At 41.6% G+C, this 71,315-nt stretch overlaps 2 protein-coding genes and 1 non-coding gene across 3 annotated transcripts; 1 reads left to right on the plus strand and 2 right to left on the minus strand.

Moving 5' to 3' along the window:
* The first annotated feature begins 9,102 nt into the window (after positions 1 to 9,102).
* CTR9 (CTR9 homolog, Paf1/RNA polymerase II complex component) lies at positions 9,103 to 38,392 on the plus strand. The gene is made up of 25 exons (XM_032358075.1): positions 9,103 to 9,350; positions 10,646 to 10,744; positions 12,957 to 13,196; positions 13,429 to 13,546; positions 14,097 to 14,186; positions 17,893 to 18,041; positions 19,790 to 19,897; positions 23,562 to 23,669; positions 23,809 to 24,045; positions 24,281 to 24,370; positions 24,483 to 24,611; positions 24,715 to 24,898; positions 26,480 to 26,568; positions 27,057 to 27,242; positions 27,354 to 27,441; positions 27,621 to 27,769; positions 29,298 to 29,414; positions 29,604 to 29,749; positions 30,877 to 30,948; positions 31,426 to 31,561; positions 31,716 to 31,862; positions 32,267 to 32,424; positions 33,529 to 33,625; positions 34,264 to 34,376; positions 37,302 to 38,392. The coding sequence occupies exons 1-25, from the start codon at positions 9,306 to 9,308 to the stop codon at positions 37,726 to 37,728; spliced, it is 3,522 nt and encodes a 1,173-aa protein (XP_032213966.1). The 5' UTR covers positions 9,103 to 9,305; the 3' UTR covers positions 37,729 to 38,392.
* A 16,923-nt stretch (positions 38,393 to 55,315) lies between these two features.
* EIF4G2 (eukaryotic translation initiation factor 4 gamma 2) lies at positions 55,316 to 65,774 on the minus strand. Its single transcript, XM_032359803.1, has 22 exons — positions 65,702 to 65,774; positions 65,198 to 65,324; positions 64,803 to 64,868; positions 64,019 to 64,159; positions 63,374 to 63,476; positions 62,474 to 62,605; positions 62,321 to 62,387; positions 62,082 to 62,233; positions 61,598 to 61,708; positions 61,324 to 61,407; positions 61,142 to 61,240; positions 60,521 to 60,662; positions 60,251 to 60,411; positions 59,773 to 59,886; positions 59,109 to 59,234; positions 58,898 to 59,002; positions 58,590 to 58,805; positions 58,247 to 58,505; positions 57,693 to 57,897; positions 57,358 to 57,569; positions 57,156 to 57,277; positions 55,316 to 55,732 (listed from the first exon to the last, which is right to left on the minus strand). Exons 1-22 carry the CDS (start codon positions 65,772 to 65,774, stop codon positions 55,667 to 55,669), a joined length of 2,883 nt encoding a protein of 960 aa, XP_032215694.1. The 3' UTR covers positions 55,316 to 55,666.
* LOC116600497 lies at positions 59,581 to 59,720 on the minus strand. The gene has a single exon (XR_004289695.1). It is a non-coding gene; the product is annotated as a small nucleolar RNA SNORD97 (small nucleolar RNA).
* Positions 65,775 to 71,315: the final 5,541 nt, after the last annotated feature.

Here is a 71,315-nt window from a genome sequence, read left to right on the forward strand (position 1 = left end):
AAATGCTAAGTAAACAATGTTATATGGAGAAAGGCCGGGGACATGAAGACAGTCTGAAGACTGGTGGAAAGATCGTCTTCAAATATCTGAAGGACTGTCAGACAGGACCCTGTTAGACAAAAGAAGAGGAAAGTATACAAAAGAAGGTTGGGCTCATTATAATGTATTTGGTATGGCTTGAGCCATCCGTGAAGAGACCCATGATTCCCAAGCAGCCCTTGACTGTCCACATTTTAAAACTGAAAGTGCCACCTTGGGTCGCAAGCAAACCAGATGATTGGTCACTCTAGCTGTCCCCCAGTCAGGTCTTCTTCCTGAAGTGCCCCTCTGTGATGGGTTTGAGCAGAAGCTGAAGAACCATGGTTCTGGGATATTAGAGAAATTATTCCTGCATGAGGAAGGAGATGGACCTAGAGCATGAATCCAGATGAAAAAGCAGACTTTAGCAGAAGAAGCATGCACCTGGAGACAGAAAGCCCAGGTTCAAACTCTGGCTCTGCCAATTACTAGCTGTGTGATCTTGGATTACTTAATTAATGTTCTGAGGCTCAACAGCTTGATCTGTAAAATAGGGACACTCATTGCCAACTTTCGAGGCTATTGTCTGGGTCAGACAGAATGTCTGCAAAGTGACTTGCACAGGGCGTGCGGCACAGTGTAAGTATTCAAGAAAGTAAAACTTTTCTTGCAGACTCTAGGACTTCCTAATCCCATGCTCCTTAAAACAGTGGTCCTCAAAGTGTGGCTTCTGGACCAAGGGCATCAGCATCACCTAAGAACTCATTAGAAATGCAAATTTTCCACCTCAACCTAACACCTGCTGAATCAGAAACTGAAACTCAGAGATTTGAGTTTCAACTAGCTCTCTGGGCAATGCTTGTTTCACTAAAAAGTTTAAAACACATGGTTCCCAGGGACAGTCCCATCTCTGAAATACGAAAATGGAAAATCTCTCCAAAATTTGAAACACTTTCCCTGTATTCCTCCATGAAATTAAGTTATTTTAAAATGAAAATAGGGCTGAAATATTGATCCTAATGTCTTTTTTTTTTTTTTTTAACCATTGCCTTTATAAACAGGCCTCATGGGCAAGAGTCTGACCTGCCCTTATCACGTTATCAGCCAAAAGCCCTGATAATTTGGCTAAGGTTGGTGATACTGTGTAAGCCACTACTTGACCAATCAGAAACTACACAGTCAAGCTGATTTTCCACAGTGGTAGAGGTGAATAAGTGAGTAGGATAGTTGGGAAAGAATTTCCTAAGTTCTTATAACGTACTTGTTTCCGCATAAAGTCACCACAGGGTTAAGTAAAAAGAATTCTCACTGGAGCACACATTAATTTGTCTTTGCCCTAACAAGTCCCAGAGCGCATTGATGTGTTTATAACACATATAAAGACAGACAAAGGATCAGGTAAAAGTATTTTTAAACAGTGTTAAACCCATTTTATAAACAAAAATCTTTTAATAGACAAAACCTCAGTTAATTCTGTCAAAATCATCTTTTCTTGATTTTGTAATGCTTCCCACAATTTTTAGGAGTGAATGTGAAGAACAATCTTCGCTTTTCAAGGTTCTGAAAATATCTTCAAAATATTTATTTAAACACTTAAGCAGAAAGCTTTGTCTGCACAAAGCAATAGCATACAAATTCCATGAGTACGTTTTCTTTGGGAAGCAATATCTTCTGCTGTATTTCTGACTGTGACTTTGACAAAGCAATTCCAAATATACTGATGTATTGAGCACTTTCTAGCTTCTTTACACTAGGAGAAGGGAACATTCCAGAAGTATTCTGACCTTCAGGCGTGGCAAAGTCAGAGGCAAGAAAAGACTACATTCCAAAGATCCACTTTAAATATACTGTTCTTTCCAAACTGAATATAGCTCCATACCAAGCTACTTTTGGAGGCAATAAGAAACATGGGAAGGACAGAGTATCTTGAAGGATGCCAACAAGGAAGCTTCTGGGAGGAGATGGGACACTGATGGATAACAAGGAATTATCAAGGATTTTTTGCTTTCTTTTGTTTTTTGCTTTTGGTTTTTAGGAATTATCAAATTCTAATGCTTACCTGTTACTGACCTTTAGAGAGTATTATTCCTGCTGTTAAGATTTTGCTCACCATCAATTCTGCTTGAAACACTTGTCCCACATTCACCCTATTCAAATTTCACTCATCTTTCAAGGCCACCTCAATTTCTTTCTTTCCTTTAACAAGAACCAATAATAAAATCCTTAAAATAAGAAGGGATCTTGTGTTTCTTATCTTTGGGGACAATAAAAAGAGAGGAAGAGAAGAGTTTGAGAGTCTGTTTCCTACTTGAAGTGAGAAAAGCCCAAGGGATGAAGCATATGGTCACAGTTTCCAAAGTAGAGTCACATAAGCCTTGACCTGTCCTATTACTCCCCATCTTACTTCCACACCAATCCTAGAAGACAGATATGAACACTTCTCTTTGCCCCCACAGCATTGACAGATTACTATACCCATGTCATAGGGATATTCTGAAGATTAATGAGTTTTGGCATGTAGAGTGCAGACACAATAATCTTTCAATACTTGTTAGTTACTAGTATTTAATTCCTACTAGAAGAAATAAGTATCAATCAAGAAGATTAAGTTGCCTGGGCATCCCAGAGATACCACACACTTAGGGATATTTCCTATGCTAATTTCTTGCCTGGGAATTCCCAGACCAACTAGGTAATGTCAGACGTCAAACCTACCTGAGATACAGACCCATGGTTGCAAATTCTAAAGGGGAACTCTCCCAACCCTCTCCTGGCCACGTCCAACACCACTACCACCACCCTCTGAACTTGTAAATCCAGAGGACAGACCATCATCTGTCTTTGTAATGGTTTTTTTCTTCAGTTCTGCCCTACTCACTGCCCCTTTTACTGAGGATGTAGTTTTTAAGACTTGCAGCATGAGCCCAAAGCCTCTAATTCTGTCTCTGTGTAAACATTAAAACTCAAGAGCTTGAAGTAATGGAAAACAACATTTTTCTTAACTCACCACAATCTGGGCAGTCTTTGTATAGGCTTAAATTTCTGATACTAAGATTATTAGATCTCTTAGCTATGCATTTATATGGGTATTTATTAGGTTATTCTTGTTGGTTTTTAATCTAGCTCATCTAGGTGTTTTATAGCCAGAGGAGTGTCTTATTATTTTACTTTGCCAGAGCTAAGATTCCCATCATAGTTTTTCACTGACAATCAAATTAGGCCTGTTTACCTTTTCATTCTCAGTCCTTACCTAAGGGAGCATTTTATGAGCTTGAGCTTATGAGCTTGAGTGTAGTTTCAAATTCCTAAAAATAAGCTCATGTTTTAGAGATGAATGTTTGTTGAAAACCCAAAAGAAACTGTGGTATAAATTGTAAAACAACTGCTCAGACAAATGTAATGACAAATTATAACCCTAAAATGGTTTACTATGGATCATATATCCTAATGTTTCAGAAAGAAGCCTTACTTTAATACTTTACAGGGAAAAGCACAATTGATTCTTTTTTTAAAATATATTTTATTTATTTATTTATTCATTTGTCAGAGAGAGAACACAGCAGGGGGAGCAACAGGCAGAGAGAGAAGCAGGCTCCCCAATGAGCAAGGAGCCTGATGTGGGACTCCATCCTGGGACCCTGGGATCATGACCTGAGCCGAAGGCAGATGCTTAACCAAATGAGCCACCCAAATGTCCCATTTTTTTTTAAAGATTTTATTTATTTATTTGACAGAGAGAGAGGGATCACAAGTAGGCAGAGAGGCAGGCAGAGAGAGAGGGAGAAGCAGGCTCCCTGCAGAGCAGAGAGCTCGCTGTGGGGCTTGATCCCAGGACCCCAAGACCATGACCTGAGCTGAAGATAGAGACTTAACCCACTGAGCCACCCAGGCGCCCCTCCAGATGTCCATTTTTTTAATATTCTTTTTTAAAAAGATTTATTTATTTGTCAGAGACATGGCGAAAAGCACAATTTAAAAATTCACCTGCAAAGACTTATTCTTTTTTTTTTTTTAAAGATTTTATTTATTTATTTGACAGAGAGAGATCACAAGTAGACAGAGCAGCAGGCAGAGAGGGAGATAGAGGGAAGCAGGCTCCCTGCTGAGCAGAGAGCCCGACCCGGGACTCGATCCCAGGATCCTGAGATCATGACCTGAGCCAAAGGCAGCGGCTTAATCCACTGAGCCACCCAGGCGCCCTGCAAAGACTTATTCTATTGATCAGCTCTGTTAAGGGCTAAATCGTGTCCTCCCAAAATTCCTATGCTATACTTGTAACCTCCACTACCTAGATGTGACCATATTTGGAGATAGGCTTTTAAAGTAGATAGTTGAGTTAAAGATCTTATTTATTTATTTATTTATTTATTTGTTTGTTAGTTAGTTAGTTAGTTAGAGAGAAAGAGTGCAAGTGTACAAGCAGGCAGAGCCTGAGAGAGAAGCAGGCTCCCTGCCAAGCAAGAATGCCACTGCAGGACTTGATCCCAGGACCCTGGGATCATGACCTGAGCTGAAGGCAGTGGCTTAACCAACTGAGCCATCCAGGCATCCTGAGATTGTTGAGTTAAAATGAGGTCATTAGGGTGGATCCTAATCGAATATGACTGGTTCCCTTGTAAGAAGAAGAAATTAGGACACAGACACACACAGAGGGAAGGCACAGGGAGATGAGGGCCACATACAAGCCAAGGAGAGATGCCTCAGAAGACACCAACTCTGCCAAAACCTTGATCTTGGACTTCCAGGCTCCGGAATTATAGGAAAATAAATTCCTGTTGCTTGAGTCACGTAGTCTGTGGTACTTTGCTATGGTAGCCCTAGCGAATTAACACAGCTTTCTATTCTTTCTTATAATGTAGACAAAACTACTTAAAACACTTCCCTTTGTGTTCTGCTATTTAAAAGATATCTAATTTAAGGTCTTAAATGTTCTTTGTTAAGATCAAATATTCATTATCCCTTCTTAATAGTTAGCATATTGTATCAACAAATAAAATAATTCGCTTTTTGGGGGTGCCTGGGTGGTTCAAGTTGGTTGAGCATCAGATTCCGTTTTGGCTCAGGTCAAGAACTCAAGGGTTGTGAGATCTTTCTCGGGCTCCAGGCTCAACAGGGAGTCTGCTTCTCCTCTCCCTCTCCCTCTGCCTGTCCTACTCATGCTCTCTCTCTCTCTCTCTCTTTCTCTCTCTCTTTCTCAAATTAATAAATCTTTAAAAAAAATAGCTCACTCTTTGGATTGTCTAAATATGTGTATTTACCAACACTATAACCAACCACAGTATCAGTAACAGAAAACTAAAGAATCTTAGCTTTCTTTCTTATGTACTCAACAAAGCCCATACTGACCAAATACACTAATTACTTTACCTGGAACCCTCACACTCAGGCCCAATGTGGAGAATGGCATTTTGTGAACAGATATTGCACAATCATGCCAGCTGAAATAAAATCTTTGTAGCACTCCAAAACTTTATGTTATAGCTTAAAAATGCCTAATTTCATCCAGATCTGCTACAGTTGGGGGAAAATAAAAAGCTGCCTATAGGTAGCAGAGTTGAGTTGCGGTTTCCATCCTGACTGTTGTCCCGTGGTTTTTCCCTGTCCAATCCTCCGATTCTTTGTAGATCCCCTTCCCTTACCTGTCCGCTATATGCTAGAATGCCTCAGAGTTTGGTCCATGGCCTTGTGCTATCACTCTATATACTCTCTCTAGATTATCTCATACAATTCCATAGTTTTAAACTTCATTTACATGTCAGCAGCTTTCAGACTTTCTTGGCTCAGAAACTGTCTTTCGACTGCAAATCTGTATATCCAAATGCCTGTCTGAGATCTGTCTCAGACATAACTCTGATACTCAACCTGATCTAGCCTTGCCCTTATGTGCTCTTCTATAATCATTCCTATCTTGAAAAATGACACTTCATTCACCCAGTAATTCATGACAGAACTCTGAAAATCCTTCCTACCACTACTTTTTCAATGGCCCAGATAGCCAATGATTATCAAGACTTAGTGATTAAGATTTATTTATTGCTTGATTGATTGTACCACAGGTGGAGAGAAATGGAGATATATGTCTCTCTCACCTCCAATACCTTATTCCTAGATATTTACCATGTGTCACCTGGACAGCCACCAGGACGAGCTGTTTCCTAAATGGCCTGCCCACATCCTCTCAAACACTCTCCAATCCATTCTTTACAATGTAGCCAGAACAATCCTTTAAAGCCACAGAACCAATTCTCTCTCATACTGATTGAAGCATATAAACATCGTTTCAAACTTTTCCATTACATTGCACCTAAAATAAAATCCAGACTCCTTAACGTATCCTATGTCAAAAGAATTCTCAGAGACTTTAGGGGAAAAAAGTTCTCTTAGAAAAACACTTGCAAAAGTTTACAAGTGAGTTTAACTTTAGAAGGACTGGTTCAGAAAACACACACACACCCCAAGCTTATATGGTTCATGATGGAAAAAATAACACTTTCTCATATGATTGCTATACTCTTCCAAATTATTGTGTGTCATCAGATTTACATAAGACAAAAGTCAGCATTACAAAAGCCAGTGATTAAATTGTTTTTGTTAAGGAACCAGAAACATGTGAGAATGGCTAAAGGTCTCATTCACTTTGGAGACTATGGATAGTATGGCACCGTTCTTTTTTGGTTTGCCTCAGAGCACAAAGTGTTTTGTTTTTCCTAACTGTGGTATGTGACATTTACACTTATTCATATTGGAAGCAGGGCAAGGTGCCGATTTTGCTTTACAAGGATAAATCTGGGCATGACCTGGCTACTTCTTATGTGTTCATCCTCAACTTATGCTACTCTCCCCCTCATTTCTATGTTCCAGGCACTTGGCCTTCTTTCAGGTTCACAAGCTCTTCCCAAGCACGGTACTCCCTCTCTCTGGTACACGCTATCCTATAACCTTTACCTAGCCACATTTTACTCATTGTCCCAGTTGCAACTTAGATGTAAAAAATCCCAATCTGAATCAGTACTATTACTCAACCAATCATAGTGTCTTTATCATCAGTTAGGATGCCTTTGGTTGTCAGTAACTCAAAGACTAATTCAAATGTATTCTTAGTGTCTTTAAGGCCAGGGAGGTTTTGAACATGGAGAACACTCACCACTACGTGTATTTTTGTTTAAAGCTCACTATATAAACCGTAATATGTAGTAAACAGTATTTCCTGGAAATACTTTGCTGTGCTGTCCAAAACAGTATCCACTAAACACATGTGGCTATTGAGCACTTAAATATGACTAATGCAACTGAGGAATTAAATTTTTAACTTTATTTATTTTTAATTAAAATTTAAAGCTGATAATTTCTTCAGTGATAGGAAATTTTTAAGTGCATTTGGAAAAACTCGAGTATGTGAATCTATTTTTTCAACTGCAAATTTTATGAAATCTAATACAGTTCCAGTATTTTCAATAGAAATTACGCAAATAGATGGTACTAGACAGCTTTATGCTAAGCAATATAAGTCAATCAGAGAAAGACAATTATCATACAATCTCACTGATATGTGGAATTTAAGAAACCAAACAGAGGATCATAGGGAAAAAGAGGAAAAACTAAAACAAGACAAAACCAGAGAGGGAGACAAACCATAAGAGACTCTTAATCATAGGAAACAAACAGCATTGCTGAAGGGGAGGAAGGTGGGGCGATGGAGTAACTGGGTGATAGACATTAAAGAGGGCATGTGATGTAATGAGCACTGGGTATTATAGAAGCCTGATGAATCACTGATCTGTACCTCTGAAACCAATAATACATTATGTTAGTTAACTGAATTTAAATTAAAAAATAAGAATAAAGAATATAAGTGTAAAGTACATACTGAATTTCCAAGACTTGTATAAAAATGTAAATTGTTATACATGTCAAAATTATATTTTGGATAGATTGCGTTAAATAAAATGTTACTAAAATTAATTTAATCTATTTGTTTTTGCTTTTTTACGTGGCTAATAGAAAACTTTAAATTTAAATTACATGGCTAATTATAGGGTTAGCATTATGTTGGACAGTACAGCTCCAAATAACTACTCAACTAATTAAAAGCATGAATTTAACAAAGTTTCTATGTAAAGGCTTACAAAGTTTCCAGTTAACGTTTTTGAGGGAGTTGGGAGGAAATACAAACATCGAATTGGCATTTTTAAAAGTAAGTGTGTAACATGCTGAAGCTGGATTGGAATTTAGGGTGAGTGGCTGGGGTATGGGGTAAAATGGGAGGCTACTGCCGTAAACCGGGCAGAAAAGTGATGATATTGGTTTGGGCTAGAATGGAGGTAGTGAGGTGAAGAAAAGATAGAGACAACTTGGGACGTAAAACTGACAAAAGTTTAAAAATCTATTTAATCAGATTATCTGATTGCATCAAAACATTGATTACAGTTTTATCATATTCTACAATGAAAACAGTAATTAAACCGTTTTAATCAAATTCTATAATTTAATCAAAACAGTAATTACAGGTTTAATCAAATTGTTCAACCACTTTATTAAAATCACAAGTCTAGCCGATTCATATCCTTCTAAGAACCGAAAATACACACACAAACACACACAGGAACTCACAAAGTTATAGAATTCATCGTAACATTTATATTTAAACTGATCACAAAGGTAGCACAGGTATGACTTGCACTTCACATCTGCTAAACGAAGAGCCCTTGACCGGGCTGAGGGATAAATGATTGAATTATTCACAGCAATCTTGAGGAGGAAAAAAGATCCGCCAAGTCCGGGGCGCAGAGGCGGGAGTCCGGCGCCGACACAGCTGCCAGAATTGGCCGGAGGTCCCACGTCAGTCAGTGGCCAGGCCCCGAACCCGCGCCTCATTCGTCGTCTCGCCCACCCCGGGGCCGGGAGGCTAGGCTTTCAGTGCTTTGATTCACGCTGCGCCCGTGCGGGTCTGATTCAGAAGTCGCAGACCCACTCTAAAGAAAACATCGACATCGTCGTTCCCTAGTCAAGGAAACACCAGAGCCGCAGAATGAGCCGGTAGTCTGACAGGCCCTCCCGCGGGGAATGCTTCCGGGGCAGGGGGCGGGGCTGCCGGAAGTGGCCGGACGCCGTCTGCTGTTCGTTGTTTAAGCGGCTGACGGGAAGGAGAAGCCCAAGCTCCGGCGGCGCCGCGGGGCGGCAGTCACGACCTGATCCCGGGCCGCCGCTAGCCTCTGGAAGAGCCAGAAGCCAGGAGTACCTGCTGTGGAGCGGAGGGGCGAGACGCCCTCTCGCCTTCTGCTCTCATCATGTCGCGGGGTTCCATCGAGATTCCCCTCCGGGACACTGACGAGGTAAGTGTCGAGTATGGGGGAGGGTGGGGGCCATGAACTTGAATGATCCCCTCCTTTCCCCTTCTTTCGACTTCGCCTCTGAAGCGAGAGCACCTTTTCCCCCGGGAGCCCAGGTCGAAATCCCCGACCGAAGCCCCAGTCACCCCCTGCCCCTGCACCTTTTCAGGCTGACCACATCACGTCCCCGCAGCCTCGCGGCCACCTCGAGGAGTTCTTGAAAGTTCCTTCCTTTCCTACCTGTTCGTATGTGGCAGTACTCTGCTCTCTTCCTAATTGTCGGCGCAGGGGTGCGAGAGTGCGGATAAATTGTAAGGCGCCTCACAGATAAAAGAGGTGGGCGCTGATGTCGCCGTGGTCTCTGCTGCTCAAACTATCTTTCCCTGAGGAATACATAGGATGTCAACCTTTATCCCTTAGAAACTCGAGTCTCTCGTGATGCTGTGTCCCCCCACACACAGCTGCATCGGCAAAATAAGGGACCCCGAGATACAGCCGCCAGGGTGTGGTGATAGAACTCACCTTCTCCCTTCCCCAGTGATAGAACTCACCTTCTCCCTTCCCTACACCTCATCATGGGTAGCCTGTGGCTTGTCTCAGCTAAGCCCTCAGCATTGATGTTGTCTAGATCCAATATAATCGCGTACCCTTATTTTTGTTCACTTGAGATATAACATTGAGATGTCATTGACCTAGCATAAAATCCAGTGATTTTCAGCAGTATTGTTGTAAAGTTGTGTAACCATCACCACTATCGAATTCCAGAACATTTGCCTACTGTTACTTTTTGTGCTCACATTCAGGAGTGCCTGTGACACACAAATGTTGTCTCCCTGGATGAATGTGTACAGTGGCATGGAACTTCACATTGCCTCTAGAATGGTGCTTCTCAAGTTGTCAGGCCTGTGGCATCAGTCTCAGGGATGCTTATCTGCACTTCACCTGGATTATATGCTAGGCGCGGTTTTGTTTTGTCTTTTTTGACAAAGCTTTTTTTTTTTTTTTTCTTTTTTAACAAAGCTTTTGTAACATTTTATCGTTCTGGTGATTTGAAGACAGCTAGAAGTGTTTGTTTGCTTCTCTATGCTTTCACCTTAATATTCTCATATGACCTATTTGACATGTGTGCCTTAAGCGTGTCTTAACGTATCCTTGCTCAGCCCCATAGCAAGTGAAAACAAACCCTATGTATATCCATATTGACGTATATTCCGAAAAGCAGCAAAGAAGAAATGTGAATTTAAGGAAGAAATAAGAAAAAAATAAGAAATAAGAAAAGCTTGCATTTTCTGTTTTAGGTCATTGAACTCGACTTCGATCAGTTACCGGAGGGAGATGAAGTTATCAGTATTCTGAAACAGGAACACACACAACTGCACATATGGATTGCTTTGGCGGTTAGTGTTAATGTGACAACTATTTTTTATACATTGAGTAGGAAAAATATTTGGCTTCTGTCTTCAGATTAGTAGTAGCCAGCTTGGGAGCAGGATAAGTAAATTGTACCATATGTATGGAAGTTAATTGTATTACCATTTATAGAACAAGAAGGCCAGTTTCCTAAATGATGTACTGTTCCATTGGTATTACTATATGTTGTACTGTTCCACTGGTATTACTATATGTTGGTAAAGGCAAAATTCATTTAAGTTAAATAGTAGTCTATACTGTGTATTTGGTTATTTACTAATTACTCAGGGAAGACTGGCTTATGATTTGTGGGTAATCTGAGAAAAAACAAGGAGCCATCATGTAAACATTATTACTTAACATTGTTTTCCATAACAATAAAACATTTCCAGTAAAACAATCTAGAAGGTGATTATATTCCAGGCTAACTCACAAAAGCCCTTTTGGATGAATTTTATCTCAGGCTTGTTTTTTGTCCTGTTGGTCCCTTCCATAACATAAACCGGACTGGAAAGTCTCAGGAGAATCACCTCAGCCTAAAATTCTGACACCCTTTACTCTCCCCAGCACCACTTACCTAATGTTTTCTTTTTATGAGAACTTGATAATAAATTATTCTGGTAATGCATTATAGCATATACTAAAATCGTTTTTTAAGCAGGTGTGCTCCAGGTCACTTTTGTTTAAAGATACATAGGAGGCTCCTCCTATTATCTTGAAAGAAGTTGATCTGCAATTGGGCTTATATCCAGTGCTGAAGCCTAACTGTAAATAATTTCTTAGATAAGGTTTTACAGAAAAATACTTTTAGTGACAGTACCTTTCTGAAGTGTTATGTTTTCCTGGTCTATGGAGAGTAAGCCATTGACGTTGTCATACAGTTTTTAAAGCCAGAGAGGAATTTAGATTTTCTTTAGTATAAATGCCTCTTTTAACAGCACTTACAGGAAAAAATGGAAGATTGAAGGATTATTGTGGCACCTGTGGTAAAATTGATGAAACATTGTGGGCTCTAGAGAGTGTAACAGAAAAGAGTCTAGGCTTTGGACTGGAAAGGCCTTTCTTCAGATTCCTACTTGGCTGCTAACTAACTGTGGCCTTCAACAAATGATTACCTTCTGAGCCTGTTTTCTCATCTAAAATGTGGGGATGTTAGCATTCATTTTAAGGGTGATTGTGCAGATTAGAAATAAGTATATAAAGCTCCTGCCATAATGTATGGCCCACAGTCGGTGGGTAAAAAAGATAGATCTTGGGGTGCCTGGGTGGCTCAGTGGGTTAAAGCTTCTGCCTTCGCCTCAGGTCATAATCCCAGGGTCCTGGGATCGAGTCCCTCATCGGGCTCTCTGCTCCTCGGGGAGGCTGCTTCTTCCTCTCTCTACCTGCCTCTCTGCCTACTTGTGATATTTGTATGTCAAATAAATAAATAAAATTAAAAAAAAAAAAAGATGTATCTTCCTTTTAGTATTAATAAATGACAGATGCCAGGGAAGTTATTCAGCAGGCCCAAAGTCATGGATAATTTTCATAGATCTAGAACCAGAACCTAAGTTTTCGGTTTAGAATTCTATATCCCTCTCGTTATTGCTTTTTCTCTTGGGCTCTGATTTAGTTTGAAATCACCTATTGGTAGGTAAGTAGTAATTTGGAAACATTTATGGTGATTATCACTTTTTTAACAACTTTAATAATTCAACTCTTACAATAATTCACCTACTATAAGCTGCACACATATGACATGTACCATTTGAGAAGTTTTAGCATATTTCACAGCTGTGAAATCATTACTACAATCAAGATAATGAATAAATCCATCACCCCCAAAACCTTTCTCCAAACTCGTCCCCACGCCCCATAGTGCTCAGCCAACCCTTGCTTTTTGTTTCTAAAGATTGCATGTTCCAGAGTTTTTATACAAATGGAATCATTATAGTATGTATTCTTTTTGGTCTGGCTTCTCTCACTCAGCATAATTATCTTGAGACTTACCCATGTTGTAGCATGTATCAGTGGTTCTTTTTTCTCCTGAGCAACAGCCATTGTACAGATATACCACAGCTTATTTGTCCATTCACCTGTTGATCAACAATTGAGTTGTTTCTAGTTTTTGGCTATTACAAACAGAGCTGCTGTAGATGTTTGTGTGCAGCTTTGTGTGTGGACATATGCTTTAATCTAATTTGATTCTTTACTTTTTAGCTGGAATATTACAAGCAAGGAAAAACAGAAGAGTTTGTAAAGTTGTTGGAAGCAGCACGTATAGATGGCAATTTGGACTATAGAGACCATGAAAAAGACCAGATGACTTGCTTGGATACATTGGCGGCCTATTATGTTCAACAGGCTCGGAAGGAAAAGAATAAGGACAATAAGAAAGATCTTATTACACAGGCAACCCTGTTGTATACCATGGCTGATAAAATTATTATGTATGATCAGGTAAATAAGTCACATTTCTTGATTTGTAATTAAAAATCGCCCATTGGTAGTTTGCATATTATAGTTGTAACACATTATAGCTTATAGTTGTAACACATTATAGCTGATAGAGGTATTTGTGTCATACTCTACCTCCTTCCTATATGGTTTTCATTTTACTGTTACACATTTATGTTAAATTTTGGTTGTTCCTTGGTAAAGTCAAGTCTAAGATGATATATCACTTTTTCAGAATCATTTGTTGGGAAGAGCCTGCTTCTGCCTACTTGAAGGGGACAAAATGGATCAGGCTGATGCACAGTTTCATTTTGTACTTAACCAGTCTCCAAATAATATTCCAGCCCTTCTTGGTAAGTCATTTTTGGCAACCATCTTAGGGAACTGTATCTTCCACCATATGCCTATAGTATATTTCATTGACTGGGCTGGACAGCAATGTAGAAGCGCTTTACTTTATAAAAATGAAACTATCTGCAATAGATCATTGTTTCTTTTGAAATTTCAATCATAAACCTGTACCCCTGAAACAAATAAGACATATGTTAATTAATTGAATTTAAATTAAAAAAGAATTTCCTTTACCATTAACATCACTTCAAAATATTAAAATACACACACACACCAGTTAATAATTTGTTATCCACTTCTAAAGAGTCAATAAGCAATATCTATTTGGACAACTATAAGCTATTTTAATTATTTTATCTTATTTAACAGGACTATTTGTTTATAGGTGAAATTAATATATTTTTATGGAAAACAAGTTTAAATATGAAATCATTTTCACTGTTTTCAAGTATTTCTTATTCAGAGATGTGTTTGATTTAGGTGAGTTCATGTAGAACTTATGAGACTTGTATTCTTTAGTCAGTGAATGTTTATTTTTAAAAATTACAATAGGTAAAGCTTGCATTTCATTCAACAAGAAGGATTACAGAGGAGCTCTTGCTTACTATAAGAAAGCATTGCGTACCAACCCAGGATGTCCAGGTAGGAGCAAAACTTTTTTCTGAAGTCTAAGCTGCATATGACCCAACTGAAAATATTGAGGATTTGGCAGTTGACTATGAAGTTATTGTGAAAAGATGCTATAGGTTGTTGAAATGACAGAATTGAAATTTAAAAATATATATTATGTTTGATCCAAAAGCTGAATAGCAGATCTTATTTTTTTTTTTAAGATTTATTTAGAGAGGGAGAGAGAGCGAACAATCATGTATGAGTGGGAGACAAAGGGAAAGAATCTTTAAGCAGACTCCCTGCTGAGCATAGAGCCTGATGCAGGGCTCAGTCTCTTGACCCATGAGATTGTGACCTGAACTGAAACCAAGATTCAGAAGCTTAACCAACTGAGGCACCCAGGCATCTCTTTTAGACCATATTATAATCTTTTTGCTTTATACTATTTTTCTATTTCTTTATTTGCTGTACTATTCTCTTTCTTCTATTTGCTTTATTTCTGTTTTTCTATTGAAAATCTCAGTCATTTAGCAAATCTTATTGAGATCAACTATGTGCCAGACATTGTTCAGACTGAAGAAATGCAGCAGTAAACCCAAGAGACAAAAAACTCTGCCTTGGCGTGCCTGGGTGGTTCAGCGGATTGAGCATCAGACTCTTGGTTTTGGCTTAGGTCATGATCTTGGGGTCATAGACTTGAGCCCCATGTCGGGCTCCATGCTCAGCAGGGAGTCTGATGGAGATTCTCTCTCTCTCCCTGTATCCCTTCCCCTGCTTGCTCGCTCTCTCTGGAATGAATAAATAAATCTTAAAAAAAGAAACAATCTCTTCCCTCATGGAATTCATTTCGCAGTGGGGAAGAGAAAATGAGTAAAATATACACTGTGTAAGATATTAGCAAAAAGAACGTAAAGCAGTAAAAGTGTATGAGAAGAATTGGGAGATTACTTAGAAAGGTTGACCAGGGAGCGCCTGGGTGGCTTAGTTGGTTAAGCATTCAACTCTTGATTTTGGCTTGGGTCATGATCTCAGGGTTGTGAGGTCAAGTCCTGCGTTGGGCTCTGTGCTGGGCAAGGAACCTGCTTAAGATTCTCTTAGGGAGTCTGGGTGGCTCAGTCGTTTAAGCATCTGACTATTTCAGCTCAGGGTCCTGACATAAAAGCCCTGCATTGGGCTCTGTACTCAGTGGGGAGCCTGCTTCACCCTCTTCCCCCTGCCCCTTCCCCTGCTCGTGCTCTGTCCCAAATATTTTTAAAAAGATACTCTCTCTCCTCTTCTGCTCCTCCTCCCCTCCAAAAAAAGAAGAAAAAAGAAATGTTGATGAGGAAAATAGTAACAATTAAGACCTTAAAATAATAGACATGTAAATATATGGGAGAAGATTATTCCCAGAGAGAGGGAATAGGAGGTACAAAGGTCCTGAGGAAAGAGTGGGTCTAACAAGTTTGAAGAATAATGAGGAAGCTAGTGTATCTGGAGTGGAGAGAGAAGGTAAGGAGGAAAAGTAATAAGAACTGGGTCAAAGATAGAACCAGGGACCAATCGTGTCAGGCATCATAGATTATTAAAAAGACTTGGGTGTTTACTCTGATAGACCTAGGAAGCTATTTGAGGGCTTTGGGCAAAGGAGTAAGTAATGATCTGACTTATATTTAAAAGGATCATGGGCCTCTGGGTTGAGACTAGAGTGGGGTGGGGTGCAAGTATAGAAATTGGGAGACCGGGTAGAAGCCTGTTGCAGTCATGTAGGTCAGAGATGATTGTGGCTTGCATTAGGATGGTAATAGTAGAGGTACAAGTGATCGGAATCTCTGTATATTTTTTTTTTAAAGATTTTTTTTTTTTTTTAAAGATTTTATTTATTTATTTGACAGAGAGAAATCACAAGTAGCTGGAGAGGCAGGCAGAGAGAGAGAGAGGGAGGCAGGCTCCCTGCTGAGCAGAGAGCCCGATGCGGGACTTGATCTCAGGACCCCAAGATCATGACCTGAGCCGAAGGCAGCGGCTTAACCCACTGAGCCACCCAGGCGCCCTTTTTTTAAAGATTTTATTTATTTATTTGACAGAAGAGATCACAGTAGACAGAGAGGCAGACAGAGAGAGAGAGAGGGAAGCAGGCTCCCTGCTGAGCAGAGAGCCCGATGCGGGACTCGATCCCAGGACCCTGAGATCACGACCTGAGCCGAAGGCAGCCGCTTAACCCACTGAGCCACCCAGGCGCCCCGGAATCTCTGTATATTTTGAAGGAAGAACTGATGGAGTAGATGTGATGTATGAGACAAAGGAGAAGTCAAAAGTAACTTCTTATAAGAGTAGAGTTACATTTTAGCACATTTGGAAAATATAGTTCCAAGATGAATTAGTTTTAGACATGAAAATTTTAAAATACCTTTTAGACCTACAAGTGGAGAGGTCAGGAGAGCTGTTGTTCAGGAAGGAGGTCTGAGCTGAAGTAATTAATTTGGAAATCATCAACATAGAGATGATATATAAAGCCATGAGACTATGAGGTCACCAGGTGATGAGTAGAGATAGAAAAGAGGTTCAGGGATGGTCTTCTAGGGCACTGTGACATTGTAGAGGTTAGGGAAATGAAGAAGAACCAACAAAGGAGCCTGCAAAGTAAGAGGAAAAGAGAGTAAAGGCAATGTCCTTGAAGTAAAATGTAAGAATGTTTCTAGGACAAGGTCAGACACTGTCACATTCTATTGTTAGGTCAAGTAAAATAGGAACCCAAAACTGATCACTGAATTCAGCAGTATAGTAATCATTAGTGACCTTGATAAAAGCAGTTTTATTGGAATGGTGGGGGTGAGATGCTTGGTGGATACACTTAAGAGAAAATGGAAGAGGAAAGTTAGGCAGCAACTATAGATAGATCTTTCAAGGAGTTTTGCTCTCAAGGAAAGAATAGGAGTGGGTTGACAATTGGAGAGGAAAAGAATGGAGAGGATTTTTTTTTTTTAGATGGGAGAATATATGTGGATTAGAATGATGTATACATAGAGAAAATTTGATAATGCAGGAAAAACAGGTGAGAGTTGCTGGAGCAGTGTCCTTAAATAGACGAGAAGGGGTAAAATCCAGTGTCCAGTGGGGAGGTTGGCCCTTCATGGGAACATGGTGGAGTTTTGGCATTGCCTTGAAGTTGGATAGCATGTATAATAAGCACAGCTCTGAAGGGAATGACAGTTTGTACATGTAGTCAGTCACAGTATTGAAGGCCTTCATGAAACCTTTTGCTGTCTTTAAAAATTGCTCTTTGAGGGGTGCCTGGGTAGCTCAGTGGGTTAAAGCCTCTGCCTTCAGTGTAGGTCATAATTCCAGGGTCCTGGGATCAAGCCCTGCAACAGGCTCTCTGCTCAGTGGGGAGCCTGCTTCCCTCTCTTTCTCTCTGCCTGCCTCTCTGCCTACTTGTGATTTCTGTCTGTCAAATAAAAAAAGAAATATATATATTTTTTAAATTGTTCTTTGAAAATTAGATACTGAAGGTACTGTATAGCCAGGAGTGCAAGAAAAATACCAGTATTGTAGGTATTCTGTTTATGGCGAGAAAGGGGATGGGCAGTATGGTATACTATCCACTGTAACCAAATTTGTGATACACCAAAAGATTTTATAGTGTAGTAATACTGAGGTTAATTTTGAGATTTTGCAACTCAGAGAGAATGTTAAAGCATTTTGTTTAATTAAACCCCAAAATCGCCCTAGTTTGACAGATGGACTATTTTTTTAGCGGAAGTTCGTTTAGGAATGGGCCATTGCTTTGTGAAACTTAACAAACTGGAGAAAGCTCGTCTGGCATTCAGCAGAGCCCTTGAACTCAATTCCAAATGTGTGGGAGCATTGGTTGGACTGGCTGTACTAGAACTCAACAATAAAGAGGTATGTGAATAAAAAAAAGGCTTTCATGACTGATCTGTCAGGCTCACTATTCCTTATCTAAACTCTTGAGACCAGAGTGTTTTAGAGGTCAAGACTGCAAAGAATAGAAATGTAATATGAGGGGTGCCTGGGTGACTCTGGGTTCAGGCCTCTGCCTTCGGCTCAGGTCATGGTCTCAGGGTCCTAGGGTCCTGGGATCAAGCCCCACATCAGGCTCTCTGCTTGGCGAGGAGCCTGCTTCCCCCCACCCCCACTCTGCTTGCCTCTCTGCCTACTTGTGATCTCTGTCTATCAAATAAATAAATAAAGTCTTTTAAAAAATGCAATATGATGCCTGCACTGCATAATATATTAACACCCAGGTATTAGGACACCACCCCAAATGCAAACTTACATTTCTCTGTAATAATGAGTGACTGTTCACACTAGAGGATAACTTCACAATTCAGGTAAACTTTTGCCCCTATGTAAGCTTGTTCTAAGATTACCAAACAACATGTTTTTTAAGAAGTTTTTGGATTTCAGAATTTCAGATAAGGAGCTGTACAATGGGGCACCTGAGTGCCTCAGTGGGTTAAAACCTCTGCCTTCGGCTCAGGTCAATGGTCTCAGAGTCCTGGGATCGAGCCCCGCATTGGACTTTCTGCTCAGCAGGGAGCCTGCTTCCTCTCTCTCTCTCTCTCTGCCTGTGTCTCTGCCTACTTGTGATCTCTGTCAAATAAATAAATAAAACGTTAAAAAAAAAAAAAAAGGAGCTGCATGATGTGTGTAAGTTTGGAATGCTTTCCATTGCAAGTAACAAAAAGCCTACTGCTGTGACTTAAACATGAGGGTTTTTATTATCTGCTAAACCAGTCATCTAAGGTCTTGGATTTGGCACCTCAGTATCCTCAAACCCAGAATTTTACATCTTTCTGTCCTTCCTAATATGTGGATTTTCCTCCTTGTGTCTGTCACCTCTCAGTTACGGGATAGCTGCTGTATCTCCAAGCTCTTATTATTTCATCAACCTTATGTAGAAGGAGGAAAGGGAAAGGATAAACAGATTTCTCTTAGAGCAGTTCTATCCCCATCACACTTTCTCTTTATAAAGTGTGTATAATTGTCTAGACAGGGATATCAGAGTTTCTCAGCCTTAGCTTTGTTGACTTACGGAGCTGGATAATTTTTTGCTGTAGAAAGTTATCCTACCCATTGGTAGGATGTTTAGCAGCATCCCTGATATCTGCCAGCTAACGTCCTCCCTGTCAGTCCTCCCTGTCGTGATGATGAAAAATGACATCACTCCCAGTTTAGAACCACTGCCTTAGACTGATCCTGAGAGAAAGGGATAGATTATCTTGACTGGTTTAGATCAATCATTATTCATCCCCTGGGGCTTGAGAAGAGGAAGAGGGAACTTTCCCTCCTGAAATTAAAAGATCGCAGGCTACAAAGTCCGGTCGGGACTCTATTAACAGAGTAAGGGGGTAAACTGGCTGTTGGGTAATCCACAGACCTCTGCTGCATCAAGAAGACAGCCAGGATCTATAAAAGTAGGAAATGTGGCTATTTGTGAGGGAAATTCTAACAGTTTAATTCACTATTTGAATTTTTTTTTTTTATCCCTGCTGAAGGTTAACTGAAACAAGAGCTATATTTTGGTGTCTGAACTTAGATTTATATAACCTTATTTCTTCAGACTATAAAGAAAACTTCGGAAAAATGCTAATTAAGTAATGACCCTGTTGTTGTTGTTTTTCTTTTAGGCTGATTCCATCAAAAATGGTGTCCAGCTTCTTTCCAGAGCCTATACTATTGATCCTAGCAATCCCATGGTATTGAACCACTTGGCAAATCACTTTTTCTTCAAAAAGGTAAGAGAAGTCAATTTATTAAAGTTGTTTGCTTTTAAATCCTGATTTGTCTTTCTGTTCTGCCGTTGATACTTTATTTTTTTAACTTGGAAAAACACTGAAAATGTAGAGTTTTTTTCAAATTAAAATTTGTATTAGTTAATTGGGGGTGGGTATGTTTAGTCATTCACTCATTTAATATTTATTGACCCTTTATACTCTCTACCCAACACTGAGTAGAGATGTGGAGATCAGTAAACTGTGGTTTCTGTACTCCATTCAGTTTCGTAGAAAACACAGACAATGTAAACAAATGTAAATGCAGAAATAAAAGTCTCTATCTTGCTGTGGTAGAGAAATGAAAGAGGAAGTGACCAAGTGGTTAAGAAGGGTTTTCACCAAGAAGGAAAGGCTCTTGAACTAGGTTTTTAGGAGGAGGTCTTTGGGTAGTTGAAAGGGCAAAGGCACAGATTTGGAAATAGTGCATAGTAAAAGCACAGCATGTGGTGGGCTTGCTAGACAATGCATTGGGTCCAGGTAGCGAGGTACTTGTGTGATATAAGGAGTTTGGACCTACTTACATAGGCAGCCAAGAAGTCATTGAAGTTTTTATTTATTTTTGCATATTGATCAAGATGTAATTTTTAAAGTTGCCACAAATTCTGTAGAAGCAATGGTATTTTAGATTTCTTGAATACTAAATCCAAGATTGCATTGGCAGTTTTTATACAGTAAGTATGAAAGTTTTACTTGCCATACGGAAACCAGATACTAAATTATACCAGGAACTTTAATTTAATAGCAATTTAGGTAAAAGTTACAGAACTGTATCAGACCTTACTAATGTTAGCATATCACTGTTATTATTGCTATTAATATGCAGTCAATACTTATGAAATACCAAGTATTATTAAAAATGAATCTTGTGGGGGTACCTGGCTGTATCCTTCAGAAGAGCATGTGACTTGATCTCAGGGTCGTGAGTTTGAGCCCCACATGAGATGTAGAGATTACTTAAATAAAGAAAACTTGAAAAAATGCATTTCATGTACTATGCAGCCATCAGAAGAAATGAAATCTTGCCATTTGCGACGACGTGGATGGAACTAGAGGGTATCGTGCTTAGCAAAATAAGTCAAGCGGAGAAAGACAACTATCATATGATCTCCCTGATATGAGGAAGTGGAGATGCAACATGGGGGTTTAAGGGGGTAGGAGAAGAATAAATGAAACAAGATGGGATTGGGAGGGAGACAAACCATAAGTGACTCTTAATCTCACAAAACAAATGAGAGTTGCTGGGGGGAGGGGGGTGGGGTTATGGACTTTGGGGAGGGTATGTGCTATGGTGAGTGCTGTGAAGTGTGTAAACCTGGCGATTCATAGACCTGTACCCCTGGGGATAAAAATATATGTTTGTAAAAATAAATAAATAAAAATTTTTTTAAAAAAATAAAAAATTTAAAAAAAATGCATTCCATGAATTTGTAAAAGAGTCAGATAATAGTTAGAGGTAGTTAATATTATCCCCATGACCTGAGCTGAAGGCAGACACTTAACAACTGAGCCACCCAGGTGCCCCTAGTTTTTAATTTTCAATGCTAGTATTTCTTCCACTGCTGAAGATAAAGTCTTGCTTTTTTTTTTTTTTTTTTTTTTTTTAAGATTTTATTCATTTATTTGAGAGAGAGAAAGCACAAGACGGGGGAGGGTCAGAGGAAGAAACAGACTTTCGCTGAGCAGGAAGCCTGATGTGGGACTCCATCTTGGGACTCCAGGATCATGACCTGAGCCAAGGGCAGATGCTTAACCAACTGAGCCACCCAGGCACCCAAAGCCTTACTTTTTAACATGTTCAAAACCTTTTAGATTGTGTACATGAAGTATGTAAATCAAGCCAATCTGTTAGTGTTACTGAATACCTATTACGTGATCAGCACCATGAAGTTATCTTGCACTGAATATATGTCCTAAAGGTTTAGAGCATGCTTACATATGTTTTCTTCATCTGTCATTAGGGCAGCCCTAAGGAGGTAGGCAGCTTATTTCTATTTCCCTTTCTATGGATAAAAAAATTGAGATTCAGCAAAGTTAAGTAACATCACTTGCCAAAATTCACTCAGTTAGCAGGTTGTATAGTTGAGATGTAGTATTTTAATTAACTGCCCACCACACTACATTGTCTCCCCTATAGAAGAATCATTTAGCTAGGAAGAAAAGGTATTACCAACATCCCAGACACTTCAGTAAGTAGTGAGGTGGGATTAGAGATGGGAGCTGTGGTGACTCCTGGAGCAAGTAACACAGAATTCCAGAAAGAACTGAGAATTGAGCTTGGTTTTTGACCAGAAAGAGAAGCAGCTAGAATGCAGAGGGAACTGGGGACAAAAATTGGGGCAATGGGGGGAACCAAAGAGATGTGAATAAGGATTTTAAAATGGAATGTAATCTCTAATACATTTTATGTTAAATTTTAAAATGGAATCATTTTATTCCCTAAAAGATATATCATGAATAATATAATATAATATATCAAAGAATAATAAAAATAGAAAATAATAAAATAGAAAAATTATATTCCAAACCCAACATTTGACCTTTATCCTCATCCCCGGGAGCAATATATAAATTTAGCTAAAAGGTTTTGCAACATAATTCCAGGTGTAGAGTTTGAATCACTTGGTTCAAAATTCAGGTACCACCATTTTATTGTTTTATGGCTTTGGGCAAATAATTCCCCTAAATTTTAATTTACTTACTAGTAAAACAGTAATAAAACCTATTTTACAGGATTTGAGGAGTGGCAGTTAAGATGAAATGTGTGCATATTAAATACTTATCTGATGGAAAACAGTTACTGTTAAAAATAGCAATCACATTATTATTCCTAATATTTAAAAAATATTTTTTTAAAAAAGTTGAAACTGACTATTGACCTAACAAAGACTTCCCAGACCAGATTACTAGCTATTTTCTCATAGGGATAAAACATATCCCTATTAAAACAAGAAAGATGTTTCCTACGCCTGATGTATGAACTCTGACTTTGAGACCGTTAGATTAGCTCTATATTTCAAATTAAGTCAGGTCTAATGGGAAAGTCATGACCCATGCATTCGAAGACAGCTGAATTCAAATCCAGTCGCTTAAGCTTACTGCGCTTGTGTGTTAGAACATTTCCTTGGAGTCAGAAAAAAATCCAGATTCTAGCTTTTCCACCTTAGGCAATACACTTTATTTCTTTAAGCCTCCATTTCCCCATCAATAAAATGGTAATAATGATACTCTTTGCAGGGTTTTTGACTGAGGCTTGATGAATTTTAAGTATCATACCTACCTCAGTGCTTAGTATATAATAGTTCTCAATGAATTGTAACTTCTTCCTTTACTAGTAATAAGAGACTTAACCTCTCTTAGGTTTTCTCATCACAGAAATAGGGCTGATACCTCAAAGGATTGTTGCAGGATTAAAAGAAGGAATGGATGTGATGGATAGATGTTAAGTTCTAGGTAAGTGAATTTATCTGCAAGGAGAATGAGAAAAATGATTTGTAATTCAGGATACGGCACTGTTACTGGTAATTCAGTGAACACATTTTTAAAATGAAATTTGAGGAAGCCTTATGTTTGAGATTGTTAGAGTTGTTTGAATTGACTCAGTTGATTTCTGGATCTCATTGTTCAGGATTATAGCAAAGTCCAACACTTGGCCCTCCATGCATTCCATAATACAGAAGTGGAGGCTATGCAAGCAGAAAGTTGTTATCAGCTGGCTAGATCATTCCACGTTCAGGTAAGATCATTTTAAACCTTCTCTAAATATCTAATTCTGTTATTTCATAGTCTTTCAAGTCTTTTAAAAACTTTTCTACATGGAAAAGAAGATAAACTTCTGTACATACTGTTGGTCTTGTTTAATTTTAATTTTTTAGGAAGATTATGACCAAGCTTTCCAGTACTACTATCAAGCCACACAGTTTGCTTCATCCTCTTTTGTGCTGCCATTTTTTGGGTTGGGACAAATGTACATTTATCGAGGTGACAAAGAAAATGCATCTCAGTGCTTTGAGAAAGTTTTGAAAGCTTATCCTAATAATTATGAAACTATGAAAATTCTTGGCTCGCTATATGCTGCCTCAGAAGATCAAGAAAAACGAGATATTGCCAAGGTACTTTTAAAAAATTGTAGCTATTTTCTCATAGTTATCACTAGACTGTCATGCCTCATTCTTGTTATTGCTAGTAGAGATATGATGGAAGCAGTTTTGTTAGCCGAGCTTGTTCCAGTTGAAATAACGAACAGTTGACGTATTAAACAAGGTAGAGTAGCTACCACTTTTTACTTGACAGCCTATAGTTGCTGAATTAATCCTATTTCAGCTTAGTGATCTCTTTTTATCCCAGGGCCATTTGAAGAAGGTCACAGAACAGTATCCTGATGACGTTGAAGCTTGGATTGAATTGGCACAAATCTTAGAACAGACTGATATACAGGTATTTTAGCAGTGTTTCTCATCTCCTACAAATGTGTTTTTTGAAAGCATGGTGTAGTGTTTCTCCCTTTCATTTTCACTTACACCTTATTGTCTCCACCATGATAATACAGGGTGCCCTTTCAGCCTATGGAACAGCTACACGGATCCTTCAGGAGAAAGTGCAGGCTGATGTGCCGCCAGAGATTCTGAATAATGTGGGTGCCCTCCATTTTAGACTTGGAAATCTAGGGGAAGCAAAGGTAGGAAACTGGAAATAACTCCCTTCTTACATACTATCAAGTTGAATGCACACTTTTCAGATGTATCAACTGTCCTTTAACATGTAATTTTCTTTTCTTATAGAAATATTTTTTGGCCTCATTGGATCGCGCAAAGGCAGAAGCTGAGCATGATGAACATTATTACAATGCCATTTCTGTTACAACATCATATAATTTAGCCAGGCTGTATGAGGCAATGTGTGAATTCCATGAAGCAGAAAAACTATATAAAAACATCTTACGGGAACATCCTAATTATGTTGACTGTAAGAATTATAAACTTCTGCTTCTTTTTTTTAAAGATTGAATTTATTCATTTGACAGAGAGCACAAGCAGGGGGAGTGGCATACAGGGGAAGAAGGAGAAACAGGCTCCCTCCTTAGGGCTTGCTTAATCATAGGACACTGGGATCATGACCTGAGCCAAAGGCAGATGCTTAACCAGTTGAGCCACCCACGTGCCCGAGGAACTGTAAACTGTTTTTATAAATTAAAATTCCCACAACAGCAGCAAAAATTCAGCCTGAAAAAAAATCTTTCTCAGAACCAATAGTAGAAAAATGTGAAGGTTTATAACATCCCCTTTTCCTTCAAGGCAAATTTATGGCCTTAAAAAAATAAAACAGAACAATGAAGCTTCACTTAAATTTATGCTAGAAACTAAAAGAAATAACTAAAAACCAGTTGAACCATATATTTCATAGAGTAGGCCATCCTTAGTGGATCAACTACCTTTATTACACTTTGAACAACTCCTTGACTTATTTGGTGATGGATGTACCTTTATGATACTCCTGCTCCGATTTCATATTAACATTTTTGCAATGTTTGTACTAGTAAGAATGAACACTATTTTACTTCAAAATAATTATTATTTTAAAAAAATAAATATATAGTGAGTTTTTACACACTAGACATTGTAAAATTTGGAAAGTTTTAAATTAAAAATAATTTATAATACTGTACTTCCCTCAAAAGCACCTAAAGCTATGATATTTTGACTCTGGTTAAATCAGGAGCTATTAACTTGGCCCTGATCATGCTGTTACGGATGCAAAAGTGATTTAAAACAAATAAGATTTTAATTGAATGCCAGGCTGAACTTGAATTGGTTTGATAGGCAATAGTAAACCATTGCTAGTTGGCCTGAGGACATTGACATTTTCTGGAGAAAGTAACAACTTGGATTTGTGTGATACTTTCTTACTGTTCTTTAAGTGGTAGCCCACAGTTAGAGCCCAGATTTTCTAACTAATAATCCTGAGTAGTCCATGCTTTTGCTGTTTTGCCATATGACAAGCAGCTTTTTAAGAAAAAGTGACAGTGCCATGCATCAGAGACTAACTGGAAAAAAAAATGCTCTAAGCTTTTTAAAATAACTTTGGTGTAGATCAGGACTTGGAGTAGGGTGCTAGCATTAGGAATAGAGTGGCAGAGATAAATCTGAGATTTCAAACAGTGAGACTTGATGGTCACAGAGTTGCTCCTTAACTTGTTAGATTATTAATTAATTTTATTGGTGCTCAGTATTTTTTCATCTATAGGATTTCTGTTCATTGTATGAATGTATTAACAAAATATAATCATTTCAAAAGCGTGACTTTAAAATAATGATCTTTATAGCTAATATATTTTTTTAAGATTTTATTTATTTGACACAGAGAGAGAGAGATCACAAGTAGGCAGAGAGGCAGGCAGAGAGAGAGGGGAAAGCAGGCTCCCTGCTGAGCAGAGAGCCCAATATGGGGCTCGATCCCAGGCCCCTGAGATCATGACCTGAGCTGAAGGCAGAGGCTTTAAAATAGCTAATATTTTAAATGTAAAAATTTTTAAATGTATATTTTCAGGCTATCTGCGCCTAGGAGCCATGGCTAGAGATAAAGGAAATTTTTATGAGGCTTCAGATTGGTTTAAGGAAGCTCTTCAAATTAATCAGGTTGGTAGTATTAACTCCTAGGTTTGAAAAACAATTTTCTCACCTTTTTTCCCCTAGTAAATCAGTTTTTCATTTTAATGTCTATCATATTTCTAATATCTTGACATCTCCCTGTTTTATTTTTACTTGCTAAAGCTGCTAGAGAGTAGAAGTCATCTAAACTTTTTGATTGTAGCCCACAGAAATAGCCTTTACATCATAGCCTAGTACACACGTGTGCATACAAACAACTAAAATGTAAGTTTTGCAAATCTTTTTTGCTGTTGCCACGTGCTGTACACTGATGACCTTTCTATATTCCATTCTGTTGCATTTCTCATGCTGATAATTACACACTAGATTGATTTAACAACTCATTAGTCCATCTCCACTCTCAATTTTGTAAATGTAGCTTGTAAACCTCTTCAGTAATCAGGTGTCATGGAAAGGTGATTGGTGTCTCTGAATTCAAATTATAGATTTTGATTCTTTACCCATGTGTGTTTTAGGACCATCCAGATGCTTGGTCTTTGATTGGTAATCTTCATTTAGCAAAACAAGAATGGGGTCCAGGACAGAAGAAATTTGAGAGGATATTAAAACAACCATCTACACAGAGTGATACTTATTCTATGCTGGCTCTTGGCAACGTCTGGCTCCAGACTTTGCATCAGCCCACCCGAGATCGAGAAAAGGTAATTTCCTTTTGTCTGTTCATTTTTTTTTTCTGTTTTGTCCCTTTAAAACAAAACTGACACTTGATTCCTGTTTGAATTTTGTTGTATAATGTTTATTTCATTTTGTAGGAAAAGCGTCATCAAGATCGTGCTCTGGCCATCTATAAACAAGTACTCAGAAATGATGCAAAGAATCTGTATGCTGCTAATGGCATAGGTGATTACAAGACATGGGGATCTGTAGTGATCTGTGAAATAAGTGCTTTCAAAGGAATGTTTATAGATCATAATTTCTCCCTGAATGTAATAAATGTAGTTGTTTTAAAACAGGACCTTCAGTTGTTTTCCTGGCTCCAATTAGAAAATTCTTAAATGTAAGCCTTTTTATAATTTTAGGAGCTGTTTTGGCCCACAAAGGATATTTTCGTGAAGCCCGTGATGTATTTGCCCAAGTAAGAGAAGCAACAGCAGATATCAGTGATGTGTGGTTGAACCTAGCACACATCTACGTGGAACAGAAGCAGTATATCAGTGCTGTTCAGATGGTAATAGTTTATCATTCAAGATATTTCTATATTGTGTTCATTGTTGAACAAATCTTTTCTTAACATTTCTGACCCTGTTGTGGAGTTCTGTGCTATCTCATGTGATACTATGTCTATTCGGAGACTTATATAATGTTAAGGCCAGTCTTTCAAAGGAATGTTTGAATTTGACACCAGTCTTTGGTGTCCAGACAGACATATGAACCCTAGTTCCATCCCTAATCACATGCCTTGGGCAAAGGACATCCTCTCTGAGCCAGTTTCCCCATTTATAAAATGAGGCTCATGTACCTTAAATTCTCAGAACTGTATGAGGATCCAGTATAAAAAGTACTAGATACCATACTTGGCACTAACATGCCTAGTATATCAGTAAGTACCCAGAAGATAGGAGGGTTTAATATTTGCTTGTTTTACACTCTTCTTTTTCATGGGAGAAATTGAGTTTCAGAAAGGTTAAAAGACATTTTGGAAAGAAAGAGAAAAACTCCATGGGAATTAGTTTTCTTCACTATGAAATTCTGTTAGGCGTTTCATATTTGTGGAGTGCTTGAGCTTGAAGTAAAAGAGTCATATTTAGCATTTAGCAGTGTGTGGTTGGCTCGGTAGGTAGAGTATATGACTCTGGATCCCAGGGTCATGGGTTTAAAATCTTTAAAAATATATATATTTAGCATCTATAGCATATTAAAAAGTAAAAGAATTTTTAGGCTCTATGGGAAATAGTATGGTTAGAAAAAACAAGATTCTTACCAGGGGTAGAAGGCAAGTGCAGTCAAGCTCCTAGAAGTGGTTAACCTTTTTTCTAAGAAGGTTGGTTATTATCAAATTCAGAAAATTTGAAGGCACTAGTCACAAAGATTTATAGACTCCAGACTGCTTATGGTAGTCTCAGAGGTGATATTTTTGAAGGTGGGCCTTCCTGATCTGCAGAATGATAATGTTGCCTTTTAAAAATGCAAATTAATTACTAGGGATATTCAGGGGGAAGCTCTCTAACCACCTTCTGTGAAAAAGATCTAACCTATGACAGGATAAGTTCCATGGTCAGAAAGTGAAGTGTTCATGGCAAAGTTGACACCAATATTGCTATATACTGGTTTTATCAAAAAGTTAACAACCAGAACTGTGAGCCTTCACATGCTCATTGCCAGTAGGTTCCATCAATCCTAAGGAAAAGTGGTAGTGTAACTTTTAATAAGTTGTCAGCTGATTCTAGATAGTATTGCTAGAGATATGAAAAGGGCCATCCGGTTTATTTGTCCTTTCAGTGTTGTTCCGAGTTTCAAATGGAAAAACTATTTTGAGTATCTAGTTGTGGGTTTCTTTTTTTTTTTATCAGGTTTTCATGTTGTGAAAATCTGTCCTGGTGGACGTCAAAAATTATTCTCAAATTTTCTTTAAAATTAACTAATCAAAAGGTGAAACACCTTTTCACATAGCTTTAAAATCACCTGAAATCTTGTTACATGATGACAACATTATTTAACCCTTATTGTATTTTAACTAACTTTTTCTTTTATTACAGTATGAAAACTGCCTCAGAAAGTTCTATAAGCACCAGAACACTGAAGTTGTGCTGTATTTGGCCCGGGCCCTCTTCAAGTGTGGCAAGTTACAGGAGTGCAAACAGACTTTGCTAAAGGTAAAAAGGAAAACTTATTATTCTCATTTAGTTCTGTGCTGCATTGTGGGGTTTTTTTTTAATTCTCTTTTATGCATGTCCATATATATACATATATATATATATATATATACCTAACACTCTATTTGGCTAAAATTCTTTTCACATCATTCAGTCATATGAAGTATTTGCTTTGTTTCTTATTTATAGGCTAGACATGTGGCCCCCAGTGATACAGTACTTATGTTTAATGTGGCCTTGGTCCTGCAAAGGTTAGCTACCTCTGTTCTGAAAGATGAAAAGAGTAATCTGAAGGAAGTACTTAATGCTGTGAAAGAACTGGAGCTTGCACATAGGTAAAGAATTTTGTAGAAACAACTTTTGAAATGCTTTGTTTCTTTAAATCCATTTGTTTTGGGACACCTGGGTGGCTTAGTCTGTTAAGTGTCTGCCTTCGGCTCAGGACCGAGTCCCACATCTGGCTCCTTGTTCAGCAGGGAGCCTGCTTCTCCCTCTGCCTGCCGCTCCCCCTGCTTGTGCTCTCTCTCTGGCCAATAAATAAATAAGATCATAAATCAGTCAATCTGTCCATCCGTCTCAAAAGGTTCCAAGAAACACTTTGTCAAGAGAATCATTTTCTATTTAGAAGCATTCTAGTGATTTTCAAGCCAAAGCAGACAGTTGCCACCTGGTGGCGCCAAACTGTAGCCAGGTTCCTGCCAGATTTGGATCATGTAGCCTCCCCTAGAACTGGCGGATGAGCTTTGCAAGCTTGCCCAAGATTTTTATTACTCTGACAATAAAATGACCCTGCACTTTACACACGTGAAATTTTTAGGCTTCATTTATGTGGTTTTTCTACTTATACTGGTGTGTCTTTCATGGGATATGAATTTTCATTGGGCTAAGAATATTAAGTCCTATCCTCTTAAATATTGATTAGGTTTATTGAACTTAGCTCAAAATTTATGTACCTTCATAGGATTTATTTGGTAATTCAGTTAGTAGTAAAATCAAAGCCTGACATCTTTTCAGGGTTTGTCCAACCTTATTTAAATTCATATATAGGCATTTCTTGCCTTGCCTGATACATTGGTTGTGTTTTCATGGCCTGCATCTCCTAATCTCCATGCTGACATATTTAGTAAAAATGGTGTTTAGTAAATATTTGTTTCTTGAGCTGATTTTTGGTTATTTATGGGTTTACCAATAATATTAAATATGACTACTTAACTTCATGAACTTGTATTTTATTAGACATATTGAGTGCTGTATTGATGAGAGTCTTTTTTAAGTGAGTTTCATATATAATTTCTTGAGATGATAGCCTTTCATGTATCAAACAGGTTGTATAAGTCAGTAAACTTGTTTGTAAACATGTCAACCTATTCTCAGGCTATTTTTGTAGAATAGATTAAAAATGTAAAAAGCCTTTCCTTAGAAATTTTTTAAGTGAATTATTGTATTTTCTCATTCCATTTAGATATTTCAGTTACTTGAGTAAAGTGGGAGACAAAATGAGATTTGATTTGGCCCTTGCTGCTACAGAAGCCAGGTAATGTTACTATTTCTGAAAGGTGACTTTGGGTGGTGGGCGGCAGTGATAACAGTGTGCTCTGGGTGGCCTTCCATGGGTCAGTCCTCCTGCTCCTCTGTCGGGCTCCCCAGCCTGGGTTAAGGCTTTTTCCTAAGGGTCCTTTCAGGGAATATGACAGTTAATTTCGTACAAGTATTTAAGTTGTGTGGAGAAAACACTTTCCTATCTTGACTCTTTGAGTCACGTGTGAAGATAATGTTGAAAATCTTTACATTTGTGCTTGGAGAGGACACTTATACTTTGGAAAGTTACTGTAGTTGACAGTCTTGACTTTGAGAAACTAAGTTAATTTTGCTGATTAAAATATCCCTTAGATATCAGCTAAGAGTCCTGCTTCAGACTTTTTAGTTCGTCTAAGGAAAAGAGATGTTCCGAGTTTCTGAGCAAAAAGTATGTTAACTGCATTCATGTCTCTCTGAATCTGAAATTTTGTAGGCAGTGCTCTGACTTACTGAGCCAGGCCCAGTACCATGTGGCCCGGGCACGTAAACAAGATGAAGAGGAAAGGGAGTTACGGGCCAAACAGGAGCAAGAAAAGGAACTGTTAAGGCAGAAACTTCTTAAAGAACAGGTATTTATTGTGTTTGCAGTTATACTAGAACTTAAGAATTGTGTGCATACATAAATCTTGTATGTTAAAAAAGAAGTCCTAATGATGGTCATCAGGATGTTTTTTTCAACATAATATTTTGATGCAGTGTTTATCTACTCTTTTTCCCTCATAGGAAGAGAAACGTCTCAGAGAAAAGGAAGAGCAAAAGAAACTTTTGGAACAGCGGGCCCAGTATGTAGAGAAGACCAAAAATATTCTTATGTTTACTGGAGAGACCGAAGCAACAAAAGAAAAGAAAAGAGGTGGCGGTGGTGGAAGGGTAAGATGGCACTCCTGCTAGGACGGATGGCCGCAGGTCTGGCACTTGAGTCCCAGAAGTGAATATCGTTGTCTGTATTTACTCAGTGTTCAGTTAAGTTTGACTTCCTTCTTTGCTAAGAGATAGCTTCCAACACAGTGCTTTCAGTGGTAGCCAGTACTTAAAAATGCATTCCAGTGTTAGTCTAGCACACTGTACCTTGTAGTGGCCTAAGTAGTTGATGATTTTTGACATCTGAGCAATTCATCCTAACTAGAAGTCTTTAACACTGGGCCTCATCAAGCACCCCTTCCTTGCAACTTGATAAATTAAAAAAAGGTCCTTTGTTTGTCAAATGACTGATAGGATCTGGCCTCATTCCACCAGCCAGGAGAGAACTGATTATAGTCTTGTTTGGATTTCAGCGTTCTAAAAAGGGAGGAGAGTTTGATGAATTTGTCAATGATGAGACCGACGACGACCTGCCTATATCCAAAAAGAAGAAGAGAAGAAAGGGCAGTGGTAGTGAACAAGAAGGCGAAGAAGAGGAGGGTGGTGAGAGAAAGAAGAAAAAGAGGAGAAGGTATTAATCAGGGTGTTGCGAATAGCCCCAGAAAGGTGACAGACAACCTCTCACCTGAATCTTCCTTGTGTTAGAATTTGTGAAACCTGGTGATCACTTGATCCACCCAGACCTTAAAGCCTTTTGTTCCCCACTTCCTATTTTGATCATAATAATCCTAAGATAGACCCCATCACCAAAGCCCCTGAGTACTTGGAGTTGCCACACATCTCCACAGCTTTCCTGTGAGAGCTGCAAGTTAGTCATCACTGCCTCTCTTATGTCTTCAAAATGGTAATATTTATGGGAAAATGTATGCTATGTAGAATGAGAACTGGGTGTATCCACCCTACCTGTCCACTTGCAATCTTAGGAAAGTCACTAAGCTCAGTTTCCTTTGTGTAAAATGGTAACGATGCCCACCTCAAGTTTTGCTAGATATATAAAGTGTGAATTAATGTAAAAGAAGGGCCTTTGAATCTTCCTGGTGCCATTTGCTGTTGAGATAAGTGGTACCCTTCCCAACCCTCACCTAGCTGCCCCTGAGCTGTCCTGTTCCTCTCTCATGGTGCTCCCCTGTCCAGGAACCTCCAGTTGGCTATACATGCTATGTATTCTAAAAATACATTCTTTCCCTGAAGTTAGCAAGACCTGTTCCTCTCAGCCCTTCATTACCTGTACTCGGGGAAGAACCTAATGAATTCATCCAGACACAGACCTGTGGAATGGAAGCTATGATAGGGCCTCAGTAGGCAGAATGAGTAACTGGGAAGGAAGGAAGAGGAGAGGAAAGATGTAAGATCTGGAGCCTGGGTCTTCCAGCCCATCTTCTGTCGCTCCACCAAGTACAAGAGTCAAGGTTATCTTAGATTAATAGGAGGACTCGACAGAGACGTGATAATTTGGTAGACATCACATAAATCCGTGGTTTTTGCAGACTCCTGAGCTGTGTACAGCAATTGTAAATGATGGCCTCTGCCCTTGAGGAAGGACAGTGAGGTTGAGGGAGCATGTGTAGAAAGTAGTACTCAGAATGAGTGTGTGGCGATGACAAAGTAGTCTTAGAATATCTAGGTGTGAGTAAACCTTAACAGACTTTCTCTCGATGTCCGTCCACTACATAAGACCTCCAAAGGGAGAAGAAGGATCCGACGATGATGAAACCGAAAATGGCCCCAAACCGAAAAAGCGCCGTCCCCCAAGAGCAGAGAAGAAGAAGGCTGTAAGTTTCTAACACTGTGGTTTTCATCCCCGTTGTTGGCAGGAAGGATCACACTGCACCAGAATACATTCTTTCCTTGCAGTGTCTTCAAGCAGAAATGCTTCTTTTTGAAGTGTAATGGCTGCTGTTTGGGTTTTTTTTAAATTTTTTAATTTTTTTTATAAACATAAAATGTATTATTAGCCCCAGGGGTACAGGTCTGTGACACGCCAGGTTTACACACTTCACAGCACTCACCATAGCATATACCCTCCCCAGTGTCCATAACCCCACCACCCTCTCCCAACCCCCCCGACCCCCAGCAACCCTCAGTTTGTTTTGTGAGATTAAGAGTCTCTTATGGTTTGTCTCCCTCCCGATCCCATCTTGTTTCATTTATTCTTCTCCTACCCTCCTAACCCTCAACGTTGCATCTCCACTTCCTCATATCAGGATATCATATGATGGGTGTCTTTCTCCGATTGACTTATTTCACTAAGCTTAATACCCTCTAGTTCCATCCAGGTCGTCGCAGATGGCAAGATTTCATTGCTGTTTGGTTTTATCATTACACTGCAAACTTAGTTTAACAAGACATCCTAATGTAATGTAACCTAAGAGTCTTAAATAATCTGTTATGTTTGGTCTTCTTTCTTCAGCCCAAGCCGGAACGTCTGCCTCCTTCAATGAAGGGCAAAATAAAGTCGAAAGCCATAATATCGTCAAGTGATGATTCTTCAGACGAAGATAAACTTAAAATTGCTGATGAAGGGTAGGAATTGTTCCCTTAGTGTATTCCCCTAATGAAAGATAAGAGTGGGCTGTGCCAAAATGTTTTCTCTCCAGCTTCTTAGAATTTTCTGTCAAAGCTGGCAGAAACCTCAGCACACATCTTACTCTAACCCTGTCATTTTTGTCCTGTCACATGTTTGTCCCTCAGAGAAGAAAGCCCATTTTGAGATCTTATTTCTCCATGGATATTAGCTGAAATTTCCTGGATTACCTCCTTTTTTTTTTTTTTAAAGATTTTATTTATTTATCTGACAGAGAGAGAGATCACAAGTAGGCAGAGAGTCAGGCAGAGAGAGAGAGAGAGAGAGAAGCAGGCTCCCGCTGAGCAAAGAGCCCGATGCGGGGCTCGATCCCAGGACACCGAGATCATGACCTGAGCCGAAGGCAGTGACTTAATCCACTGAGCCACCCAGGCGCCCCCCTCCTATTTTTTTTTAATAGTGAAATTTTATTTTATTTTACAATATTTTACTCTTACTATTTTTTGCTGTTTTATTTTATTTTTTTTTTATTTGAATTTTAGGCAGTTAACATCCAGTGGAATATTGGTTTCTGGTGTAGAATTCAGCGGTTCATCGCTTAGGTACAACACCCAGTTCTCATCAGAAATGCCCTCCTTAATGCCCATCACCCATCTAGCTCATCTCCCACCCACATCCCTCCATCAACCCTGTTTGTTCTGTTATTAAGAGTCTCTCACGGCTTGTTTCCCTCTCCTTTTTTCTTTTCCCCCTTCCCATATGTTCATCTCTTTTCTTCCTTAAATTACACATATGAGTGAGATCATATGGTATTTGTCTTTCTCTGACCGACTCATTTCACGTAGCTTAACATGTTCTAGCTCTGGATGGCATCCTTCTAAATGAAATGTATTGCTTTGCTACACTACCAGGCCAGCTAAAACTGTTAGAGTAGTCTGCTTCTGGCCACAGGAAAGATGGGACTTTCCTGACTGTTTCCTTCGTTGTCAGGCAGTGGTGACTCAGCCCTGCCAGCTCCAGGAGGGGCTTTTCCTAGACCGCTTGTCCACTACTCTTCTTTAACTCATGGTGCACCTGGAGGAGCAGTCTTTGAGTTTACTTGTCCTAAACTTGTCCCTCAATTCCCCAACTTGAATTCGTAGACGGGGACTCTGAATGCTGTACGACACTATATTTCTTCTGATGGCCATCATTTCATTCATTCATTCCACAGTCACTTGCACATTCACTAAAAATTCCATGAGATAGTGTGCTGAGTGCACACTGTATCTGAGGGATACAGAGGAAAGAGTCATAGACTCTGCCGTCAAATTTATGCTTTAGAAGCAGTGGAGAATAACAGATAAGCCAAAAACCACATTTTCGTGGGATAAGTGTTATCACTTACGGTTTCATTTATTGCTCTCCAGGGACAATACCTACTCTGGAGTTTGAGGGGAGGGTTGTAGGAGACAGGCTTTGTGAGAGGAAGGCTGTTTGAGCTGAGTCTTGGTTAGCATGTTGAGGGAGCTGAGGATGCTGGCGGGGTGCTGCCCTCCTGGGTAGCGAGCTCTAGGGAACCATCTGTAAAGACTTGCAGTTCTGTTTTCTCTGAAAACGCTGGCTGACCTACACTGTGGTTGCCTTACCCTTTGCCCACAGTGTTACCCCAGCCAGTGGTGAGAGGCATGCACGAGCAGAGCAATGAGGTGTGTGTTTTTAGAATGAGCATTGTTAAAATGTGTAGGCAGAAGGGTCCATGTGAGAGGCTGAGCTACTGCTAAACTATATTGGAGGTCAAGACCAAGTTGATTTGAGCCCCTTGTATCAGTTAAATTTGGTCCTGATCATCACAGAGTGTTTGCTTATTTGGCCAGGTAGAATGATAGGAGTTGGATTGTGAGAGGCCCACTGGCTTTTAGCATATATACAGAATGAATATACAGCGTCCTCCTCTCAGTCACTCTTCATGTCCACTCAGGGTGACCCGAGTTACGTATTGTACGTCTAGGTTTCTTCTTTCAGATTTAAGCACAGAGAACCTTTCTTCAGTCACGTGGAGATGGTTTCATTTCCAAACAGAGGAATATATTTCATCGTATTCTCCCTTCTTAAGACTGAACCCTGTGGGATTTAATATTCTTTTCCTGGAATATTTGTCATGGAAACCAAAACTAAGAAGTAGGCCACAAGAGAAGTATGTCCTCCTGTGCAAAGCTCTAGGCTGTGAGCACCTGTCACAGCAGTTAAGGGAATGCTCTGTGCTCCAGAGCCTCCAGGAAGCCAAGATTTCCTGGGTGCCACCACAATTCCAAGCATAGGTACAAGTCCCTTTCCTTTTAACCCATCAGCTGATAAGTAGGGTGGAACTCCAAGCAGAAGTAAGCAAGCTACAGAAGCTTTTTTAGCTCCAGCTTCTTCTCTGAATTAAGTCTTGTGCTGGTGGAAGGCCCTAGTGCATCCGCGGATCATGGATAGGAATGGTGCCTTTGCTCTTCAGGTGTCTGACAGGATGGCGTGAGTCCCACTCATCCAGCCTTGGGAGAGGGTTAATTGCTTGGAGTTGACAGCCAAGCAAGATCCTGGGTGTCACTTCAGCTGCTCTGAATTTGTTTATAAAAATTAATTATCCCTTTTCATAATTTTATGCATGAAATTGAGAAGTGCTTCATTCTGATGAAGGGTGCCTGGTATAAGCCATTGAGAATCCTCGCTTACTGTTTAAATGCTGTGTTATAATCAAAGTGCCATATTCTTTTTTCCTTTTAATCCTTTTTTTAAACTGTGAAATAGATCAAATTTACAAAACAGGACACAAAAAATGAACATCTGCGTAGACACCGTGCAGGTCATAAATAGAACATTTACTGCCCTGACATTTTCAAAGCATTCTCTGCTCTTTGAGTCTCCCATGGGGCAGTCTAACCAGTCCTTGTCTTTACCAGACATCACCGCACCAGCAACAGCAACAGCGACTCAGACGAGGGAGAGCCTCGGAAGAAGCACGCCTCTTCGGAGAGCGATTCCGATGGGAACCGGAGCAAGTCTGGCAGCGAGGCCGGCAGTCCCCGGAGGCCCCGCAGACAGCAGTCGGATGAGGATTCAGACAGTGACCAGCCAGCCAGAAAGAGAAGGCCCTCAGGTTCGGAGCAGTCCGACAACGAGTCTGTGCAGTCCGGGAGAAGCCGCTCCGGAGGCTCAGACGTGGACTCTCGCCCCGCTTCTCCGAGCGCCGAGTCCGAGCGTGATTCTGAGAGAGGCTCTGATAATGAGGGCTCTGGCCAGGGCTCTGGAAACGAATCTGAACCGGAGGGATCCAACAATGAGGCCTCAGATCGGGGCTCAGAACATGGGTCAGATGATAGTGACTAGGTTTTATTTCACAAATAAGCTTCATCTCGGGAGGAAACTTTTTTAATATATGAAAGCTGTGATAAAAACGTTTCAGATGTTTAGTCAAACAATTGTGAAATTTTTCCTAAGGCAGTTTTTTTTTCTACCCATTTGTATATTACTAAGGCCCAAGAGATAACTTCCTGTGCTGGAGTCCAATATTTGAGTCTCTTGAGCAAATGAAGAACGTGACTATTCTTCATTATGGTACACTTCCACCTGTCATATGTGAAAACTGCAGTAAAAATAAACCCAGATGCTAAACCATTCCTACAGAGGTTTGACTGAAACTGCCAGACGTCTCATCATCTTGTATGTTAAGCAGCATACTGTTTTGGTTTTTATTGCAATCTTTTACCGAGTGGTGCAAGAAACTTGGTATTAATGTCTTTGTTCCATTTTAAGTTGAGATTGAGAATATTTTTATTTTCTGGGCAAGGAGATATCTACTGTATAATTGCAGCAAAGTCCAAGTGAAAGGAAGGTTTTCTTTAGTAGTGTAATGCTGCAGCCATGTAGATAAAATCACAAATATATGATTTGTTAGGTCGAATAAGATGTGGAAAAATGCTTTTCTGTTAGTAGAATGCAAAGACCTACATAAGCCACACAATAAAATTCTTTCGCCAACTTTTATGGGTAATATCGTGTCATTTGTATTTGCTCAGTACATTTGTATATGAAAATTTGGCATAAACTATGCAAATATTTGGAAGAACTAAGCTGAACTAAGCTGAAGATTTACTGGAAACTTCTATCATTTTTTTTAAGATTTTTTTTTTTTAAGATACTTATTTATTTGAGAGAGCACAAGAGGGGTGAGGGGCAGAGGGAGAAGCAAACTCCCTGCTGAGGGATCCGGATGCAGGGCTAGATCCCAGGACTCTGGGATCATGGCCTGAGCTAAAGGCAGACACTTAACTGACTGAACCACTCAGTTGTCCCTAAAGATTTTTCTTTTTTTTCCTTAAGGTTTTATTTATTTGAGAGAGAAAGCACAAGCAGGGGGAGCGGCAGGTAGAGGGAAAAGCAGGCTCCCTGCCAAACAAGGAGCCAGTGGGACTTGATCCCAGGACCCCGGGATCACAACCTGAGCCAAAAGCCGACACCTAACAGACTGAGCCACCCAGGTGTTCCCTAAAGATTTTATTTTTAAGTAACCTCTAAACCCAACAGGGGCTCAGACTTATAACCCGGAGATCAAGAGTCTCATGCTCCACTGAACAAGCCAGCCAGGCACCCTAAAACTTCCATAATTCTTTATGGATTTGTGGCGTTTTTTTTTTTTAAGATACATACTAGTACTAATTTCATACTACTAGTTTATTTTCAATAAGTCAGTGACCAATAATTTATGAATAACATTTTTATATTGTACCACAGTTTGTAAAAAGCTGTAATTAGGGGCACCTGGGTGACTCAGTTAAGTTTCTGACTCTCAATTTCAGCTCAGGTCATGATCTCGGGGTCATGAGATCAAGTACCATGTCAGGCTCCACACTGGGCATGGAGCCTGCTTAAGATTCTCTCTCTTTCCTCCTCCCCTCTCACTTTCTCCCTCTCCCTCAAAATAAGTAAAACTTTTTGGGGCGCCTGGGTGGCTCAATCAGTTAAGTACCTTTGGCTCAGGTTATGATCTCAGGATCCTGGAATCGAGTCGCACGTTGGGCCCCCTGCTCCGTGGGGAGTCCGCTTCTCCCTCTCCCTCTGCCGCGTCGCTACCCCCTGCTTGTTGCCTCTCTCTCTCTCAAATAAAATCTTTTTAAAAAATTAAAAAATAAAAATAAAAACCTTTAAAAAGGAAGCTGTAATTTAGTCAATAAGTATATTGGTCATTGAGAATGCAGAGATAAAATGACTTTCCTGCCAAAAATGTAGTGAAGAAGTAAGTTCATTGTCCCTATGGTGTGAAGGTAATGTTAGCACAGGTTGTGGGTGCAGAAGGGAGGAAGTCAAATCACAATTTCCTGAAGTTCGGAGACCTTCACTAACTCAAGGGACCAGGCAAGTGAAGAGTCAAGAGAGGGTGTTTGAGGCCATGGGAGGTGGAACTAGAATGTAAGGGAACTAGAATGTTAGAGGCCGTATGACGGTCTGCCTTTGAAAGGTGAAGGGCCTGCGATTCAGAAGTTCACGCAGCTGGTGAAGGGGAGATTTGAACCTGAATCCAGGCCTCTCTGCTCTTTCCAATATGTCACGTATAACAAGGTGAACTGCTTAATCCCCAAGTGACAAAAATCTAAGTTTATTTATTTATTTTAAAGATTTTATTTACTTTTTTGACAGATCACAAGTAGGCCAAGAGAGAAGGGAAGCAGGCTCCCCGCTGAGCAGAGAGCCCAACGCAGGGCTCAATCCTAGGACCCTGAGATCATAACCTGAGCTGAAGGCAGAAGCTTAACCCACTAAGCCACCCAGGTGCCCCAAAAATCTAAATTTAAAAACATTTCCCAACCAATGACTCAACATCAAGCAATAATGAAAGCATGTTGGTAGAAAGTCCTTCAGAGAGCTATTTATGGAGGAGGGATTTAACGTAATACTGTTTCCCTACTTCACGTTTTGGTTCCAAAGGTGCTTTTTAGTACATGTCTCTCTTTCTCAAGTGAATAAATAAAATCTTTAAGAAAATAGTAAGACTGGGGCGCCTGGGTGGCTCAGTGGGTTAAGCCGCTGCCTTCCGCTCAGGTCATGATCCCAGGGTCCTGGAATCGAGTCCTGCATCGGGCTCTCTGCTCAGCGGGGAGCCTGCTTCCTCCACTCTCTCTCTCTCTGCCTGCCTCTCTGCCTCCTTGTGATCTCTGTCTGTCAAATAAATAAATAAAATCTTAAAAAAAAAAAAATTATAAGGCCGCCTGGGTGGTTCAGTCGGTTAAGCGTCTGCTTTCGGCTCAGGTCATGATCCCAGAGACCCGGAATTGAGTCCTGCTTTGGGCTCCCTCTGCCTGTCATTGCCCCTGCTTGTGCTCCCTCCCTCTCTGTCAGATAAGTAACTAAACTCTTTTAAAAAAAGAAAATAATAATAATAATACTATATCTTAAAAGTTACCATCAAGAAAAAAAAATGTTAACTATATCCGATGACTCTTGAAACTCATCATTGAATCCTGCCCTAGTTCTTGGTTTTCTCTCAAACCTTCCTGATTATCCAAGCCACCTATTTTATGTTTCATAGCTCCCAGTAGCTGGGATGTGCCAAGACCTGTCACTGTCCGAAAGGGGATGATCCCAGAGGACACCTAGATTCAGGCTGATTGAAAGCCAGAGCCTCAGGTGGCAGCAATGATGACTAGCTAGTAGGTCTCTTTCACAGGAGGACTGAGTTCTGGGTCCATTGCCTGTTGTTGTGCCCTGCGGCTGGTAGCTACTTATGATATCAGACAGCTGTAGCCAAGCAGAGAGAACAAAGATTGCTTCCACCGGCCTCCATTCCAGAGACCGCAATCAGTGGCCAGACCCAAGCTCCGGAACAAGCAAGCGGCCATCTTTCTCAGAAAGACGGGTTTGTGTTGCAGTGTGCTCTCTGCAGTGGCCAGAACAGCTCTGAAGCTTACAGACCCCCGAGCCCCAGGAACGTAGGTGCCCCTGGCACCCAGAGCCAGGAGATCAAGGGGCAGCCCCTGGGCTACCAGCATAAAAAGTAGGGCACCGTAAAAACCATGCACCAGATGCAGGTTGAAGCTCGTCTCCAAGATGCAGAGCAGAGGGGGGAAATGAAGACAGTGCCCCAAAGATACCCAGGAGACAGCAGAGAGTGCCCGCTGGTTTCCTTCTGTCCAGAGGGTACCCCAGCAGGCCCCTGCCCCCAGGTCCCACGCTTTAAAATTAGCAAATGAGCTGTTCTCACGGAAGGACCGAGCACTTTCCAAAGGCTCTTCTGCGCTGGGCTGTGGGGTGAGTGAGTCTCACGTGTGAGAGTGAGTCTTAGTCCAACAACTAAGAGCTGTTTCTCAGTTTGTGGCAATCCCACAGGTCTTTTGGGCTTAAACCTTGTTGGTTTTCAAAACTAGCTGTTTTGGGGGGCTCGTCTTTCAGGAGCAGGTCTTAAAGTTGGGGAGCCCAGTATGGGGTACCGACTCAGGGAGAAGCTCTGGGTTTTTGAGTTCCCTCCCAATTGTCCGTTGCTGTTGAGGGATGGCAGGTGAGGGGGTTGGGGGTTGAGAGGGTTGGGTGGGGAGGTGAGGGGGTCGGGGGCTGGGGGGTAATGGTGAGGTTTCTCACCCTCTCCTACCCACTTTGATGTGATTATTTTTTCCCCAAGTGCTAGATGTGAAGGGGTCCCTCTGCTAGTTTTGGGTTTTTTTTTCAGAGCACGTTCCATGGGTAACTGTAGGTTTAGTGTATCCATGGCGGGGGTGGGGAGGGGGTGAGTTCAGAATCCCGCCATGTCGCCATCTTGAGCGCGCACCTCAGCCTTCCACTTCGAAGTGGGAGTGGCTGTCAGCAGGAGAGGCGGCCAGGGATAGCTGGTTAGGAGCAGAAATCCTGCAATCCAGGTGTCCTCGAATGGAATCTCCCTTTGTGATGCTGACAAGCCCTGTAACCTTGAGGAAGTTACTTCCCCAGTTGAGTCACTTTCCATTTTATAAAAAAGCCATCTCTGCTCCATGTTCTTTTTCTTTTCTTTTCTTTCTTTCTTTCTTTTTTTTTTTAAGATTTATTTATTTGAGAGCAAGCAAGCATGCATGGTGGGGAGAGGGGGAGAGAATTTCAAGCAGCCTCCCTGCTCAATGCTCACGGCAGGGCCCCCAACACGGGACTCGATGTCACGCCCCTGAGACTCAAACCCTAGGCAAAATCAAGTCAGACACTTGACAGATGGTGCCATCCGGGCGCCCCTCTCCTACACAGTAAGTTTTTTGAGAACTTCAAATGGCTCTGTATAATTAGAGAATGTGATTGGCACTGGCCTTCAAGTTAATTCAGAACTAGACGAAGTACCACAACTACTGGAGCTATTAAACCTTGAAACAAATTTTGCTTAAGTTTAGGCAAGAAAACCCACTTTGTTATTCTGATTGAATCGCAATCATTTCCTTTGCTAAAATTGCTATTTTTGGGGGCGCCTGGGTGGCTCAGTCATTGGGCGTCTGCCTTCAGCTCGGGTTGTGATCTCGGTCTTGGGATCGGGCTCTCTGCTTGACGGGAAGCCTGCTTCTCCCTCTCCTACTCCCCCTGCTTGTGTTCCCTCTCTCACTGTGTCTCTCTCTGTCAAATAAATAAAATCTTTTTTAAAAATTGCTATTTTTATGGCGTGGGTTTTCTGAAGCGAGCAGCTTTGCCTTTATAGCGAAAGGCTATACGTAGCTCCTGCAATTGCTATGAGAGTTATTATGAAGGCAGGTTCAGCAGTGAGCCTGTGAGGAACTGCCAGGAAAGTCCTCCCTGTGTCTGAGTGGGGTCTGAAGGTCTCGACCTGTTTGCCAAGCTCGCTGAACTTGTTGAGACTAAGTGGGGACTAGGTCAGCTACACTTTCATAGATCATCTATAAAAACAAATTCTTGGCTTCTGCCTAGTTCTTCTGGAAACAATTATTTTCTTAAAGATTTTGTTTAATAGAGAGAAAGAGAAAGAGCATGAGTAGGGGGAGGGGCAGAGGGAGAGAGGCATTGAACACAGAGCCTGATCCAGGACTAGATTCCAGGACCCCAAGATCATGACATGAGCTGAAATCAGGAGCTGGGCACTTAACCGACTGAGCCACCCAGGTGCCCCTGGAGAAAAATATTTTTAATCTCCAGGAAATGTGACTTTCCTGGAGCTTTCTAAGTATCCCTTGTTTTGATTTTACTAACAAACAATTTCTTCCCTGGGAAAGTAAGTACCCAATAGAGTCAAGATAGACCTTTTAAAGGAGACTAGTATCCACTTCTATAACCAGAATTTGGAGCACAGCTTGGTGCATTTTCCCCCCCAAAGGTAGTTTCTGATGCTTTGCCTTTTGGGAGTGTTTGCACTGTACAGGTCTGTCACAAGCTCACTGCGCACATCGGGGCCACGGGGAAGGGTATATGCTGCAGACCCCTCAAGTTCATCCAGACCTCAGTGCCTCCACTGATGTGGGAGGAGCAAACCTACAGACTGTCGTGGGGCCTCACTTGGCATCGGGCCTTGGCTTCCAGCCCCACTCTGACACTCACACTGATGGGACGAAGCACTTCACTCTTCAGCATCAGCAGCCCTATTTATACACTAAGCTTGTTTGAGCGTGCCTGGGTGGCTCAGTCAGTTAACCGTCTGCCTTCCACTCAGGTCATGGTCCCGGGGCCCTGGGATTGAGTCCTGCATTGGGCTCCTTGCTAGGCAGGGACCCTGCTTCTCCCTCTCCCTCTGCTTGCCTGCGTATACTCTCTCTCTCTCTCAAATAAATAAAATCTAAAAAAAAAAATAATAATGTTGTTTGAGATCCTTTTAAGTTACACATTCTAGGGTCATGGCAGAGAATTTTGAATGGACTGTCTAGTCTACTGCAACTGTCTGGGTAACGAGGTCTTTCTGTTCCAAGGAACTGGAAACCATGTCTGCTATTTCAAGCCTAGTTTTTCCATAGATACAGATTATATTTTTTTGCATATGAAATTATATATTTGCTCTTGATTTTTGCTTTTCTTTATTCTGTTTACTACAGACAAAATGTTTTTGTAACATTTGTTCTTCTGAACATACTGAGTTTTAGAAAATGTCTCAAATTTTTATGCATTTTCCTTGACCTGGCTGATGTATTCTAGATTGCTACCATGGTCACCCTCCGGGGGCCCATCGTACGTGTTGGTGCTGTCCACTGCTAAGGTGTGAAGAGAACGCTTACTGGGTGCAAGACACTGGGGCTGAATTTTGAAATGTCTTATCCAGAAGTCACTGAATTAGTGAATTCACCTTCTGGTCAATTCTGTGTCCAAAATCTCTAATCCAGTGTGGCCCCCCAGCGTGTTGTCCCCGAAACACTAGTCCCCAAAGAGATTCCTTAAAAAAAAATTCTATAGCCATATAAGTGAGGAAAATGCTGAATTCTATAGTCCTTTGCAGTTAGGATGCTTTCGGTGATAAACCACAGAAAATGCTATTTCAAACTGTTCTAAAAATTAAGATTATTGTGTCCTGAGCTGGACATGTGGGGTGGGGGTGGGAGGAGAAAGGGACAGTTCAGTCAGAAGACCGTATTGTCAAAAACTCTGCTTCATTCACTCATGTATGATGCATATGGAAGAAGGTGTGATGTAGTAAATATGAACACAATACCTCTAGCCCTCACAGAGTCTGCCTATATACCCTTTCTCACTTGTGCCCCACTCCATCCCGCATATGATACCTCTAAATGGTATTTACCCCTCTTTTGATGATCCAGGGTCATGATTCAAGCATTGGCTATTGTTGTGTGCTCCTATAGAAAGGGAGGTACCTCAGGCTGTGAACAGCCTTTGCCCCAAACCACCTCAGACTCTATGGATTGAAATAATGTCTTCATAGGTCCACAGGAGTGAGAGAACTCAAGAGCAGGGATTCTGTCTTTTTCATTTCCCAAGAGCCAAACCTAAGACTTGACAAGAAGTAGGTACTCATTTATATTTTGTTCTTAAAATCTAAAACTGAGGAGTGCCTGAGTGGCTCAGTGGGTTAAAGCCTCTGCCTTTGGCTCAGGTCATGATCTCAGGATCCTGAGATCAAAACCCCCATCAGGCTCTCTGCTCAGCAGGGAGCCTGCTTCCTCTGCCTGTCTCTCTGCCTACTTGTGATCTCTGTCTGTCAAATAAATGAATAAAATCTTTTAAAAAATTTAAAACTGATGTTGCTGAAAAGGACAGGGCTTGGCTCTGAGGTCTCTGGTATAAGAGTTTCAGCAAATTCATTTTGTGGGAGTCCTGCTTGCCCTTGACCTGTGACTGGCAGCCATTTTGTCCTCATCCACGTGCCCCTCACCCACATGGTGGCCGCTGCCCAGGGTGCTGCCTGGTTATCTCTGTGTCTGTCAGTTGTGAAGGCGGTTGTTTCTTAGAAACCATTCTTGCTCAACAGATTTTGTTCTGATTTTTACAATAGTAAAGGCACCGAATGTTCGTCAAACCGATGAAAGATCACTGCTCTTGAGCATGATCCTAATAATTGAACCTGTGTGTCGGTCTGTAGTGCAGGATAGGCTGGGTTTATCTCAGCAGGGTGGAGTGTCTCTGATAGCATCTTCTGCCTGAGAGGGATCAATGCCAAAACCTTTGTTCTCTCCTGGGCTGTTTTGTTCTCACGAACAATGCTGCTTTGATTTCTCCAATAGGAGCCAGTGCTCCAAGTTCCTTTGCTGGAGAGAAGGGGACACTTCATTTCCTGCCTTCAGCAGCAGCGGGATTGTCCTGGCCCGCTTGTGTGTGTAGACACGCTCCTCCCTACCTCTCCTGCTGCTGCTTCCAACTTGAAGGGGCAGCAGAAGCAATGGAAAGGAGCACTCTTGGACCAAGGAGGGGTCACCATATTGCACCATATTGATGCACCAAGGAGAATCACCATATTCCTTGACCTTGAGCAATTAAGTGAGAGATGAGTGCTGGGGTTGGTATGAAGAATGGTAAAGCCTTGCTTTAGCGCTAGCAGCCCTCTTGTTGGTCTACCCTGAACACTCTGGCCTTGGAATTGTGTACACCGTTCTTTTGCACGGTTCACAGAAATCACAGAGCTCAGCTTTCACCTGTCCCATCCTTTTCCAGGAAGACTCAGGCACTCTTCCTGTTGGCATCTCACATTATGAATGGCTGATCTTGTCAAAACCTCGATTCAAGGTAGAATGGGGGCTCTCAGTTGTCCTGTGAGCTGGCATGGACTCCCACTGACTCCTAGTCACCTCTGCTGTGGCCACTGGCCCTGCCGTTTGCACCTTGTCATGGGGACAGAAAATGCTCTACAGTTATTTGGCCCCAGGGAATGGGGTCTGAGAATGGGGAAAGGGTTTGGCCTTTGGAAAGAGCTGGAACTCCATCCATAGTAAAGGGAGGGGAGAGCTGTTGTTGGCGAGTTGGTCTTTTGAAAGGTGGGAAGGCATGGGACGGAGGGGGTGCGGATCGAATTGCTTGTCAGTGAAGTAGAAGCTGAGTCCAGGCCACCACACCTGGGGACACAGAGTAATCCTTGGTGGCCAGCCAGGGAGCCTGTGTTATGCTGTGTATCAGGGCTCACTAATCACCTGGGGATTCGGATCCAGGAGGTCTGGAATGAGATGGAATATTTTGCGACCCTCACAGGCTCCCAGAGGACACTAGTCCAACAACTCCCATGTGAGTAGCCAGGTCATCCGTCATGACGAGCGTGCCCTTGCTGGGGGAGCACCCACTGTGGTTTCATGGGGCCTGTGGTGTGGAGAGACAGGGAAAGGAGAGGGAAGAGTCCGAGAAGGCTCAGGGAAACAGGAGAAGGGAGGAAGTCATGACTTGGAAGAGCAGGGGAGTGAGCGTACCCAGCGGAGTAATCTGATGGGGTCAACTTCTAAGGGTCTGGGTCCTGGGGAGAAAAGGGAACAGAAGTGGCTGGAAAGTGCTGGTACAAAGCAAGGCAGCCAGTGGCATGAGAAGGAAGACAGCAGGGGAAGTGATCAGCTCAAGGAACAGCCTGGTTGGGGCGCCTGGGTGGCTCAGTGGGTTAAGCTGCTGCCTTCGGCTCAGGTCATGATCCCAGGGTCCTAGGATCACGCCCCATGTCCTGGCTCTCTGCTCGGTGAGGAGCCTGCTTCTCCCACTGCCTCTGCTGCTCTCCCTGCTTATGCGCTCTTTCTATGAAATAAATAAAATCTTAAAAAAAAAAAAAAAAGTAAAAAGAGCTAGTGCTCTTCTCCATTCACGCTTCATAAAATAATTTTACTCAAATTCATCACAAAATGTTTGACAGGGTCTTGGTCTCCAGCTGTGTCCAAACCCCTTCCAATGTGGTTTTTAAGAGAACGTAGCTTTCTTTCCCTTCCATGGCATATGGTTTGTGATCCAGGCATGAGAATCTATGTTTGGCCGGAAATGTACCCCATGTGGTCACTTACATCACATTAAGACTTTTGGTTTTTGTATTTGTCTAGTAGGTGTGTGTTGTCCTGATATAGCATACTGATTTTTATTTATTTATCTTTAAAGATTTTATTTGTTTCCTCGAGGGAGAGAGAGAGAGATAGCAAGAGTGGGTACTGGTGGCTGAAGGAGAGGGAGAAGCAGGCTCTCTGCTGAGCAGGGGGCTGGCTGTGGGGCTAACTCTTTAGATGATATGATCAGGCCCCCAGGAATAATGATTAAATCTGTGTTAAATTTCCCTATGCTTTTTCGGTTTGGTTTTGTTTTCTTCACCAAGCCCAAAGGGGGAAATCTCCATCTATGTTAAAAACGAGCATTGGCGGGACCATTTGGGGTTCATGTATCCTCCCCAAACAGTATATCCTTGTGCACAAACTGAGAGGATCTGGCGTCACTGAAAATAAATTGTTAGCACTAAAATGCCTGGCCCGCCCTCTCTTGGCAATAATCTGGGGATAGAAAACTGTAGGGCTGTCATCTTTTATTTTCCCCACCTTTGGAGATCAGCACCGGTTTTGACCATGTCTGATGAAAGACATAAGAACTTTAGATTAATCTTCCAATGACCAACTATGTGACTTTCGATCATGGCTTCATTTGAATGGTGGCTTCAAGTCCCTTAGCCCTGATTTCCTGCTGACTAAATTGGGGTAAGAATATCTGCACCCCAGGACTGCTCTGAGACTCCCAATAATGTATGCTGTGAGTCAGGCACTTGGGCTCCCCAAAGTTAGCCTTTTTCTTACTGATTGACTTTCTCTTGTGAGTACAGCAAATATTTTTCTTTGTCCTTTGTTTTGGGAAAAGCAGGTTAACTAGACAAATCCATCAATACTTTCCTTTGTGGTTTCTGGATTATTTTTCTTTTCCATGCAGAGGTGGATTTTCCATGAACTTGAAGAAGCTTATGCTTCAGGGTCCCCCATCTCTTCTGGCCCTGAACCTAATTCTGTATTTGTAATTTTGTATTCTTTTCCCGAAAAGGGCCCCTCACATGATTTAAACTTCAGACCCCACAGAATCTGGAATGGCCACCGATATCCTACTTAGAATGATCACCTTGCCCCAAATTAAGAAAACCTTTGATATGATTAACTTTGTATCTTTTCACCTATTTTTATTTTCTAAGTTTTCAGTGCTAAAATGGATTATCATTATGTTCAGTCATTTTCTTCAGAGTTGATTTTTCTCAGATTTAAATAGAGCTGCACTGTTCATTCATTTGTTCATCCAAGTGCCTCCCTCTCCTTCTGCATCCAGCGGAGCAGTGAGGCAGGTTCTGGGGAAGGGACCGGAAGTGGAGACCAGAAGGCATCATGGTGGCAGCCATGGGGCTGCTGCTAGAGCAGGTGTAGCGCAGTAGTTGCTAAGAGCTGAAACTGAGTGCCATGAAACTACAGAAATGTACTCTCTCCTAGTTCTGGAGTCTAGGAGTCTGAAATCTCGATGTTGGCCGGACACCTGAAGGCTACAGGGGAGAATGTGTTCCAGGCTGTTCTCTGAGCCTCTGGTGTTGCTGGTGGTCCTTGGCTTCCCTTGGCTTGTGTAGAGACGTCACTCCAATGTCCACCTCTGTGTCCTTCTCCCTGTGTGTCTCTGTGTGTCTCTTTTCTTATACGGACCCCATCCTATTGGACTAGGATTCACCCTAATGGCCTCATCTTGATTACATCTAATCTGAGACCCGATTTCCCAACAAGGTTACATCCACAGGTACCTGCAGAGGACTTCAGCATCTCTTTTGGGTGGGACACAACTCAGCCCCCAACAGGGGCATCTGGAGGCTGATTGTTTCTCACCTCAGGTCCTGTGGCACAACCTTTGGGGGCACCTGTTCCTTCAGGTGCTCTGATCGCACACTCCCAGGAAGGTGAAGCTCGGTGCCTCTGGGTGAATCTCTTCCTTTTGTTCTTTTCCTTCTATACCCCACCCCCCCAAGTCAGGCTTAGCAGTGATGAGTGCTGGCTCCTGAAATGAGTGCTGCATTTGAATGACAGCCCCATGGCAGCACTGTGTCCTCGAGTATCAAAAGAGCCCCCAGAAGGTGCTCATCACTACTTGTTAAATCAATGAGAGACCTTAGACAAGCTCCTTCACTTTTTTGAGACTCAGTTTCGTCATCAGTCAAATGGAGATCAAAAGTACCTGCCTCAGAGAGGTTGGGAAGATTAAATGGGATGATTAATGGATCTGATCCAGCCTGCATAAATTACCTGCTCAAGCAATGTTAGCTAGAATAATCACAATAATGCTCCATAACAAAGCATGGATAATACGAATGATTAATATTATTAATAATACTAGCAATCCTCCAAAGGCAGTTCATCCCATTTAGAATACAAGCCACAGACCTCACTGTGTCTACCTAGATCACGTGTCCCCCAGCCTCTTTCCAGCCCTCGCCCCTGCTCTCAGCTGCACTGGCTCCCTCGTTCCTCAGATACCCTGTATGTATTTCCATCTCTGGGCCCTTGACTTTCCTTCCCCCGTGCCTGGAAGGTTCTTCCTCCAAACAACTGCATAATTCACTCCCTCACTTTCTGTAGATCTTTGCTAGAGGGTCACTTGCACATGGGGTTTCCCTGAACGCCCCATCTCAGCGAGCATTCACCTCACTCCCTGTGACTGTTTTATTTCTCTACGTGTAGCACTTTCTCACAGACCCTTTCTTCTCTCTTTCCTATTGGCCAGAATGTGTGCTACATAAAAATCCTTTGCCTCATTCACTCTCCCGTCCTTAGCTCTGTAGTAGTAGTTGGTCCTCCTAAATATTGCTGAGCCAAATGAGCCATCCCACAGACATTGAACACAGCTTCTTGTTACCTGTCTGGCTCCTGGCAGTGACGCTAGGCGGTGGCCAAACCAAGGATTCTTCCATAGATATGGCAGATGAAGCCCAGAGAGGAGAAGCAGTTAGTCTAAGCTCATGGGACTAATCACTTGGGATTCCCAAGTAACTAGTAATTCAAGTCACAGACCAGACAAGGCTCTGAGTCCCATGCAGGCATGAGCCGCCCTCGAGGAGTCACTGCTTCTCAGTCACACTGCGGTGTTATCTGCTGCGGACAGCGGGACCAACCCAAAGCCAATGCTCACTCTCCCCTACCTTCTGATGAGCATGTCTAGGAGGTTTTGGTCCTCTTTCTCTTGGGATGTTCAAGACCAGTAACCCTTGTAGCCTCCTCCAGACAGTGGTGGGGTATCTTCTCCTGGGAGCCCAGCAAGAGCGCAACAGAGACAGGAAGCCCGATCCTGGTTCTGCCCCGTCTTCCTGGACTAAAGCCCAGCGGAGGTGGGTGGGAGGACAGTCTGTGGGCCTGGGCAGCCTGTGTGGCTTAGGGTCCTCTTCCTGCTCCTCTCTGCTTTGCGCTCAGACGTCTCCTTGGCCAGGGCCCAGGGCTTCCTTGGAGGACACCCCTTGGAAGGCTGTCTCTAAATCGTGTGGTGAGGGAGCTTGGAAGTCCCTGCCTCCTGGGGGGAGAGGGAGATGGGGACTCCCCGGAGCCAGGTGTAGGTGAGGTCGGGTTCCCTGCCTTTGCCTAGTGAACCCCCCATCAAATGCTCTTGTCAGGAGAGTGACACTTCTTGAAGCCCCAGCTTCTCCAGCCAGTTTCCTCCTCTTGGCTGAGGTGGCCCATCACCTGCCCATGATGGCGGTATGGTCAACTCCTGTCCGTCTCCCCCGCTAGACCGTGGACACGCGCGGAGTGGGGGCGGAGATGGTGTCTGACTCCTGCCATGTCCCGGCCCCCAGCGCAAGGCTGGCAGTGCTGGGGTGCTCACTTCTGAAAGTCTGAATGAGTAAGTGAATGTGGCAAGCTGAGTGCTTTGTCATTGGACTGGAAGCGGATCTGGTACAGAGCTGGACAGTTAGGCAGGCGGGTGTCAACCGTGGTCCCTTCTTCCTAGAGTCACCATGGAGTTAATAAGCTAAGTTCCAGACTGGACTCTTACACGAGAATCTATCTGGATCCTGACCCCAAGTTTGTTAGTTTGTATCCTTTAAGAGTTTCACCCCCCTCCCTTTTTTTTTGTTTATTAGGTAAGAATTCCACAAACCTTCCTTCTGTCAGCAGTAATGGTGCAGCCGGAGCGCAATGCGCTTCTCTAGGCCACTCAGGGAGGACCACCAAGTGTGGTAGGTAGGACCTGTGATCTTTTCCAAGGCCATGGATCCCACGGGCTGCAGAAGTCTGTCCTCACATCTCCCTGTGCTTGTGGACCAGTTTGGTGATCCGTGGGGTGTCAGGGTTTCCTCTGTTAACTTTATGGAATGGATCAGTGAGGATAACCTCAAAGAATCCGTATGTGGAATCTTGGCCAGCCTAGTAAGAATTCAGGACTCTGAGGGCCACACAGTGGCCCCCAGCTTGCTCCTCTGCAAGATTGAAGGCTTAGGTCAGACTTCAGCCAGTTAGCACCACGATGGACAGGATTGACTTGTAATTGGACCTTCTTCCTCATGCCCCAGTTAGAGAAAACTCGGGCCCCATGAAACCTGGATGCATTGTTGCGTTCCATCTCTATTTGTTGGCACTCGAGTCCGGCACTGTGCTAAGCCCTGGGAATGGAGGAATGAAGAAGAGACCCTCCCCCACCCTCTGGGCCACTGCCACCTTCACAACACAGTGGAAAGGCAGGCAGTAAGCAGGTGGTCACAGTGCAGTGGGGTAGGTGCTAGAGGGGGAGATGGAGAGGAGAGGCCTCATAGCAGACTGCTATGGGTAACTACCCAAGTTCTGCTTTGGCTGTCGACTCAAGTTCCCTTCCAGAGTTCGTTGTTCCCTCCTACACAGTCAGTCTTCATGGGACACAGGGCCTGCCTGACACAGCAGGGGCCCCAAAGGCCAGATCCATGCTCTGCTCAAGTGAACAAAGGCAGTAAAGGGTGGACACGAGATCCAAGCCCAGCCAGTTGTGGGCTTCTGCCTGGAGCTCTGAACCTGGACCTGGTGTCCCTGGAAAAGTCCCACGCTGGCACAAGAGGCCCTGGGGTCTGAACTCTAGCAGAGAGTCTGAACTGCTCTAGCAGAGTTCTGACTCAGCCTACCCAGCTTCCCTTCATTCCCCTTCGCTTCTAAGCCTACTTCTCAGGGTTTCCTTTGCATCTCTTTAAGTGGGATGCCAGTAAATTCCCTTTCTACTTAGTCTGTCCAGAATGTGTCTCTTTGCAACCAAGAGCTCTGATTGGTAGATTCCTCCATCTTGGCAGAGGAAGGCAAGCTTTCCAAATGTGGGACATTTTATGCTAATACCCGAAGGGATGAGTAATAGGCTAGATGAAGGGAGGGAGAGGTGGGAAGAGTAAAGGCGGCCCACAGACAGGAGCTGGAAAGAAAAAATTTATAAAGGGGCAAACAGCAGGTAACTCCACTGTTAAATTAAGGAGTTTGTATTTTCTTCTAGGAAAACTTGGGGCCACTGAAGGGCAGAGGAAGGACCAGAGTTTTTTAACTGTGATCTGAAGAATGGACTGGAAGGAGAGTAAGATGAACTAGAGGACAACCCTTGTCATTCGCAATAGTTCAAGCATAAGACAGTGGGGGCTAGACTGGGCTGTGCAGTGGAGACGGCGTTAAAGCCACGGACTTCATCCAGAGTGATCATGGGAACGGACAGAATGTGGGGACTGGTTGGGAAGGAGGGCTCAGGTTGGGGAAAGGGGGCAACATTCAGGGCCAGGAGAGGACAGGTTTGTATGGGGGAGCTTGAAGTGCCTGTGGCACATTCAGATAAAATGTCTAGAAAGGGCTGAACGTATCCATTGGTGACCTGGGAAGGTTTGGACTCAAAACAGAGGTCTTTGGCATGTAGACAGACCTGGAACTCTAGCAGCTGAGTGTGGAGTGGAGTCGAACAGTACCATGTGTGCAGCACGCTAGAAGAGAGTCTTAAAAGGAGATGGAAGAAGCCAGAAGGCCAAGAAGTAACTGCTGAATGCTTTTGATAGGTCATGTAAGATTGGATTCATCTGCTGATTGGCAGCTCAGGATGTAAGTGGCTCTTCTTGAGAAGTTGGAAAAGCTACTTAAAGCACAAGTTCACATGTGTCAAAGGCCTCCTCATGCATGAGGGCTCTCTTGCTAGGAAGGGACCATTTCTATTACCTTCAGCTATCAGGCCTTGGCTCCATTTTCAAAAATCAACCAGAGGGGGCACCTAGGTGGCTCAGTGGGTTAAAGCTTCTGCCTTGGGCTCGAGACATGATCATCCTGGAATCAAGCCCCACATCAGGCTCTTGGCTCAGTGGGGAGCCTGCTTCCTCCTCTCTGCCTACTTGTGACCTGCCAAATAAAAAAAATCTTAAAAAAAAAAATCAACCAGAGGAATGAAATAAAAGTTGTCTTGCCCAAGATCACACCGCACAGTAATAGTAGGGATGAATGTAGTCTTAGAACTTGAAAAGAACTTAAGACCTATGTCCAGGGGCACCTGGGTGGCTTGGTTAAGCCTCTGCCTTTGGCGCAGGTCATGATCTCAGGGTCTTGGGATCCAGCCCTGAATTGGGCTCTCTCCTCAGCAGGGAGCCTGTTTAGCCCTGCCTGCTTGTGGTCTGTCAAATCTTAAACACAACCACCCCCCCACCTATGTCCAGATCCTGCCCCATAGGATAAACTTACTAATTTGTGATTGCATTCAATAAATAGGCTTACTGTGTGTAGGTCCTGGGGAAACAGTGAACAAAAAAACCTTCCATCTCCTCTGGAGAGTCAGATATAAACACATAGTCACAATAATGGTGGACATGGCGATATGTAAAGGAGGTTAAGAGGTATAAGAAGGGCTGTTTTCACAGAGGAGACAGGCCCTTACTAACTATCCTGACAGTTGAGCCAAGGCTTAGGGAAGACTACGGGTGAGGGGAGAAATGCATGGTACATCCCACGAAGCAGGGCAGAATGAACAAGGGGCAAAAAAGAAAATCTGATCAGATTTACTGGGTATTGGGAAAGGACAGGAGGGCAACTAGATCAGATGTAGGGCAGTGTAGGCCAAGGCTAGTGTTTTGACTTAGAAATCTAACTAGGCAAATGTTACCAAGTTTGTTGCTACACAACTAAAAAGTCATAGTAATTCTTCATAAATTGTGTGGCTGCTACTTAAAGACACACACAACACTATCAAGTATCACAATGTTTATTGATAGATACAAGTATATAAAATCAGGGCATGAACATGACTTGATAAATTAAGTAGACTTAATTTCAATACTATAATAAGAGGGACCAATTCAAATTCTCACCATTTGTTTCACACCCACAAAACCACTTCAAGGGCATTAACGATCTCTCAAAACTGATCAGTTTTGTGCAAGTAAACCATGTTTCTTTTAAAAAGACTTGTGCACTTGCCCAGGCTCAAGGATATTAAAATCTAGCACATAAAGCCCATTACTAGAGGTAGAAATACAGGCAATATACTATTACGGCAACAACCATCAATTACAGTTAAGAATTTTTCTGTAACAACCAAATGGATAATCAAATATTGCAACAACTCAAGTATTACTGAGCAAAGTGCATTTCTACAGTATTCAGTGTTGCTATTCAGTTTTCTAACTTAAAACAGCCTATGGTAACTGGCAGCAAAGAAGGTCCTTGCAATAGACTGCCTCTGCTTGAGAACTCAGGATGTAATTATTGCATGCTGCTAATATACTATCTAAACATTAAAGATACTCCTAAAATATTTGATGGTAGACTATGATTAAGACATTACACTACAAAAAAACCTTATGCAGAAGGAAATCCTAACTGACGTGCTTCTGCTTTAAATATTGTGAAAACATTACAGCGGAATGAATTTTCGCAGTGGTTAGGTCAGATGCAGTTACGTCATAGCAACAGTATGTTTTGCACAATTTAAGGCTTTGGCTGGTTCTTTAGTCAGCTTCTTCCTCGGACTCCTCTTCTTCAGCAGTTTCTAGCCAGGTTAGCCACTGATTCACCTGTGAATTTGTCATTCCACAAAATTAAGCCACACTTACACAAGACAGAAAAACTCAAACCAATAGCTGATTTACGATAGAGCTACCAAACCCACCGAAGGAGAACTTTCAAGTAGTCTATACCTTTTATGATTGCAAAAGCCTTCAGAACATATTGCTAATTATTACTTTTCTACTGGCTGGGAGTTACTTTAAAAAGGCGTGGACGAATTGTACTAGGGAAGCGATTTACAGTCTGTGAGCCTGGGTATCATTCTATGACACTGCTTCCAGTTACCTCTCAGGTTCAGTAAGGGACAGGGGCTCCTTCCAAGCCTAAGTTTAGCAGGACTGGGGAGGAAGAGGGGAGAAGAGTCCTGGAAACAGATTTCTTGCCCCACCTCAGGATTGCTCAATCAGATTCCTAAAGGACAGGGCTAACGAAAAATGCTTCACAGATACTCCTCACAAAGACACTGTAGAGATATTTCTCAAAGCCCGATCCCCTGGAAAACTAAATCTAACACTCTGAAACCCAGTTTTAAACCACTCTGTAGGTGATCAATGTACAGTGATTTTAATATCCCCAGAAGTGGGGCACCTGGGTGGCTCAGTTGTTAAGCATCTGCCTTCAGCTCAGGTCATGATCCCAGGGACCCTGGGATTGAGCCCTGCCTTGGACCCCCTGTTCTTTGGAAAGCTTGCCTCTACCTTCCTCACTCCTCCTGCTTATGTTCCCTTTCTTGCCTGCTGTCAAACAAAGAAATCTTTAAAAATAACATCCCCAGAAGTAGAAAGTTCTTTGCCTAGGGCTAGAATGCCACTAAGATCTAAAACTGAGCTGTGAAAAATCAGAAGCAATTGCTCCTTTACTAACATTAAACAAACAAAATAAAAAACAACTTAAATCCAGTCTTGTGTAGTCGTTCACAACCTAAGTATGTTTCTAAAAAATGCTAGCCATCAATAACCTCTTGCATATCACAAGGTTGAAGCCTTTCATCCCTTCATGGCTCTCCCTCACTGTGCTGTCGATTTTACCACAGATTCCAACAGTACAGAAGGAGAGGTACAGATAAACCTAAGTATTTAATGAAGAGCCTTTAAAACTGAACTATAGGGCGCCTGGGTGGCTCAGTGGGTTAAGCCTCTGCCTTCGGCTCAGGTCATGATCTCAGGGTCCTGGGATCGAGTCCCGTATCGGGCTCTCTGCTCGGCAGGAAGCCTGCTTCCCTCTCTCTCTCTCTCTCTCTGCTTGCCTATCTGCCTACTTGTGATTTCACTCTGTCAAATAAATAAATAAAATTTAAAAATAAATAAATAAATAAATAAATAAAACTGAACTATAGGATGCAAAATACCATGTAAATTGAAATACGAAACAAACAAACAAGCAAACAAACAAAATACCCAAACAGACTGAAATGACTAACAAAACATTTACCTGGAACAAAGCCTTGCCTTTCCCAGGAAACTCTTGGGTTATATCTTCTTTCCAAGCCAAGAAAGCTTCTTCTTCAATAATTTCCATGTCATAAAAGTGAACAAAAAAGCGGAGTAACATGCCTACAAGACAGTATGCAATCCTGTTATCTAGTGCGCTGTTGGGAGACACGGCCCCCACTCACCGTCCTTCTCCCACTCACCTTTGGGGAAGTTGCTGTTGTAGCAGTGCACCTGAAGAGCATACAGGGCACTGACTTGCAGATCAACGTGATCGTGAAGAAATTTCTGCATTACTGGCTTGAAAGAAAGAAGCAGTTGTTTTTCCTGCTCTAACTGTTCTTTGGAAGGAGCAGAGGAAGAATCTGTCTCATCACTGGGTGGGTTTACTTCACTAGAAATATACTGTAAGAAGCTGCAAAGAAAGATTGTGTTAGAACCCAAAAGCAAAATTTTCCAGCTCAAGAAAGACAATTCTTAATGCCTTGCCTTAGACTTTTTCTGGTAAATAAAGCATTAACTCTGGACTTTATCTTACCTAGTCATTAAGATGTTCACAAATCCTTTATCTACATGAAGTTTGGGGGAGATGTTATCTTTAATCCATTTATATATGGTCTGAGGGGATGGATCCAACTTTATTTGCTTCAACAGTTCCTTCTCCAATTTGAGGAGTGGGAATAAGAAACTCAGTCCCTTTCCTTCCAGAATCTCCAACATGCGGTCCTTATTCTGATCAATTTCTGAAGAGACAAAAGCCATCTCCATCATTAGTTAGGTTCATTTTAGCCAGCGGGCCTGTCTAGAGAACAGCTTCACGAATTATTTCCCAAATGTACGAGATTAACATAAAAATAAACCCAGCAAAGGAAACACTTAGTATTTGGCTCAGTCATTAAATCATAATCACTTTTTATAAAAGGTGACCTCTAGCCTATGGTAATGCTTATCACTATCTGGACAGGATAATAAAAACTGTGAAGATTTATATAAATCCACTTAAAGTACTAAGTAAGACATTAGACTTACTAATTAGACATTAGACATTAGACTTAACAATCAAAACAAAAAAAATCCCCAGCATTCTCTTACCTGGGAGCATTTTCTGCATATTGACCTTGCTTTGTTGAAAAAGTTCTGTTAACCATTCTCGATCTTGTAATTTAGCTAATTGCTGAAGACAAAGTAAGAAGAGAGGAAAATGGGTGCCACTTTCCAGTGGTTGAGCTAGTTCTGAAATGCTCACCAGCTCTGAAATGATGGCACGAGCTGCAAACTGTGCTAAATATGATTTCACCAAAGGGATGTCAACCTCCAGTTTGGGGCACTGGTCCAATACATTCAGGAAAGCCTTAGAAGGAATACACAACAGTCAGTTTATCAGTTCTCAAATATAAATGCAGAACAGTCCTCAAAGAATCAGACAAGTGTTTACCTGCATGAAGTTGTCACTTGTGGCTATCCCTTCCTGTTTGAGCAAACTGATCAAAGAACTTGCTTTTTCTTTATCTTCATCACTTCTATCTAGTGACAGGATAATTACTTTGCTTAACATCTCAGGAAGAAAGTGTTTAGGAGCCCTCATTTCTCGTACACCATTGACAGCTTCATTTGCATTCCCACTATTCAGATATTCAGTCACAACAGTTTCCTGAAAAGAATATAATCCAAGTATCTTTAGTGTTTCCCTAGTTCAGACAGATACACTCTATGAATTAAACTATGGGATTATTTGAAACTTACAGTTAGTTTAAGTAGTTCTTCCTTCGATGGTGGTGGCTTTTTACTGGTCTTAGCAGGCTTTTCCTGGATAAGTGGTGGATTAGTTTTGAGACCAAGCTGAGGTGTCTTAAAAAACAACAACAAAAAAATACTCGTGAAGTTAAGAAGACGACACTAAAAGTCTTCAGAAAGTACTCTAACAAGAGAAAATGGTTTTGTATTATAGTCCTACCTGTCCCAGAGGCGGCGTTTGAGTGCGTGGTGGTTGTGCACTAGGAGGAATCATAGTTATCTGGGGCTGAAGCTTTGGCACTTGATTTTTATTCATTAGGAACGACTGAGCAGGCCTCAGGCTAATCTAGAATTAAAAACAGATCACAACAAAAAATCGACAACATGGAGATGGCAAACATTAAATCCAACATCCTACAATTAATTCAGCATAAACAAACATCCCAGAACCTAAGACAGAAATTTGAGAACTGATGGCTAAAAAAGTTGCTCCATGTTAACATAACTTCAGGCAAGAACACTAAAGATCTGATCCATACGAAAGTAAGATACTGTTACAAATTATATTTGTAATTGCATTCTCCTAGATGAAGCATCACTAAAGTATTAAAAATCAGAAAACTAGTTCATTTACAGAAAAATCACAAAATCTTGACAACCATCTTCTTTGCTCTAACTCAAGACTTAGAGACTTGCCCTCATATCTCATAATCTTCGCTCACAGGACGCTGGACATCCAAAGAAAGAAAAAGAAGTACAGAAAAGAAAGAAGGTGAAGAACTCCAGCATTAAGTCCTCTTAATAACGCGTCCTATTTATAATCATCGGGCAATAGATTTCTAAATTGACAAACTTTGGTATATAAGTAACATAGGCAAATGTACCTCATCTGCATTAAGCTGTCCTTTCTTAGAAAACCGAGGTGGCATATCCTTCGACTGTCCTTGCAGCTGGGATAAGAGTCCCTGACTCTGGTTATGGTAGAGCTGGCTTAGCCCCTATTTTAGAAAGGGAGAAAGAAAGTCTAGATAAAAAGGGGTCCACAATTATGGTAATCAAGTACCAAAGGGATGAGCCAAGCCATAAGGAAAAGTTTAAACTGAACTTGCCCAGAGGAAGCAAAAGATGAAAACAAGGGAAGAATAAAAATCTAGCCTAACTGTCAAATAAAAGTGCTTCGATTTTACTATCTTAAAGATAAGCATCTTACCCAATTTTAAATAACTGTCATACATATGTATTTGGTCTAGAAAAACATACATGACTGTAAAATATTTGAATCTTTAAAAGAGCAAAAAGTAAGTAACATACATTACTGGATTTAATACTTGTTACATAAGCATTTTCAATGTTTTTTTTTACCTGGCTTTTCATGAACTTGCCTCCCATCTCTCCAAACTGCGATTGTGTGGGAGGCATGATGTGTCCCCCATGGCCATTGAAGAGTTGATTCGAACGATGACGCCCCATGGTGGGTGAAAATCTATCCTGTATAACTCCTGGACCAGTACCAATTCCACTACCTTAAAATACACAGATGAACAAACAACTCTTTACAACCCTGCTACTATTAAAATGGTGAAGGTTTTTTTTGTTTTCGGTAAACTGAAACCAGTTTCAGTTAAAAATCACCTGGCATTTGTCCAAACATATCAGCAAGTCCTCCAAGTGGGTCCCTATCCATTTTCATCCTGGGTGGCATGAACGGTCCCTCCAGAAAGAAGTCACTTCTCATTCCTTGAGCCATAGGAGCAGGAATAAACACTCCTAGATCCTTTAAAAATAAAGTGAATAAACACCTGATTCCAGACACTATTTTACTTGAAACTAAAATCCTTATACTGAGAAAAACAACTTCTAGACTACTAGAATGCTAATTATGTAATTTCTATATATAACTTCTTCCCATAATGCTATACAAGGAACTAAAGACACTAAGCTCCACCAGTAAGAGGAGTCTCACTCAAGTGTTAACAGGATCGTTGCAGTTTCATAAACTTAACCACTTGATTAAAAAACAAAACCACCGGGGCGCCTGGGTGGCTCAGTAGGTTAAGCAACTGCCTTCAGCTCACGTCATGATCCCGGAGTCCTGGGATCAAGACCCGTATCCGGTTCCCAGCTCCACAGGGAGTCTGCTGCTCCTTCTGACCTTCTCTCGCCTCTCATGCACTCTCTCTCTCTCAAATAAATAAATTCTTAAAAAATAAATAAAAAAAAAAAAAAAAAAGGGGAGCAAAACCAGCCTCTTACTTTTACTGCATCTTGACGGATTTGATTGATCGTCTTTGGTCCATTGTCAAGAAAAGCCTTGCGAGGAACCCAATGGTGTTCTCGCAACTCTACGGTATCCTTTAATTTAAAAAAGTTTTAGTAAGTTTCAATATTCCCAAAGAGAAGAAACAAGCTTATCAACATATTTAAACCAGTTTTACCTGCAGCAGGAAACGAATCCTTGCTGGCAATTCCTTACTTAACATCAAGGAGCACATTCGGGCAAAGTACTGATCCATTAAGGACTAATAAAACAGAAACACCTAATTAGAAAAAAGTGTTATGGCACATGTATACTAGTACTTAAATCTTTTAAAGACTTCTTGCTTTATAATCAAGAATAGGACAATCCCCTACATCACAAAAACAATTCTTTTGATTTTAAATAAAATTAAGACAGGCTACTTTTATCACTTTTGTCAGCAACGCGCATACCTTGGCTCGTTCATGGTCTAGTCTAGGTCCCACTGTCCTCATTATCTGACAGAGGCACTCCAAATCCTCTCCCATATCTTTGAGTTGGACTCTCTTCTTCTTTTCCAAAAGCTACCAAAGAAATAAATGTCACAGGTTGACAAAATCTTACTTGGTTTCTAGTTTTAACACTTGTCCTCATGTCTGCACTGATGGAACACACTCATACACAGTACTAGGAACAGTACTATCTGGCCACTATAAAAGAAATCCTTCCAAATTAAAGCAATTTTAAAAGAGGTAGGTGATTCTACCCCTAGTTTACAAAATACACTGTGGTGTACTTTAAATACCTATTTATAACATTTAAGTAAGTGCTAGCCATCTGGAATATTTAACAAGCCCACCAACATTCTGCAATGGCACGAAGCAATTATAATGGGACTTTCCCCCACACGATGATGTGTACCCAGTGGCTGATCTAAACCGAAATTCCCATACTTACTGTTTTGATGCACTTATGAAGGATAGATTCATGAATAAGATCAAGCTTTCCAAGTTCTCCAATGAATTTGATGTTCCCCAACATCTTGATCTTAGCAATGGCTCTCTGTTCCTCCTCCTCGGGGAGGAGGGGATTTTCACGCTTATCATAGACTGAAAATATACAATAAAGGAAAAAAAGTCAACTTCCAGAATAAAGCTGAAAATACACAGTACCATGTAACAAATATAAACTCTCACCATCAACATTTCTGGTTCGGTTTTCAAATTCATCTTGTAATTTGGAAATTAGGAGGCGTCTGAATGTCTATAGGAAACAAATACATTTGGCAGGTTTAGTTAATGAAATCTTTCAAATCAATTTTAAAGTAAGCAAGCAACACCACCACTTACTGTGCTTTGCTTCTGTCCTGGTTGACCCTCTGCTGCTGGGCCATCAAAGTTTGGTGCATCTTCTGCCAATCGCAGACATAGCTGAGCATACAGTGAGCTATACTTTGGCTCTTCTAGGGCTTTGTCCACAATCTACAGAAAATGACAATTTTAAAACTAAGTAACTACTTTTTGAAAGAACCCTTGCTTTAACTTAATACTTCCTTGCAATCTTAAGATCTTAAATGTCGTAAGAACTTTCCAACAAAATCTCGGCCTATCTACCTTACGCATTTAAAATAATTAGCACACACCCCAGAAAAATACAAGCACTTAAATATTATTTCAAAGATGGTACCAAAAAAGTCCCACTGTACAGATTTCATATGAGTCACACCCCACCACCAAGAGTTGAAAGTATCTCGGATATTGAAACTATAAACAGACACTGGAATCTTACTATCAACTCACCCTACAATTCATTTCCAAGACCAAAGGAAGCTTTCCACAGAAAAACATAACACCCTCCCGCAAAACCTGATTAGCCTGTGCTTAGCCCCCAACTCTCCAAACATAGTATGAACATATATGTTTTTTTTAGCGTGAACAATTTAAAATGCACTTTTTATGTCAGGACAACCACACTTGCTATAAGCACTGTGTAATGTATCAAATTATCAAATCACTATGTTGTACACCTGAAACCACTGTATGTCTAATTATACTTCAATATAAAAATAAACATCCGCCTCTTAAATCTGATGCTTTCAAAACTTAGTGGTTCTTTTTTTAAAAGCACCACAATTCAAAAATAAATGTTATCTAGCTCACACCTGAGTTTTAAGCAACAATGCAAGTGTACCAAAAAACCCTTGGATCTGTTAACTGTTTTTCTTTCAGTTAAGCCAACTTTTAACTTACCAGCAGTATGACCCCTTTAAGGATGAGTTTAGACTCTACACCCACATTGAGGAGCTCAAGGCATAGCTTGTCAAACTTTTCAGGAGTAAGCTTATTTAGTATGCTGGGGAGAAAGGAATTGCACTAGGTGTCAGGCAACAAAGAATTAAGAGTTGAAAAACAACTTTTAAATCATATTAATTTTTTCTTCCATCACGGACTATTAAAATAAACCTCTCACTATTATTTAGATCGTTTATCTGTACCTGGTTGGGGGTCCCCAGCTGTTTGAAAATTCTTTCTCACTACCTCAAAACCAAGAGAACAAGAATCTCATCATCAAGGCTAAATTCCAGGAACTAAATACCATTATGTTCCATGTTTCAGTGGGTTACACACCATGCATGGGAAACATCAGGACAAAAGGCTTGTGGATTTTAACCCAATGACTGTTAAGCAACTCGTAAGCCTCAAGAAACCTAAACCTAAACCTATATGCTGCAGTCTTCGGTTTAAAATAAAACCGAAAAAACATGGAATTCATTAAAATACACACTTGGGACATGAACACTGCCTTCTGGATAATATAGCATATATACAAGAAAACCACAGCCAACTCATCTCCCCACCTTTTAGTAAAAAGACAAAAGAGATCTACAAACTTACCCTCTTACTTTCCTGAAGATTGCATCATGTCGTTCTTTTTCATTTGCGGAGTTGTTTGCTGCGGAGTTGTCATCTCGTCTAGTGCTTCGTGCAGGAATCCATTTCTGAGCGTTTTGCCCTGGGGTTTTCCCCAGGAACTCGCTAGTAAAAATTGAGATTTATAATTCAAACAACTTAAAACCTTACTGTCACATATCAAACACCATACCAATCAGACATCTTTCTAAATCAAAAGTTTACATTTTTTCAACTTCCTGTATAACTAAGCAACTCACAATCAGTGCATCTCAAACAGTGTGCATTAGAATCACCTGAAGTGCTTGTTAAAACAGATGGCTGGACCTACCCGCCGTTTTGTTTTAGTGGAGCTGGGCAAGGGCCAGATAATTTGCATTCTTATTAACTCCCAGATGATGCCAATGCTGCTGCTGCCCCAAGAGGCACACCTTTAGAATATCCTCTGTCTTATGACCATGCTGCACGTATAGGGCTTTCCTACTGATCAGTATGGTAACTGCTGATAATAATTGCTGATTTCAGAAATAACATTAGTGAAGATTATCCAAAGAGTTAAGAGGATAAAACAGCAGTCTGAGACCGCTAATTCAGATGATTCTGCAAAAGAATAATCAAGAACTGATATTCTAAATTAAGGATATGTAGCAGAAACTGTGCCCAGTAGGATTAGGATTCCTAGTTGTATCTATTGCTGTACTCTTATGCATGAGAAGACTTAATCTAAATCTGCCTTATAAAGCTCATTGTTATTACACACTTACTATACCTGTTGCCAGCAGTCTTGGGATAGTGCTGAGGTGCACCCCTACTTCCTCCTCCGCCCGAAGAAGCACTATTTTAAAAAAAAAAAAATTATTTTTTTTAAAAAGTAGATGCCAGTTATCTCACCTAAAAAGGGCTACTAACAGATCTCCTTAATTATTTCAGAAATAATTATTTCAGAAAGATTTCAGAAATTACACCACAGATGAAGACTACACTTGGGCTTATTGGAAATTTATCCTCCAGATGGCAAAAATAATGAAAATTTAAAAACTTTTAAAAACTACATGGTATGTTATACATTAAACCTGCAATACATTCAGAATTATTTGGTGGTAATTCTTTTAATCTTGTGATTAGACTCTTCATAACCACCGCCAAAAAGAAATCTACACATACCTGAAACGAGAAGCACCCCCTTCTGCAATCGCACTCTCCACTTTGGCGGCTTGACAACGAAGAATCTTCAAAAGAATAATATTAATGGATGGGGTGGGGAGGGAAGAGGATGGGAGAAATGAAAAACCTAGAATGAGAAAGAGTACCAAAATTAGACACTGCTAATAAACGAACCTATAAACCTTCCTTCAACTATAATTTATTTTAGATCTTGGCACTGCAGTTGACTGAACTTTCACTGCATTGCAGATCTCCTAAGACTAAAATAGAATGTACTCAAACACAAGTGGACAGTAAAATTTTATTTTGTTTAGCCACCTGGAAATTCCTTTTATGCTCAAAGATGCAAAGATCCTTTCACAGGAACAGGAGAACATCTGACTGCGAACCAATCTTTTCAGAGAGCCACATTCTACCTCCTTGAGAACTGAGCACTAAGAGCGGTAACAAAATCTAACTCCATCAACATGAGCACATTATGTGTAAAATGTCCTAGGCTTTCACTGCCTCGACGACGAGCCCAGCGGACCAGTAAGAAATAACTGAAGACTGCTGAGCAGTTTTCTTCACTGCCCATTCTTTCAACTCCCCCGCACAGAGGGCATCCGGGAAGATGCGAGAGGGACACGGGTGTACAGTGGCTGGCACTCAGAAGGCGGAAGACACGGGCAACAACATGGCAGCAGGAACCTCCGCCCCATTTCCCCCTTCCTGGGAACAAAAGAGCACTGGATTCCTCCCACCCAGGCTGGAGTTAGGGAAGTGCTTCCGACAACCTCCCAGCGAAGCCGCTGGGGACAAGCCTCGGCGGGGAGGAGCGAAGGCCGCCCCCGCCGGCCCAGCGCCCGGCTCTTTGTTCTCCAGGCAGGAAGGCGGCCTCCTTCCCACCCGCCGCCTCCGAGCAGACCCCCTCCCTCCCCATAAATCCCGGAGGGACTGACAGCCGCCTCTCTGTTTCCTTCCCAGCTGACAAAAGGACGCAAATTCTTGTTTTCTCTCCCCTCTCCCGTCCACGCGGGGCCCGCTCCCCGCCGGCACTGGGGGCCTCAACATACCGCCTCCCCGCCGGGAGGCCGGTCTCCAGGACTCCTGCGCCTCGGCTGGTCCCGCGCCAACGGCCGGGCCCTCCCCGCTGGCCGGCACGTCGCTCCCCGCTGCGGCACGCGCGGCCCCGCCACGCTCTCTCCCCGTCCGAGCACACCAGCGCCTCGGCCCGCCCGGACCCCGGCCACCGACAGCCACGATGAAGGCTGGGGGCCGCCATCGCTACCGGTTTCCTTCTACTCCGAGAGCAACGGGAGCGGAGAACAAAGGTGAAGAATTTCTGGGTGCGCGAAGAGCGGAAAAACGCTAACAAGAGTCGCCCCGCCCGTCTCCGCCTGCGGCCGCCATTTTGTACCGCTCGAGAAGAAGCGGTCAGGGCACGGCGGCCATTTTAGAGCGCTCTATTCGGCGGCGGCGGCGGCGGCGGCTCTACTCACCTTCACCGAGAACTCAGCAGCTGCCGCCGCAGCTGCCTCCTCAGGATCCGGTCGTCGGGGACAGGGAAGGGAGGGGAGAGGGGAACGGAAAACAAAAGAGGGGGAGGGAAGGGGGAGGAAGGAGTCGGAACGGCTTGGAAACGCTCAGCTCAGAGGAGTCGCTGCTGCAGCCACCACCCGGTACTCGCCGCCACCTCCATAGAGCTCCAACTCACTGCTGGCGCTGAGGCGTGTCTGAAGCCGAACTTATCACTCTGGGGCAGCCGAACCCACCAGAGCCGCCCCGAATGGCTCCTTCGTCGCCCAATCAGCAGCCTGACTGCTGTCTGCCACCAATCCGCGCAGGGCGGCGGGGAGGAGCCACAGGGCTAAGCTCGGTTGCAGCGCAGCCCCGCCGCAGTGCGCAAAGCCATATTCGCGAAGGCTCTGAGGCCAAGCTGGTGGCGTAAGGGGAGCTGAGCACGGTCGAGTTGCGGGCCACTTGCGTAAAGTCGGAGAGCCCTTCTGAGTCTGCGTTGGTGTGGCTGTCTCATCTTCCTCCTGTGTCTTTGTTCCCTGACTCTACAACACGCTCGAGTTGCACACCCCCCCTTCCCCTCTACCTCATTTTCTCAGCGGGCATGGGGGGTGGGGGGGGGGGGTGCGAGGGACTCGCCTTTCCCCTATCCTACCGGATTCCTGTCCGTGGCGTGTCAGAGCATCGATCTTCCTGGCGCCCCCAAGGTGCCGTGGTTGCCCCTTGCAGGGCGGGCCTCCCCGGGACGGGCCTGTAGGGTTGAGGCCTGGCGCCCCCGGGGCGCAGTGCCTGGAATAACTATCAGTCTCCAGGTGCCCAGCGTCGGCAGCTTTAGGTGGGGGAGCCGGGAGGATAGGGTTCAGGAAACTAGACGGTGCACCCAGATGGGTAAAGAAGGCTTCATTCAGCTCCCTATTTATTCCACCCCCTGCAGAGTGAATGAGAAAAAGATAAAAGGAAGGGGTTTATTGTCTTTGTACTTCACAGGAGAAGCCGCTTTTCCCGAAGGAATGTCCGGCCAGCGGTCACGGAGGAATACCCAGACAATACCAGACTTCTTTGGAAGAAGTGTTTGCGGAGCGCGGGCATTTGGAGAATGTTTTAATTGATAGCTGCTGGTTTTTGTTTTTGGGGTTTTGTTTTTAAGCGCGATGAAGACTGTCAGCTGTGTATTTCCATTTTATGTAAGGTCCATCATAACAAATAGGATTAGGCTTTTCAAAGCCAGCAGATGAACTATTTATACTCCTCAGGTAATATTTTAAAGGAGGGCTACCGTAAAATGAAGTGTTCCATCGTTTGCGACATTTTAGCTACATAAAAATGGAGTCCCGGCTATACAAAAATGGAGTCATATTTCCATATACTTAGCAGAAATTTCCCCATCTTCATTTTAAACATGCAGTTCTTGATACAATGTGTATCAAAAACAAGAAACTGTGTTTTAACATGCATATCTTTTAAAGAAAGTGTCCAATAAAGGGCTGGATTTTCAAAGACCAGACCGGTGTTTGACATGTCAAAACAGCTCTTGGTGTTGAAAGCACCTAGCCGGTAATACAGTCTTCATGAAAGTTGCAGTTTGTCCCAGGACGTTTTTAAACCTGATAATAGAGGGGTGTGGTGCGTCTCTGAAGATTTCTAACACAATTCCAGCATCTTTACATCTTTGTCATATACAAGGGGGCTCACTACCCTGCATGTTACTACAGTTATTGCTATTGACTTAATAGCTTGAATTTAAGCAAGTGGAAAATACCTCATTCTTGGAGTTAGTTACATGTGGAAAATAAGACATTTGGGGGAAGGGTGAAAATTGTGTTCCAGATAGGAGAGGTTTCACTTTGTAATTTCAGGACCCCTGTCGCTTCAAAATAACACCTGAACAATATTTATATTATTATTACAGGACTCTACAGTTTGCAAAAATGCTTTCATATATGTGATACTTTATTTTTAAATAACTGGTTTACATTCTTCATAACTGATAATACATTAATCTGGTGGAATAATGTTCAAAAACAATAGATTTCAAAGAGAGTATTTACTGAGCTCTAAAACCAAGGTGGTCTTTTGAGGAGTCTGAAACTCAAAAATAAAAAAGGTTTTACTTAATCTTTGATCATTGTGAACCCAGCTGCTATGGACTTTGCAGTGTGTGTGTGAGAAACTGGGCTGGGAGAAAGTAACCCAATATAAAAAGGTGGAACTATGGATAAAAAATAATCTTTCAATTATCTTTCAATCAGTAGGAGAGATATTCACAGTTTTGAAATGTTTCCATCACATCCTAGATGTATGAAAATTCAAGTCATTATCTGGAATTTAGCTTTTAGTTTATAGAAAATTGAATTTTAAATACACCCACTTCAATCTGCTAGTTTTAACATTTCCATTTTATGTCAGTTTTCTGTAAGACTGCAAAACTCTTAGAGTCCTGACTGACTTGTTAACTCATATATTGTTGCATTCTTTTAACTAATCATGTCAAATCTTTGTTATTATTCCAACACATACAACACCACAACAGCTTAAGGATTCCCCATAATCATACATCTCCAGCTCACATCTCTAAGTTCAGCTCTTAATTTCTAACAGCCTATTACTGATCAGCGATGCAAACTTGCAGCCAGTATTTCGTTTGGGCCACATGGTAATTTTAAACATTTGAATTAGTTGACATTTAAATTTTAGGAGATTTTACACAGAAGTCTAGATATACATCTTTTCATGAAAAATCTTAAAATACGGCAATACTGGGCCTGAAATTCCAACAGGGCAACATTTAAGTATAGCTGAGCAGTGACTCCCTCATTTAAATGTTTTCATTTTACACAGTTAAATCTGACTTGACCCATTCATTTATGTTCCTGTCTGGCCTTTACAGCCATTCTGCTTTTTTGAGTTATTTGTTCAAACTCAATTCGGTATGTAATTGATCATCATCCTATTATAAGGAAAAGGGAGTCAGACTTGTATAGCTACCTTCTCTACTTCTTACTGTGTAATGTTGGGCAAATTATTTAACTGCTCTCTCCTATTAGTTTCTAAATGTGTAAAATGAGAATAACAGTATTTATAGAGTTATACAGATTAAATAAGATAATTATGTAAAGCACATAGCATAGTCCCAGACGTAATAATTACTTAATGTCTGTTACCATATTATCAATAATATTGATTAATCAACTGTTTGACAAGTACTTTAGTTTTGCTAAGGATTCCACTATTATTCTGTACCAGAAACTTGACTACCTTTTCTCTTTCCTTTCAATCAGGAACACAGATTTCACCCTACTCCAAAATGTCTTTTATTTTCCACAAGTAACAAATGAATATTCAATTAAATACTAAGTCCTTGTGTTACTTCCCCTAAATTCATCTTCTTCCTTACAATGTCATTGCATACATGCTAATGTAGGCCTTAGTATATTTTTCTCCTAAATTATTGAAAATTTCCAGTTGGTCTCCTATAGTCTTTTACTCTGTATACTCATATTAGTCCTCCTTAAAACACTTTTTTTTACAACATATTAACCATGCTCAAGAATATTGGTGCTTTGGGGAGCGAAGGTGGCTCAGTCATTAAGTGTCTGCCTTTGGCTCCGGTTGGTGATCCCAGGCTACTGGGATTGAGCGCCACATGGGCCATCCTGCTCTGCAGGACACCTGCTTCTCCCTTTCCTACTCCCCCTGCTTGTATTCCTTCTCTCCATGTTTCTCTCTGTCAGATAAATAAAATCTTAAAAAAAAAAAGTGCTTCACTATTTTCTACATCAGTTGATCTCAACCTTCGCTGCACAGACCTTTTATTATTATTTATTTAATGATGTTATTTTTAAGTAATTTCTAAGCGAACGTGGGGTATTGAACTCATATCCGTGAGATCAAAAGTTGCATACTCTAGACTGAACCTGCCAGGTACCCCCCTGAGGACCTTTTAAAATAATGTCCAGGGTGCTTCCAGGACCAGATAAATCTGAATCTCTCAGAGTGGGACCCAGGTATCAACCACTTTTTTTTTTAAGATTTTATTTATTTATTTGACAGCACAAGTAGGTAGAGAGACAGGCAGAGAGAGAGGGGGAAGCAGGCTCCCTGCTAAGCAGAGAGCCTGATGCGGGCCTCAATCCCAGAACCCTGAGATCATGACCTGAGCCGAAGGCAGATGCTTAATCCACAGCATCAACCACTTTTAAAGCTCTTCATGTGATTCCAATGTACAGTTAAGGTTTGAGAACTACTGTTATAACAGGTCAGAGTTTTATAGGAAATGATAATTTTACAGCTGAAGAAAACCCTAAGAAAAGGAAACTGGGTTCTAGAAAAGGTAAAGGACTTTCCCCCCAAGCAGGGAAACAAGCATTAGAACTCAAGGATCCCAGTTTATAATGCTTTTCCCTAGCTTTCAAGCCTTTCATATTCGGGCCCTACCCTGCTTCTCTGATGGCTTTATTTTTCACCACTCCCAGACACCCAATCTTCTCTCATAGAGCCAGTTAAACCGGTATTGCTGCCTCAAAAAATTCACTGTCCTGATTCTCCATTGCTTCCAATTTTGAGGCCATCCTCATTTAACCCCTCTACCAATTAATTTCTCTAGCACAGATAGGAGTATATA

The sequence above is a fragment of the Mustela erminea genome, chromosome 9 (assembly GCF_009829155.1).
Source record: "Mustela erminea isolate mMusErm1 chromosome 9, mMusErm1.Pri, whole genome shotgun sequence".
Lineage (NCBI taxonomy): Eukaryota > Metazoa > Chordata > Mammalia > Carnivora > Mustelidae > Mustela > Mustela erminea.

Bases quoted from the DNA above. Each gene is read 5' to 3' on its own strand.
- CTR9 (XM_032358075.1), top strand. From the start codon at position 9,306: ATGTCGCGGGGTTCCATCGAGATTCCCCTCCGGGACACTGACGAG. The intron at 29,415-29,603 runs GTAAAAAGGAAA...TCTTATTTATAG, and splicing joins GCAAACAGACTTTGCTAAAG to GCTAGACATGTGGCCCCCAG. The intron at 34,377-37,301 runs GTAGGAATTGTT...TGTCTTTACCAG, and splicing joins CTTAAAATTGCTGATGAAGG to ACATCACCGCACCAGCAACA.
- EIF4G2 (XM_032359803.1), bottom strand. From the start codon at position 65,774: ATGGGCAGTGAAGAAAACTGCTCAGCAGTCTTCAGTTATTTCTTACTG. The intron at 63,477-64,018 runs GTAAGTTTGTAG...CTTTCTCCCCAG, and splicing joins ATCTTCAGGAAAGTAAGAGG to CATACTAAATAAGCTTACTC. The intron at 58,806-58,897 runs GTAAGTTTCAAA...TATTCTTTTCAG, and splicing joins AAGAACTACTTAAACTAACT to GAAACTGTTGTGACTGAATA.